This window comes from Ctenopharyngodon idella, chromosome 3 (genome assembly GCF_019924925.1).
Source record: "Ctenopharyngodon idella isolate HZGC_01 chromosome 3, HZGC01, whole genome shotgun sequence".
In the NCBI taxonomy this organism is placed as follows: Eukaryota; Metazoa; Chordata; class Actinopteri; order Cypriniformes; family Xenocyprididae; genus Ctenopharyngodon; species Ctenopharyngodon idella.
In genome coordinates, this window is record NC_067222.1 from 17,896,208 (window position 1) to 17,967,804 (window position 71,597).

A 71,597-nucleotide genomic window follows, 5' to 3' on the forward strand; every position below is an offset into this window, starting at 1 on the left:
GGTCTGAGGTCCTGAAGCTTTGAGTTCTGTCTATGTACAGTCGCAAAGCGCGAACTGGACAGAGCAAAGCCAGGGCTGGGTCTGCCTCCTCTGGGGGCAGCGCTTGCAGGCACACTACCTGGTCCCTGAAGGGAGTGGTAGGAACCTTGGGCACATAGCCAGGTCTCAGTACCACGTGGCCATCACCCGGCCCGAACTCTAGGCACGATTCGTCGACCGAAAAAGACTGCAGGTCCCCTACCCTCTTGATGGAGGCCAATGCAACCAGCAGCAAAGTCTTCATAGACAGAATCTTTAAGTCTGCTGATTGCAAGGGCTCAAAGGGAGCAATCTGAAGTGCTCTCAGCACCAGAGCAAGGTCCCAAGAGGGTATGGAGGGAGGACGAGGAGGATTCAACCGCCTCGCCCCCCTAAGGAACCTGACGACCAGGTCGTGCTGACCAACAGACTTGCCATCTATGTGGTCATGATATGCGGAGATAGCAGCAGTATGGACTTTGAGGGTGGAGGGGGACAGCCTACGCTCCAACCCCTGCTGCAAGAAGGAAAGCACGACACCGATCGAGCATCTTCGGGGGTCCTCTCGACGAGAAGAACACCACTCGACGAACAGGTTCCACTTCAAGGCGTAAGCCCGTCTCGTAGACGGTGCATGTGCCGAAGTGATGGTGTTAAGTACCTCGGGGAGTAAGTCACCTAAGTCTCCTAGAACCTCCTTCCAGGGACCAGACATGGAGTTTCCAGAGGTCTGGACGCGGGTGCCAGAGAGTGCCCCCTCTCTGAGAAAGAAGGTCCTTCCTCAGAGGAATGGGCCAGGGAGGGGCTATCGCGAGGAGTGAGAGTTCTGGGAACCAGGTCCGGTTGGGCCAATAGGGCGCAACTAGCAGGACCTGCTCCTCGTCCTCCCTGACTTTGCACAGGGTCTGTGCAAGTAGGCTCACTGGGGGAAACGCATATTTGCGAAGGCCCCGGGGCCAGCTGTGCGCCAGTGCGTCTGTTCCGAGTGTTCCCCCGGACAGGGAGTAAAACAACCGGCAATGGGAGGTTTCTGGTGAGGCAAACAGGTCTACCTGAGCCTCTCTGAACTCTCTCCAAATCAGCTGGACCACCTAGGGGTGGAGTCGCCACTCTCCTGGCCGCGCAGCTCGTGATAGCTCGTCGGCCACACGGTTGAGCACACCGGGAATATGAATGGCACGAAGCGACCTCAGATGCTTCTGACTCCAGAGGAGGAGATGGCGGGCGAGTTGCGACATGCGACGGGAGCGTAGACCACCTTGGCGGTTGATGTACGCAACGGTCGCAGTGTTGTCTGTACAAACCAGTACATGCTTGCCCCGTAGCGGCCCTTTGAGGCGGCTCAGGGCAAGGCGTACCGCTAGCAACTCGAGGCAGTTGATGTGCCAATGCAGATGGGGGCCCGTCCAACCCCTGACACTGCATGCCCGTTGTACGTGGCACCCCAGCCTGTGGCAGAGGCATCTGTGAATACCACAGCATGCCGGGACACCTGCTCTAGGGGTACTCCAGCCCGAAGAAACAAGGGGTCCGACCACGGGCTGAAGGTTTGGCGGCACTCCTGAGTGATTGCCACCCGGAACGTGCCGCGTTGCCACGCCCATCTCGGGACCCGGCCGTGGAGCCAGTGTTGAAGCGGTCTCATATGAAGCAGACCGAGCAGGGTTACTGCCACTGCGGCTGCCATATGCCCCAGGAGCCTCTGAAAAAATTTCAGTGGAACCGCTGTCCTGCCGTTGAACGTATTCAGGCAGTTCAACACTGACTGAGCACGTTCCTCTGTGAGGCGTGCTATCTGTTCGACCGAATCCAACTCCATACCGAGAAAAGAAATCCTCTGCACCGGGGCGAGTTTGCTCTTTTCCCAATTGACCTGAAGACCCAACTGGCTGAGGTGTCTGAGCACCAAATCCCTGTGTTCGCACAACTGATCCCAGGACTGTGCCAGAATGAGCCAGTCGTCGAGATAGTTGAGGATGCGAACACCCTGTTCTCTCATGGGAACAAGGGCTCCCTCCACGACCTTCGTGAAGACGCGGGGAGACAGGCCAGCCCGAAGGGTAAGACTCTGTACTGATATGCTCGACCTTCGAACGCAAAAATGCAGGAATGGCCTGTGTCGCGGAAGAATCGAACATGAAAGTACGCGTCCTTCAGGTTGATCGCTGCAAACCAATCCTGGGGACGGATGCACTCGAAAATGCATTTCTGCATGAGCATTTTGAACGGTAGCTTGTGAAGGCTCTGATTCAAAACTCGCAGATCCAGGATCGGTCGTAACCCACCGCTTTTCTTGGGTACAATGAAGTAGGGACTGTAGAACCCTGACCTCATATCGGCTGGAGGGACCGGCTCTATCGCGTCCTTCGCCAGTAGGACCGCGATCTCCGCACGCAAGACACGGGCATCGACAGCCTTCACTGCAGTGAGGTGGACACCCCTGAACTTGGGGGGGACGCCGGGCGAACTGAATCGCATAGCCGAGCCCGATGGTCCGAATGAGCCAGCGAGACGGACTTGGGAGCGCTAACCAGGCTCACAGAAACCGTACAAGCGGGATCAAAGGGACCGCAGGCGTACCCGCAGTGAGGCAGCGAGGTGGAACACAGGGACGCAGCTCGGGAGGCTCTCTCTGCGAGGCGGCCCGAAGCGGGGTCAGAGTGTGCTGTGCAACACCTACCTGGTTCCACGGTTGGGCAGGGGGCGCAGGAGGGGCTTTGCTGCCTTCTCGACTGCACGCTGCTGCCCTCTGGCGAAGGAAGAGGGGGATGAGAGTGGTGAGGCTTTTCTCCTCCCACTGCTCTCCGAGCCCTCTTCAGACCCAGAGATGGAGGAACTGCTCTCTTTTTGAAAATGTGGGTACCGCTGGCTGTTGGACCAGCGGGAGAACAGAAACAAACCCAACCAACAGGATTTACCACCCGGCCCTCCTCCGGGGGGGGAGAGCAGCCCCACCCATCTCTGGGTCACCCGTCTCAGGGGTGATTTTTCACTAATCACTTAAACAGTAGCAGAGACGGGAGGTGTCATCTTTCTGCAGCGGACACAGTAGAGCGGACTGGGCCGGACTTTTTTTTTTTCTGCAGGGGACGACACCCTTGGCGACGAGCAGACTGAGGGCCCACGAGGAACTCAATGGTTTGTTGGGGGAGGCTCCCGGTCTGCCACTAACTGAGGAGAACTGCTGGGCTCAGTCCCCGACAGTGTCACCGAAAAGGCCACCTTGTGAGATGGGAGTGTTGAGAAAGCGTTTAGCTTGACGACCTCTTGCACCTCAGCAAGGTAAGCCGGGGGGCGCTTCTGGACCACTGAGGTGGACATCGTCTGGCCGAAGGCCTGCGCCGTGACTTTGATCACGGTTAGTCAACAAGCGCAGCTCAACCCCGGCTCAGAACTACCCTCATGCATAAAGAGTGCCTTGGCCTCACATGCAGGGTGGGTGTGGTCTGTGAACAGCCACCCCACCCATAAGGGTAGTGAGAGAGTAAAAACTTATGCAGATTTTGGCACTTTTGGCATTCCATGTTTACGGCACCAATATAGCTCCATACTGCCAAGTTTTTCATGCACATCCGGAACACCCGGGAAAGCATGGCTGTAAACTCTGAATCTGAGTCAGCATAAGCACACACCATTACAGTGGGCAGCATCACCCTCATTTCCAGAGCATAACAGCCCTCTCTCCGATGCTGCAATCGAGGACAGGAAACGACCGCATCCAGAAACACACAAATAGAATGTCATCTTTAAAAAGACGCAAGCTCTATTTGTGTAAGCTCTTTTAGGGACTTTACTCTTTTAGAGTGCTGAAGCACGCAGGGGAACGGCCGCCGCAACACAGACAGGGATTGTGTGCAGCCTGTCGTGTGCTCTCTCTCTCTTTGAAGGCGCTCACTCTTACCAGCCGTAAAAACGGCTTTCAGCGCTCGAAGCGCACCGTACCGGCCGTGAGAACAGCCTTCTGACGCTGTCAAAACAGCTATTTGCTCTATAATGGCAAACGAAACAAAAAACAGAAAATAAAGAGAGGACTTCGACCCCGCTGTTGTGCTGTTCGCCCGCACTCGAAAAAAAAAGAGAAGTTCAACCAAAAAGCTTGACTCGTCTTCTAGCAGACACTTGCTTGCAGAGAACAGGAACAAACACTGTTCGGCTCCGAAGCGAAAAGCTGAAGATGCAACGCACCTGCTGCTCGTTATATACCCGCGCTGCGAGGCGAGCAGCTGATGCATATGATTGCATGCCAATGTGCATTGGCTCGTTGTAGTTACACTCGAAGTAGATTGGCCTCTCTAGCGAAATGTTAAAAAGTCAAGAGTCAAACTGCCTAACTAAAGCAAACACTTGATCACAATAATGGTTCAAATATAACTATTATTTTTAATAAAACATCTAAACCTTGGTTAATTCTCAATAAGAACTTCTGCAGACATGTGACAGAAATAAAGCCGAACTGTTTTGAAACTGGTAATTCTGTTTGTGTTGTTTATTCCTCCTCTGCTGAGATCTTTAGATATTTAATGCTGTACAGTCTGATATTAATGACAACTGAGATCCCACAGTGTGACATGGCTTACAGCGGGGATTATGTTCATATGATCTGACAAGCAACAATCATAAAAGACTATAAATCATACAGTGTGAATATGGCTTAAGACTGAGGCTGGAAGTCACTTGTAGTTCTTGTGTTTCTGCTCGTCTCTTTTCTTTATTTCTCTTTCCTTCAGTGATTCTGCTTGTTAACAGCAGGTGTTTATCACTAATGCTCAGTCATCATTTGATTAATCACTTATCATTAATTCAACACTGCTTCAGGGGCCGTTTACACGATGCCATTTTCCAGTAAAAAGTGTTCATTTAACACTGGGGATGTTGCTGTGAAGAGCAATACATAAAACACAAAAAGAAAGGGCCTTGAGTGTTTTTATGATCAATATTTGTGTTTTCATATTCTTTTTGATCAAATGTTTTCAGTTTTCTGCTATTTAATTTTGAATGCATTTTGTTAATATTTAACCTGAAGAAATCCTGATAGAGTCATCTGTTTGAAAACACCCATGTGATCATAAACTCCACCCTCTTACAACACTTACCAAGAAGAGACTGACTCATTTCCACATTTCTGTCAATCTGACTCTAATGTTTCGACAAAATCAATAAAGAATCAGCAATCAGTGGAGAATGAAGAAAAATGCTTCAAAGCAGGATTTTTGAGACATTTGTTTCTAAAAAGACAGCAGATCTTTGTGATTCTTGTGGTTATTTTTTAAACCGTCGTTCAGGAAGTGAAAGTAAAGTTTAGATTGCTGGAGCTCAAGCAGTGAAAATGGCTTCACTATCTGTAGAAGAACTTTCTTGTCCCGTGTGCTATGAAATCTTCAAGACTCCTGTTTTTCTATCATGTAGTCACAGTGTCTGTAAAGAGTGTCTTCAACAGTTCTGGAGAACCAAGAAAACTCAGGAGTGTCCTGTCTGCAGGAGAAGATCCTCAAAAGATAACCTCCTCCTAATCTTGCATTAAAAAACTTGTGTGAGTCGTTCCTGAAGGAGAGAAATGAGAGACGTTCATCGGGATCTGAGGAGATCTGCAGTTTACACAGTGAGAAACTCAAACTCTTCTGTCTGGAGGACAAACAGCCTGTGTGTGTAGTGTGTATGAATTCACAAAAACATGTCAATCACACAGTCAGACCCATCAGTGAAGTCGTTTCATCATATAAGGTAAGACAAATGAGTCTTGTTTCACGTGTAAAGGGATAATTAGTCAACCTTCTGCCCCTCCAGTGATGTCCCTGCTCCCTAAAAAAGTAACTAATTGTGTTACTTAGTTTCTTGTTATGGAAAGTAATATGTTACATTACGCAAATACATTTTCACACAGATCCAGTTGGTATTGGATAACTCTTTTGCTTCAATAAATAACATTGTAATTTACGATCTGTACTTTGTGTTCACTCAAGCTGCCTTTGTTTTATAGTAGGTTTTAATTTCTGAATCAGTTTAGTTTGAGATGTTCACAAAAACAGAAGAAATCAGGATGGGCCAAATACTTTTCCACAGCATTATCTGATCATATCACTGTCTTCTCTTCACTGAAATCTGGTGTTTTATGTATTTTTGTTCAATTCTAGGAGGAGCTCAATACAACACTGAAGTCCTTACAAGAGAAACTTCAACACAATGAAGAAATGAAAGGAGAGTTTGAGAAAACAGTTCAACACATCAAGGTGAGGAAACAGAATCAGAGTCATTTTCATCACAGCTGTAGGATCACTATATACACTTATGATCTGATATATTTAATATAATGGATTCCAGTTATTATTTCTGTAAATGTCGAGCATCAATCTGCTTCTGGATCCGTTATATGTCAGTATCTGAGTTTATCTCTGGTATTAATGATGTGAAGTGTTGATGTGTGTCGATTGAGATGATTGAAGTGAATGTGATCTGATTTCAGTCTCAAGCTGAGCACACAGAGCGTCAGATTAAACAGCAGTTTGAGAAGCTTCATCAGTTTCTCAGAGATGAAGAAGAAGCTACAATCACTGCACTGAGGGAGGAAGAGGAGCAGAAGGAGCAGATGATGAAGGAGAAGCTGGAGGAGATGAACAGACACATCTCAGCTCTTTCACACACAATCAAAGACACGGAGGAGATGATGAAAGCCAATGACGTCTGCTTTCTGAAGGTCTGATTTCAGATCATTGGTTGATCATTGGTTCATTGATTGAGTTCTTGATGATAAATGGTGTGTTTGTTCTGCAGGAGTTTCCAGTCTCAAAGGAAAGGTGAGTGATCTGCTCCTGTCTCTGGTCTCTCTGGTTCTGATCCAAAGCCACTGCAGTTCTGACTCCTGAATGTTCTTTCAGAGTCCAGAGCTCACAGCCGGATCCACAGATGGCTTCTGGAGCTTTGATTCATGTGCCACATTACTTGGGCAACCTGCCGTTCAGAGTCTGGAAGAAGATGCAGGACATCGTCCAAAACAGTGAGTCTGACTGCAGAAGATCTGAGCTGGAAATGATGGATGGGTGGAGAGTTAAAGGTGCTTCATGATAGATAGATAGATAGATAGATAGATAGATAGATAGATAGATTAGTTTAATTGAGTCTAATGGGATTCTGTCTGTTTAGATTTTAATTTTTGTCACTTGGAGATTGATGGAATGTTCAAATGAGACAAAACTGTTCAATGACAGTCTGTTGGATTTTTCTGTCTGTTTGATCATCATTTTTAGGAAAACCTAGTTATAAATCTCATCAGCTCTCATTGATTTATTGTTATTTTAACTTTCCTAAAGTATCAGTTTCTCTTGATGGACACAAATGTCTGAATCACACATTTAATGTTTGTAGTTGATGATAAAATGAGTGTGAAACTAATAACAGCACTGACAGTGATCAGAGGAACATGTCTGATGTGTTTGATCAACAGGACGAGTGTCATAATTCATAATAATCTGTGTTGAATCACTCTTGATCATTATATGAAAATCAGAATAAAAGCATCTGTTGATTGTGTCTCATCAGCTCCTGTCATTCTGGATCCAAACACTGCGAATCCACGTCTCGTCCTGTCTGATGATCTGACCAGTGTGAGATTCAACGGGAACAAACGACCTCTTCCTGATAATCCAGAGAGATTTGACCATTATGAGTGTGTTCTGGGTTCAGAGGGGTTTAACTCAGGAACACACTGCTGGGATGTGGAGGTTAAAGAGAGTAAATACTGGATTATTGGAGTAACTACAGCATCAAACCAGAGGAAGGGACAGGATTTATTTGACACTGATGTTTGGTGTGTGACATATGGATGGACTGTAGGTTCCGGTTTTCTTGTTAAACGTAAACTTGATCGTGTGAGAGTGAATCTGGATTATGACAGAGGAACGGTGTCATTCTGTGATCCTGTAACTAACACACATCTACACACATTCACAACCACCTTCACTCACACACTCTTTCCATTCTTCAGCTGTTATGATGGATCTCTGAGGATCTTAGCGGTCAATAGTCAGTAATCGTTACTCCTGTAGGTCTGGATCTTCCTGCTTTCATCATGTTTAATCCAGATCACACGAGTAAGAGTGCTGCCGGTCTGAATATCAGATCAGAATACAAGTACATTTATTCATCTTTTTAAAATGATGTGTCATGAATCTCCACCCATAACAGTATAGTAACTGCCTAGCAACCACCCAGAACACCCTAGCAACCATGTAGCAACACCCTGGAAAGCACACAAGAACACCCTATCAACTGTATAGTGATGTGTGTGTTTGTGTGTCTGAGAGACAGCATGGACTCAAAACCTTCATGCTAAAATCGTTCAGACTTTAAAACCACTTCAAACTGCTTTCAGACTGTCAGGCTAGACTTTCTCAAGCCAACATGAAAGTCTACTTACATTATAATATCATATTTTTCTAGTGTACCACTGAAAGAGTTCATTCAGCACTTTTTTTAGTTTTTGTTCTTGATGAATAATTGTTTATTTCTGTTCTAAGGTTGAAATGATCATTTGTTGATTGAAGTAAATGGATGTAAAAGGTTCTTGCTGATCCACAATAATGTTCAATGAAATATAAACACTTAATCTGATCATTTGTTCTGAGGCATACCTTTTTTGCCGGCATGGGCTGAAGATTATACGATTCGAAATTGGACAAACCTTCTAGAAGTAGTTCAAAGAAATGTGATTTTAAAGAATATCATAATGGCAGACAGGAAGTTTGGCTGACTATGGCAAAATTGGCATCGATGTTCTCAACATGACCCACAGAATCAATTAAGATCAGTCTCATTACAATAGGCCACAAATTTTATAAAACTATTAGCATTTTTAAAAATACCATTATGACATGGTACCTTCAGAGCATCTGCCGATGGCACATACTGAGTTTTGTAATGGTACACCAATGCATTCATAAAATATAGAATTTTATATCATAATACTGTATTGTAGTTAATGGCAATTTCATGTTTTATTCATGTTCAATTATAGCGCCACAAAGAGGCACAATCCCACAACTTTTTTTTATGTGTCCTCAGAGTGAGTCCATACATGTGTGTGTCGAATTTGGTGAAAATATCTCATTTCATTTTGGAGTTATAGACATTTATATGTATGAGAACATAAAAAAATGACCCATGTGTCATTTTGATTTGATTTTTTTTACCACTTCCTATCAAAATTTTGACATTTGTGCCAGAATATTTAGTTAACCATCTTAGGTTCCGTGTTTCTTACGCTGGTTTGGTCTTGATCGGACTAACGGTTTTAAAGATATTTGCAATCGTTTTTTAAGCCCTAAATCACCACACTGCACAAACCATTAGGCGAGTGTAAAACCTCCACACGGGGGCGCGCGTGCGCGCGCTTTGTTCGTGTTCGTCAACAAAGTCAGTTTCAGTTTCGAAACCTTCAAGGCGTTGGTGAGACACGGAGAACAGATCAGGTGAGAGTTCAGTTTAACCAACCTTTAAATACCCATCATAATCTAACCTTTTGTCTCTCTTATTATGTGTCAGCAGTTGTTTGAAATTAGAATATTGAAAAGATAATAATAGCTTACGTAAATTACATATTTAATAAAATTTAATAAAAAATAAAACGTATAGTAGCCTATTTAGAAATTACTGTTTCGTAATTCATTAAATAAATGTCTGGCCTGTTTCTGTTTCGCTCTTTAAATTGGCTCTCAATGGCACAAGAATATATCATCTGAAAGTAGATGCTGTATAACCCATTATGGATGAGGATTATCATGACATTGTGAAAGGTTAGCTACTGAACTGATGGAAACCCTTCATCATGAGCTGTTTGTCATCATCTCACACTGTTTCCCGAGGTTTATGACACATGGTGATGTAATGATGTGTTATTTCTGCTCGTGTTCTCCTGCTGCAGCCCCGCCCTCACTGAAAGCTCTGCGATCATTGATCATCTACAGCAACACAATCACACATGACATCTTACCAACACTCACAATAATAATAAAAACAAAGTGCTTCTGTAGAATGATTCGACAATTAAACATGGATCTTTAATTTCTTTAATAATCGATAAGGGCAGTAGCTGTAGGATCACACATACAAACATAATTATTCTGGTGATATTGTCTGAGAAACAGTGATGTGGCTGAATGTAGAGTGAAATTCTATTTATTCAGAAATGTCTTTAATGAAGTGAGTATATTTTTCACACTTAACCAGAAATACTACATAAAGAGAGACCACAAACTTTTATCACATCTGCGTTTCTCCTGTTTATTGAGGACTTTAATCTGTTAATCTGTTTGGTTCCTGCTGGCGTCTCAAACACTGACAATCAGCTCGATAAACAGACGAGTGTTTATTACTGAGCTGCAGCATGAGAAGAAATCATTCTGACAAAGATTTGATCATGACAGACCCTGAGAAACTCTGAGACAAATAAAGAGCAATAAATAAAACACACATGAGGGTTTTGAGGTCTTGTATTATTAATATTTGTGTATTTTCATTGTTCTTTTGTGTTTTATCTAAGGGTTTATAGTGTAATATTTGAACGTTTCAATGTAAGTTCGTTTTGAATACACTTTCTTAAAATTTTAAGAAAAGTCAGGAAGAGACTGACTCATTATTTCTCTTTTCTGTCTTACTGACTTTCTCGACAAAATCAGCTAATCAGCGATCAGTGGAGGACAAAGAGAAAACTTTACAGAAGGATTTTTGAGACATTTCTTTCTAAACGGACAGCAGATCTTTGTGATTCTCATGGATATTCATTTTTGAAAGCATCATTCAGAAAGTGAAAGTAAAGTTTAGATTGCTGGAGCTCAAACAGTGAAAATGGCTTCAGCAGCTGAAGATGATTATACTTGTCCTGTATGTCATGAAATCTTCAAGGCTCCTGTTCTTCTGTCATGTAGTCACAGTATCTGCAAAGAGTGTCTTCAACAGTTCTGGAGAACCAAGAAAACTCAGAAGTGTCCTGTCTGCAGGAGAAGATCCTCAAGAGATGAACCTCCAGTTAATCTGGCATTAAAGAACTTGTGTGAGTCATTCCTGAAGGAGAGAAATGAGAGGAGTTCATCAGGATCTGAGGAGATCTGCAGTTTACACAGTGAGAAACTCAAACTCTTCTGTCTGGAGGACAAACAGCCTGTGTGTTTAGTGTGCTTTACTTCACAAAAACACGACAATCATAAATTCAGACCCATCAGTGAAGTTGTTGAATCATATAAGGTAAGACAAATTACTCTTATTTCATATGTAAAGGGATAATTAGTCATAAACACAGATATCATATTAGGGGCTTTCACACCGGAGGAATGGTTCCTGTAGCTATTGGTGGAAGTACCTGCTTTTTGGACGTGTCCACACCGCAGGAACTGGGAATGATTTTAGATCTAGGAATGCCTTTTGGGGGACTAAATTGGCTCCTACTTCAGAGTAGTGTCTAACCCAGCTCAATATGAACTACCAGTGATGTAAGTGTTGATTGACCGATTGCATGCCATATGAAACACTTGCACCCAAAGTGGTATTCTATAACTTTACATCAATAAATAACATTGTCATTTACAATTTGTACTTTGTGTTCACTCAGACTGCCTTTGTTTTATGGTAGATTTTAATTTCTGAATCAGTTTAGTATGAGATGTTCACAAAAATAGAAGAAATCAGGATGGGGCAAATACTTTTCCACAGCATTATATGATCATATCACTGTCTTCTCTTCTTCTCTTCACTGTAATCTGGTGTTTTATGTATTTTTGTTCAATTCTAGGAGGAGCTCAATACAGCACTGAAGTCCTTACAGGAGAAACTTCAACACAATGAAGAAATGAAAGGGGAGTTTGAGAAAACAGTTCAACACATCAAGGTGAGGAAACAGAATCAGTAGTATTCTGTAGTAGTGATCTGCATCTGGATCCATTATACAGGTGCATCTCAATAAATTAGAATATCATGAAAAAGTTATTTTTTACATAAAGTAAAATATTTCCAGACTTTGTTTGTTTTCATTTTGATAGTTACAGCTTGCTGCTCATCAAAATCAAAAAATCAGTATCTCAAATTATTAGAATATTTAATTTCAAGTTCTATTAAATTACCATTCTCAGGTTATAAATACTGGGTTTAGGTCAGTAATCCCAATAGTAGTCATAGGGAAGTCTGCTGACTTGACAGTTGTCCAGAAGATGATCATCAAGACCCTCTACAATGAGGGTAAGCCACAGAGGGTCACTGCTGAAAGAGCTGGCTGTTCGCAGAGTGCTGTGCCAAAGCATATTCATGGAAAGTTGACTGGAAGGAAAAAGTGTGGTAGGAGAAGGTGTACAAGTGAAAGGAATGACCAGAGGCTTGAGAAGAAGCCGATTTAAGAAGTTAGGAGAGTTTCAAAAGGAGTGGACTGAAGCTGGAGTCAGTGCATCAAGAGCCACCACACACAGACGTCTTCAGGAAATGGGCTACAACTGTCACATTCCACGTACCAAGCCACTTCTGAACCAAAGACAACATCAGAAGCGTCTTACCTGGGCTAAGGAGAAGAAGAACTGGACTGTTGCTCAGTGGTCCAAAGTCCTCTTTTCAGATGAAAGTAAATTTTGCATTTCATTTGGAAATCAAGGTCCCAGAGTCTGGAGGAAGAGTGGAGAGGCACAGAAACCATGTTGCTTGAAGTCTAGTGTGAAGTTTCCACAGTCAGTGATGATTTGGGCTGCCATGTCATCTGCTGGTGTTGGTCCGCTGTGTTTTCTGAAGTCCACATTCAACGCAGCCATCTACCAGGAAATTTTAGAGCACTTCATGCTTCCTTCTGCTGACAAGCTTTATGGAGATGCTGATTTCATTTTCCAGCAGGACATGGCACCTGCCCACACTGCCAAAGGTACCAAAAGCTGGTTCAATGACCATGGTGTTACTTTGCTTGATTGGCCAGCAAACTCGCCTGACCTGAACCCCATACAAAATCTATGGGGTATTGTCAAGAGGAAGATGAGAGACACCAGACCCAACTATGCAGATGATCTGAAGGCCGCTATCAAAGCAACCTGGGCTTCATTACACCTGAGCAGTGCCACAGGCTGATTGCCTTCATGCCACGCTGCATTGATGCAGTAATTCATGCAAAAGGAGGCCCAACCAAGTATTGAGTACATATACAGTAAATGAATATACTTTCCAGAAGGCCAAGAATTCACTAAAAATGTTTTTTTTTTTTTTTTTTTTTTTTTTTTTTTATTGGTCTGAAGTATTCTAATTTATTGAGATAGTGAATTGGTGGGTTTTTGTTAAATGTGAGCCAAAATCATCACAATTAAAAGAATCAAAGACTTAAAGTACTTCAGTCTGTGTGCATTGAATTTATTTAATACATAAGTTCCACAATTTGAGTTGAAATACTTAAATAAATGAACTTTTCCACGACATTCTAATTTATTGAGATGCACCTGTATGTCGGTATCTGAGTTTATCTCTGATATTAATGATGTGAAGTGTTGATGTGTGTTGATTGAGATGATTGAAGTGAATGTGATCTGATTTCAGTCTCAAGCTGAGCACACAGAGCGTCAGATTAAACAGCAGTTTGAGAAGCTTCATCAGTTTCTCAGAGATGAAGAAGAAGCTACAATCACTGCACTGAGGGAGGAAGAGGAGCAGAAGGAGCAGATGATGAAGGAGAAGCTGGAGGAGATGAACAGACACATCTCAGCTCTTTCACACACAATCAAAGACATGGAGGAGATGATGAAAGCCAATGACGTCTGCTTTCTGAAGGTCTGATTTCAGATCATTGGTTGATCATTGGTTCATTGATTGAGTTCTTGATGATAAATGGTGTGTTTGTTCTGCAGGAGTTTCCGGTCTCAATGGAAAGGTGAGTGATCTGCTCCTGTCTCTGGTCTCTCTGGTTCTGATCCAAAGCCACTGCAGTTCTGACTCCTGAATGTTCTTTCAGAGTCCAGAGCTCACAGCCGGATCCACAGATGACTTCTGGAGCTTTGATTCATGTGCCACATTACTTGTGCAACCTGCCGTTCAGAGCCTGGAAGAAGATGCAGGACATCGTCCAAAACAGTGAGTCTGACTGCAGAAGATCTGAGCTGGAAATGATGGATGGGTGGAGAGTTAAAGGTGCTTCATGATAGATAGATAGATAGATAGATATTTGTCAGTTGGAGTTTGAACAGTTTTGTCTCATTTGAACATTCCATCAATGACAGTCTGTGGGATTTTTCAGAGTTCATTTTTAGGAAAACCGTGAGTCTGATCAGTTATAAAAGATAAAGTAACCCGAGTCAGAACAGACTGAAGGCCTGAGCCAAGTTTGGTGGTTATGATTAGAAAATTGTTCAGAACAGACCATCAGACTGTTCTGACTCGGGTTACTTTATCTTTTATTACTGATCAGAACTCAATCAAACAATCAGAACTCTGAAAAATCCCACAGACTGTCATTGATGAAATGCTCAAAAGAGCCAAAACTGTTCAAACTCCAACTGACAAATATCTAAAACTTCATTTAATTAATCAAACAACCATTGCTTTGTATGCATAAAGAATGTATTAATTCAAAGGAAATGACGGCGTCAGTGAAACAGGGTATTATCTCCCTTGTTCCCAAACCGGACAAGGACACTCTTTTAACAGATAATTGGTGTCCAATTATGCTCCTAACCATCGATTATAAAATTTTAGCCTTAATATTAGATAGATTAAAGGTCAAACTTAATCAGTTGGTTGGTGAGACACAATCAGGTTTTATAAAAGATGGGGACATCAGTAACAATACAAGACTTATTTTAGATCTTTTAGACTATGCACATTCTAAAGCTATGATTCTTTTCCTAGACTTTTTTAAAGCTTTTGACACCCTTGAGCATGGATTTCTTTTGCAGACTCTCAGATTATTTGGTTTTGGTGACTATTTTGTCAATGTTATTGAAATGTTTTATAGAGATATTAGCAGCTCTGTCTTAATTAGTTTCAATACTTCTAAGAGGTTTTTTATCACCTGTGGTGTCAGACAGGGCTGTCCAATTTCACCCTTTTTATTTATTTTACAAACCCGATTCCAAAAAAGTTGGGACACTGTACAAATTGTGAATAAAAAAGGAATGCAATAATTTACAAATCTCATAAACTTATATTTTATTCACAATAGAATATAGATAACATATCAAATGTTGAAAGTGAGACATTTTGAAATATCATGCCAAATATTGGCTCATTTTGGATTTCATGAGAGCTACACATTCCAAAAAAGTTGGGACAGGTAGCAAATAAGAGACTGGAAAAGTTAAATGTACATATAAGGAACAGCTGGAGGACCAATTTGCAACTTATTAGGTCAATTGGCAACATGATTGGGTATAAAAAGAGCCTCTCAGAGTGGCAGTGTCTCTCAGAAGTCAAGATGGGCAGAGGATCACCAATTCCCCCAATGCTGCAGCGAAAAATAGTGGAGCAATATCAGAAAGGAGTTTCTCAGAGAAAAATTGCAAAGAGTTTGAAGTTATCATCATCTACAGTCCGTAATATCATCCAAAGATTCAGAGAATCTGGAACAGCGGCACTGCACTGCATCACATACAGGAATGCTACTGTAATGGAAATCACAACATGGGCTCAGGAATACTTCCAGAAAACATTGTCGGTGAACACAATCCACCGTGCCATTCGCCGTTGCCGGCTAAAACTCTATAGGTCAAAAAAGAAGCCATATCTAAACATGATCCAGAAGCGCAGGCGTTTTCTCTGGGCCAAGGCTCATTTAAAATGGACTGTGGCAAAGTGGAAAACTGTTCTGTGGTCAGACAAATCAAAATTTGAAGTTCTTTTTGGAAAACTGGGATGCCATGTCATCCGGACTAAAGAGGACAAGGACAACCCAAGATGTTATCAGCGCTCAGTTCAGAAGCCTGCATCTCTGATGGTATGGGGTTGCATGAGTGCGTGTGGCATGGGCAGCTTACACATCTGGAAAGGCACCATCAATGCTGAAAGGTATATCCAAGTTCTAGAACAACATATGCTCCCATCCAGACGTCGTCTCTTTCAGGGAAGACCTTGCATTTTCCAACATGACAATGCCAGACCACATACTGCATCAATTACAACATCATGGCTACGTAGAAGAAAGATCCGTGTACTGAAATGGCCAGCCTGCAGTCCAGATCTTTCACCCATAGAAAACATTTGGCGCATCATAAAGAGGAAGATGCGACAAAGAAGACCTAAGACAGTTGAGCAACTAGAAGCCTGTATTAGACAAGAATGGGACAACATTCCCATTCCTAAACTTGAGCAACTTGTCTCCTCAGTCCCTAGACGTTTGCAGACAGTTATAAAAAGAAGAGGGGATGCCACACAGTGGTAAACATGGTCTTGTCCCAACTTTTTTGAGATGTGTTGATGCCATGAAATTTAAAATCAACTTATTTTTCCCTTAAAATGATACATTTTCTCAGTTTAAACATTTTATATGTCATCTATGTTGTATTCTGAATAAAATATTGAAATTTGAAACTTCCACATCATTGCATTCCTTTTTTATTCACAATTTGTACAGTGTCCCAACTTTTTTGGAATCAGGTTTGTAGTTACAGAACTATTATCTTTAAGTATTATCCATGAACAAAGATTAGAAGGTATATCCATCTTTGATAGAGAAATTAAAATCTCCCAGTTGGCTGATGACACGACTCTCTTTTTAAAAGATAAGAGTCAATTAACGAAGGCTATAAATGTAATTGAACAGTTTTCATGTGCTTCTGGATTGAAACTGAATATGTCCAAGTGTGAGATAATGACGCTCTACAAAAGTGATGATTCTTTAATTGATGGTATCTCAGTAAAAAAGACTGTAAAGTGTCTGGGTATTTATTTATCAAAACATTTTGCAACCAGACAACAGCTTAATTTTTCTGGCAGGGTCAAAAATACTAAAAACATCTTTAATCTTTGGCTCCAAAGAGACCTTTCCCTTTATGGGAGGGTTTTTTTGTCCAAAGCAGGATTATCTCATTTTGTATATCCTTCTCTTTCTCTTTTTGTTAATGACTACTGCTAAAGGAATTCACATTTCACTTCATATGGAAAAACAAACCTCATAAGCTTAAAAAACAGTCCTTTTAAATAGTTGGAAAAAAGGTGGACTTGAAGTGTTAGACTTTAGTGATACAGTGAACACCTTTAGGATAACTTGGATTAAAAGATGTTTAACAGATCCCAATTCTATATGGTTTTTTATCCCGAATCTTATCTTTACAAAAATTAGTGGCCTTCCCTTTTTATTAAAATGTAACTATTTACCTAATAAATTGTCCAAATTTCATCAGGAGGCTCTTCTTGCTTGGAAGTTATGCTACACAATTTTTCACCACATAAAACCTTTCTATGGAACAACTCCGATATAGTGATTAGGAATAAATCTGTTTTTCTCTCTACGTGGTTTAACAGGAATATAATTTGAATTCTTTAAATTTTTTATAAATCTGGTCATAATTTCCCTTTACCATTTAAAGAATATAATGCAGTGCTTAAAGCGGTTCTTTCCAGTCTAACTCAACTTGTTAAATGTCATCTAACTTTTAGTAAGAGTGACACCAAAGAACCTGAAAAAAAAAGTTATGAAAAAAAATGAAAGGAAAAAAAAAAAATAAAAATGTTATGACCATATATGTCCCATGGCCCATGGACATCCATTAATTTTTCTGCCTAACTTTTGTGGTGTTTTTGAGAATATATATATATTAAAACATTATAAAAATACATTAAAAATGAGTGTTTTGACAAAGTTTGTATTTTATTTAAAGTCTTTTGAACTGTCTTTTTTGCAGTAATGTTGCAAAAATGCCACAAATTGCCTCTAAAAGACAAGACTTAGTCTGATTGTGCGTGTGTGCATGTGTGTCAGTGCTGCGTCTCACCCCTTCATATCTGTATTCTGCATTTATGGTTTATTTTATTCACCAAATTTGATATAAATGCTTTCTGCTGCATTCACACCTGTGTGTGAGTGTGAGTGTGCATGTGTGTTAGGTCTCACCCCTTCATATGAGTGTTCTCAATTTGAACCTTGTTTCATTTGCGAACACTGTTTACTTTAAATGCCTATAAAGAGGAGTAATATTTCTTACATTTTAACCCAAAATGAGGTGATGTGAGTATTACAGAGCTCGAAACACTGGCATGTGATGTCTGTTTTATTTATATACTGTTCATATACACTTCATATACTGTGTTCTTCAAGCCATCTTCTTGGGTATTTACATAAGAATAATGTGTATTCATAATGCAAAGCTAATTGACATAGCCTTTATCACAATATACTATAAAAGTAAATTATTTCTTCCTCATTCTGTTATATGAAGCTACATCCGATCACAGACGGTTATTTCCAACTAGGGGTGTGCAGCCGAGCCAGTATCTGTATCTGTATTTGCATCTGTAACAATCTTAAAATTATTAGTATCTGTATTCGGATGAAACCGGAAGTGGGCGGGGAACCTGAAGTTCATGAAAAGTCTGTTTTAAATGCATTTCTGTTGTCATTTAACAAATATGCCTTGAATCACTAAAGAAATTATTCTTTTTTATTATAATTATAAAATTAATTTCTTTAAATATCTTCCAATTTAAACAATAATACAAAATGTTAATGAAAAGGGGGGAAAAAAAAAAAAAAATTTTTATTTTTATTATTTTCCAGAGGACCTTTGTGTACAAAATTGTCAGAGAATACATCCACAACCTTAAATAAAAAAAATAACTGATAGAAAAAAAAACTAAAAAAAAAAAAAAAACAGAAAAAGTATTCAGTAGTTGAAAACGTCTCGGTTATGTATATAACCTTAGTTCCCTGAATAGGGAACGAGACGCTGCGTAGTCGCTATGGGAACGCCTCTGCGTGATGTCGTCATGAAGCACGTATGAAATCTGTCCAATCAGGAGACGGAACGTCATAGGCGGGTGACGTCACTGACCAGGAACTATAAAGCCAGCCCGAAAACACTCTCATTCAGCTTCTGAAATACTGAAGCAAGTCGCTTACGGGCATGACGGGAGTATGGCAGGGCAACGCAGCGTCTCGTTCCCTATTCAGGGAACTAAGGTTATATACATAACCGAGACGTTCCCTTTCAAGGGAACTCGCGCTGCGTAGTCGCTATGGGAACGAAATCCCAACGTCGCCATACGAGCAAGTGATCGTTCGTGTAAGGCCTCAGCGCTCAACTCACAGTAACACCTGCGCCCCCGGAGTGGAGCCGAGGTCTAATTCATAAAACCTCACAAAAGTATGTGGTGAGGACCAGCCTGCCGCATCACACACATCATTTAGGGAAACCCCTGAGATTAAAGCCTTAGAGGCAGCCATACTCCTGTTTGAATGAGCCCGGACGGCCAAGGGTGAAGGCTGTCCAACTGACTTATAAGCAAGTGAGATGGCCTCGACCACCCACTTGCTCATTCTCTGCCTGGATGCAGGGAGACCCTTCCTAGGTGCTCCGAAACATACAAATAGCTGATCAGCTTTTCTCCACATGGCAGCTCTGTGGACATAAGCATCCAGTGCCCTCACCGGGCACAGCAGATTTAGCTTTTCCTGGTCCGAGGACGTAAAAGGAGGAGGACAGAAGGCCTGCAGCACAATAGGTCTCACAGGGTTAGTGAGAACCTTAGGTATGTATCCCGGTCTGGGATGAAGGAAAGCCTTAACATTACCAGGCGCAAATTCAAGGCACGATGGAGACACCGACAGGGCCTGAATGTCTCCAATTCTCTTGAGAGACGTAATAGAAAGCAGAAACACAGTTTTGAGCGTAAGGAATTTTTCTGGCACCTCATCAATGGGTTCGAAGGGGGCCATAGAAAGGCCTTGCAACACAATGGCCAAATCCCAAGCCGGTACTCTCGTGCGAGCTGCGGGTCTCAACCTCAAAGTGCCACGGAGGAAACGAGTGATAAGTGGGTGTCTCCCCAAAGATACCCCACTCAAAGGAGCATGGTAAGCAGCTAAGGCCGCCACGTACACCTTCAGTGTGGAGGGGGATAACCCTAAAGAAAATCTATCCTGTAGGAAATCCAGTACTGCGCTAACCGGGCAGCTAACAGGATCCCACTGGTGATTTTCACACCAAGAAGTGAATAATCTCCACTTCAAAGAGTAGAGTTTCCTCGTGGAGGGAGCTCTGGATTGGAGAATGGTCTCTACAACCTCGGTTGAGAGACCGAAACCTCTGAGCTGTGCCCCCTCAGAGGCCATGCCCACAGCTTCCATAGCTCCGGACGGGGGTGCAAAATCAGACCGCCCGCCTGAGAGAGAAGGTCCCTCCTGATCGGAATCTCCATCGGAGACCCATCGAGAAGGGATACCAGGTCCGAGAACCATACTCGAGCCGGCCAAAACGGGGCTACTAACAATAGACGGGCCCCGTCCCGGCGCACTCTCTCCAGAACTCCCGGGAGCAGCGCAATCAGGGGAAAGGCGTATAGTGGCAGCCTCGGCCACGGCTGTACCAAAGCATCCAGCCCAAGAGGTGCTGGGTTTGACATTGAGAACCACAGTGGACAGTGAGTCGTCTCTCGAGACGCAAACAGATCCACTTGGGCTTCGCCGTAGTTCTCCCATAAAAGCTTCACTATCTCTGGGTGAAGTCTCCATTCCCCAGGCCTCGGCCCCTGCCTCGACAGGATGTCTGCTCCCACATTCAGGTACCCCGAAATATATACTGCTCTGAGGGAGAGCAGTTTCCCTTGGGACCACAGGAGGATCTGATTCGCCAGCTTGTACAATGGGCGTGATCTCAGACCCCCCTGATGATTCAAGTAAGAGACCACCGAAGTGTTGTCTGATCGTACTAACACATGATGGTCCCTGAGGTCTGGAAGGAAATATTTCAGTGCTAGAAATACCGCCAGCATCTCCAGGCAATTTATGTGTCCTGCCAAAGACCTTGAGTCGAGCGACCACTCATGATCGCTCCCCAGCCCATGAGGGACGCATCTGTCGTTAGCGTGACACGACGACTGAGAGCCCCCAGCACAGGTCCCTGGGACAGAAACCAAGGTTGCTTCCATATGACTAGAGCACGTAAGCATCGCCGCGTGACGCTGATCATATGAAAAAGATTCCCCCTCGGTGAGAACCCCTTGATTTTGAGCCACCACTGCAATGGTTCATGTTCAGCAGGCCAAAAGGTATCACGTTGGACGCCGCTGCCATAAGACCTAACAATCTATGGAACTGTTTGACAGTGAGTGACTGGCCTAGCTTTATGTCTGAGACAGTCGAGAGAATCGATGTTATGCGAGCCGGAGATAGACGGGCGCGCATAATCACCGAATCCCACACCACGCCTAGATAAGTGGTCCTCTGCGCAGGAGAAAGCACACTTTTCTTTGCATTTAATCTCAACCCCAACCTTCTCATGTGAGCGAGAACAACATCTCGATGTTGGACCGCCATCTGCTCTGATTGAGCCAGAATCAACCAATCGTCTATGTAGTTTAAGATGCGGATGCCCTGCATACGCAAGGGCGTCAGAGCCACGTCTACACACTTGGTGAAGGTGCGAGGTGACAATGCTAGGCCGAAGGGAAGAACCCGATATTGGTATGCTTCACCCCCGAAAGCAAACCTTAGGAACTTCCTGTGTTGCGGGAGGATTGACACATGAAAGTATGCGTCTTTTAGATCTATCGTGACAAACCAGTCCTCGGACCTGATTTGTGACACGATGTGTTTGACTGTCAGCATTTTGAACTTGAGCTTTGCTACTGTTCGATTCAACTGCCGTAGATCTAAAATTGGACGCAATCCCCCGTCTTTCTTTGGCACAATGAAATAGCGTCTGTAAAACCCTGACTCCCTGCTGGGAGGAGGAACCCTTTCTATAGCCTCCTTTTGCAAGAGAGTCTGTACTTCTTGTGCCATTACCAGAGCCTGCTCGGGGCCCACCATAGTGGGCAGGACCCCGTTGAATCGGGGTGGGCGTGTTCTAAACTGAATCGCATACCCCCTCTCTATCATGTGCAGGACCCACTGAGATACTTTTGACAGATTTTCCCACTCTGACAAAAAATCTACTAAGGGAACCAGCCTCTCGAGGCTGGCCTCTGGTTGAATATGGGCAGCCAGCACAGTGCCCTGAAGCGGAACCCCGGCAGGGAACAACTGAACTGACTGGAGAGAAAGCGCGCCACCCTCGGGTGACCCGCGAGGAGCTACTGCGCCCCGGTATGATAGCGGGGTTGGCAGAGCTCCCCCCTGAGGGCACCGAAGACAAACAGGCACCGTTGAGAGAGGTGAACACTGTTTGACTCTGGAGGGGACCACCCTCAGGATCCTGACGCTTCTGGCGTCAGGATTTCTTTGCCGAAGCCCTCTTAGCAGCAATGACAGCCCTCAGATCTGTCTTGCCCTTGTAGGACTTCGGCTGCGAGCGTTGCCCCGACTCCCAGCTCCTCGGAGGGGGAGTACGGGTAGCAACGCTCTGCTTCTGGTGTTGTCTGTATTGCTGCGAGGAGCTCGTACTCGGCTTCGGCTGCTCCCGCCCAGCAGCCGAAGGGACTTGGGCACGACGAGGAAGAAACTGCTGCATCGCAGCAGCCTGCTTCCTCGTCTCCTGAAACCTCTCGGTGACAGACGTTATAGCGTCACCGAAGAGGCCAGACGGATTCAGTGGGGCATCCAAGAGAAACGTCTTGTTAATATCAGACAGATTTAGCCATAGATGGCGCTCCGTGGCCACCAGAGCTGCCATAGAGCGGCCGATTGACTTGGCCGTCTCCTTGGTGGCACGGAGCGCTAAATCTGCTGACTGAAGCAACTCATGGATGAAATCAGCCCCCACTTCCTCACTATCGCCCAAGTCTTTCAGCAGGTCAGCTTGGTATGCTTGAATGATGGCCATAGTGTGCAAGCATGCCGCAGCCTGACCTGCTGCAGAGTACGCTTTGCCCACTAATACTGATGTAGTTTTTAGCGGTTTAGTGGGCAACGTCGGGGCTTTGAGGGACGATGCCGCCTGTGGAGAGAGATGGCTCGCGAGCGTCTCTTCCGCTCTCGGCATCGCCCCATACCCGTGTTTCCTCATACCCACCACGTTACTGTATGTGGAGGTTTGAGGAGAGTAAACACGGGATGACACCGGTCTCTTCCACGATCTCGACACCTCAGTGTCGCACATTGTTTTTTTGTTTTTTTTATTATTATTAAAAGGAATTAAATAATTAAAAGGGATTTAAGGGAATAACAAAAAAGAAATAAGATTGGTAAAAGTTCCAGGTCTATTGTAGTTAACTTAGTAGTATGTATGCAAATAATATTTTTTTTTTTTTTTTTAAATATTAACTCCTATTTGTATGTCTAATGTCAAAAACACAAAACTTTTCTTGTCTCATCACATTCCGTTATGAATTAGGCTACATTATTCATATATTAATTAAATAATCGCATGTTTTCAATTCAAAATGGCAAAATTTCATAAAAATTTCGAGTAGTTTGCAACACTGGATATTACTGTCAGAACATTTCAGTCATAAAATATATGCAGTGGGTACGGAAAGTATTCAGACCCCCTTAAATTTTTCACTCTTTGTTATATTGCAGCCATTTGCTAAAATCATTTAAGTTCATTTTTTTTCCTCATTAATGTACACACAGCACCCCATATTGACAGAAAAACACAGAATTGTTGACATTTTTGCAGATTTGTTAAAAAAGAAAAACTGAAATATCACATGGTCCTAAGTATTCAGACCCTTTGCTGTGAAACTTTGCTGTGCACTTAAGGTTCCTAAGAGCACAGTGGCCTCCATAATCCTTAAATGGAAGACGTTTGGGACGACCAGAACCCTTCCTAGAGCTGGCCGTCCGGCCAAACTGAGCTATCGGGGGAGAAGAGCCTTGGTGAGAGAGGTAAAGAAGAGCCCAAAGATCACTGTGGCTGAGCTCCAGAGATACAGTCGGGAGATGGGAGAAAGTTGTAGAAAGTCAACCATCACTGCAGCGCTCCACCAGTCGGGGCTTTATGGCAGAGTGGCCCGACGGAAGCCTCTCCTCAGTGCAAGACACATGAAAGCCCACATTGAGGACTCCAAGATGGTGAGAAATAAGATTCTCTGGTCTGATGAGACCAAGATAGAACTTTTTGGCCTTAATTCTAAGCGGTATGTGTGGAGAAAACCAGGCACTGCTCATCACCTGTCCAATACAGTCCCAACAGTGAAGCATGGTGGTGGCAGCATCATGCTGTGGGGGTGTTTTTCAGCTGCAGGGACAGGACGACTGGTTGCAATCGAGGGAAAGATGAATGCGGCCAAGTACAGGGATATCCTGGACGAAAACCTTCTCCAGAGTGCTTAGGACCTCAGACTGGGCCGAAGGTTTACCTTCCAACAAGACAATGACCCTAAGCACACAGCTAAAATAACGAAGGAGTGGCTTCACAACAACTCCGTGACTGTTCTTGAATGGCCCAGCCAGAGCCCTGACTTAAACCCAATTGAGCATCTCTGGAGAGACCTAAAAATGGCTGTCCACCAACGTTTACCATCCAACCTGACAGAACTGGAGAGGATCTGCAAGGAGGAATGGCAGAGGATCCCCAAATCCAGGTGTGAAAAACTTGTTGCATCTTTCCCAAAAAGACTCATGGCTGTATTAGATCCAAAGGGTGCTTCTACTAAATACTGAGCAAAGGGTCTGAATACTTAGGACCATGTGATATTTCAGTTTTTCTTTTTTAATAAATCTGCAAAAATGTCAACAATTCTGTGTTTTTCTGTCAATATGGGGTGCTGTGTGTACATTAATGAGGAAAAAAAATGAACTTAAATGATTTTAGCAAATGGCTGCAATATAACAAAGAGTGAAAAATTTAAGGGGGTCTGAATACTTTCCGTACCCACTGTAATGTTTAGCTATTCACAGGGTTTTTTCTGGCTCAAAAGAGGCAGAGGTGGTAAAATCCGTGGTCCCTGTAGGAGGGTTATGGCCTTGTGTCAAAAGCATCAAATATTGGCAATATTAAGAGGAATAAACAGCAGATGCAGCAGATAATTATAATTAATTATATCTTTATTTCTGCACTACTTATTTTCCTTTTTCAATTCTATATTTTGTTTGCAAAACAACTTTTTTTTTTTTTTTTTTTCTGAATACTTTATTTTCCTCTGCAATACTTTGTTCTTTTGCAAAGATATGTGGCATTATATTGATACCATATAATAAAATCATCTGTTGATTGTGTCTCATCAGCTCCTGTGATTCTGGATCCAAACACGGCTCATCCATGTCTTGTTCTCTCTGATGATCTGACCAGTGTGAGAGACAGCGGGATCGATCAACCTCTTCCTGATAATCCAGAGAGATTTGACTATTATTATTGTGTTCTGGGTTCAGAGGGGTTTAACTCAGGAACACACTGCTGGGATGTGGAGGTTAAAGAGAGTTCATGGTGGACTCTTGGAGTAACTACAGCATCAAACCAGAGGAAGGGGTGGGATTTCTTCAACACTGATGTCTGGAGTGTGGAGTATGATGTGGAAGAATGTTATTTTGTCTCTAGTTTTCCTGTTAAACAGAAGCTTGATAATGTGAGAGTGTATCTGGACTATGATGGAGGAACGGTATCATTCTCTGATCCTGTAACTAACACACATGTACACACATTCACAACCACCTTCACTCACACACTCTTTCCATTCTTCAGTTGTTTTGATGGGTCTCTGAGGATCTTAGCGGTCAATAGTCAGTAATCGTTACTCCTGTAGGAAAGAGTTAATTTGATTTGATGCAAATTCATATGCACACTACCAGTAAACTACACAAAAAATCACAATCTCAAGCGGTTGAGGAGAAGATCATTTTTGAACAGCTGAAATTCTGTATTAACCCTCAAATCGTCTTCAGGGTCTTTTTGACCCAAATCAATGACCAACATAATATCTGTACAGCCATTATAATTAAAGAACACAAACTGAACAAGGGCTTTTTTACAGTCGGTTTTTAAATGAGTTGGAAATGAACAGCATCCCTTAGACCCACAGTTTTGATTTCACACATAGCATGTCCTTCTACTTAAGAAAGAAAATACAGAAACAAATAAATTAACAGTCACAAACCAAAATTCTGAATAATCTATGGAGTGTCAAGAAATTTCAGTGGCACAATAAGAACATAACATATCATGGTATGGCAAAAATTTGACCCCCAACAATTAAAAAATTATAATATATATATATACATATATATACAGTGGGTACGGAAAGTATTCAGACCCCCTTAAATTTTTCACTCTTTGTTATATTGCAGCCACTTGCTAAAATCATTTATAGAAGGTTTTCGTCCAGGATATCCCTGTACTTGGCCGCATTCATCTTTCCCTCGATTGCAACCAGTCGTCCTGTCCCTGCAGCTGAAAAACACCCCCACAGCATGATGCTGCCACCACCATGCTTCACTGTTGGGACTGTATTGGACAGGTGATGAGCAGTGCCTGGTTTTCTCCACACATACCGCTTAGAATTAAGGCCAAAAAGTTCTATCTTGGTCTCATCAGACCAGAGAATCTTATTTCTCACCATCTTAGCAAACTCCATGCGGGCTTTCATGTGTCTTGCACTGAGGAGAGGCTTCCGTCGGGCCACTCTGCCATAAAGCCCCGACTGGTGGAGGGCTGCAGTGATGGTTGACTTTCTACAACTTTCTGCCATCTCCCGACTGCATCTCTGGAGCTCAGCCACAGTGATCTTTGGGTTCTTCTTTACCTCTCTCACCAAGGCTCTTCTCCACCGATAGCTCAGTTGGGCCGGACGGCCAGCTCTAGGAAGGGTTCTGGTCGTCCCAAACGTCTTCCATTTAAGGATTATGGAGGCCACTGTGCTCTTAGGAACCTTAAGTGCAGCAGAAATGTTTTTGTAACCTTGGCCAGATCTGTGCCTTGCCACAATTCTGTCTCTGAGCTCTTCAGGCATTTCCTTTGACCTCATGATTCTCATTTGCTCTGACATGCACTGTGAGCTGTAAGGTCTTATATAGACAGGTGTGTGGCTTTCCTAATCAAGTCCAATCAGTATAATCAAACACAGCTGGACTCAAATGAAGGTGTAGAACCATCTCAAGGATGATCAGAAGAAATGGACAGCACCTGAGTTAAATATATGAGTGTCACAGCAAAGGGTCTGAATACTTAGGACCATGTGATATTTCAGTTTTTCTTTTTTAATAAATCTGCAAAAATGTCAACAATTCTGTGTTTTTCTGTCAATATGGGGTGCTGTGTGTACATTAATGAGGAAAAAAAAATGAACTTAAATGATTTTAGCAAATGGCTGCAATATAACAAAGAGTGAAAAATTTAAGAGGGTCTGAATACTTTCCGTACCCACTGTATATTCTGGAACCTATGAACAATAAATTTGAAAATGGCATTGCTGTATAAGCACCTACATGATGAAAAAAGAATACATACAGTAATGGAGATTTTAATTATTTTATCAAAAAAAAAAAAAAAAAACAGCGTCAGATTAGTTTGACCCCTTTAGACATCTGAGGCTTTGGTAAAAAGTTTATTATACATGGAAATTTTTTATAGCAGAAGAAATCAATGTATAGTTGAACAACCCCAATGAGTTCTTAAGTTAAGATTAAGTTTATGTTGTTCCAAACCTGTGTGAGTTTCTTTCTTCCGAACACAAAAAAAGGATCTTTTGAAGAATGCTGGTAACCAGACAGTGAGAGCAGACATTGGGTCTCATTCACATGTACGTACAAATGTGTGCGTGAAATGTGCGTACGAACGATTTTAACAACTGAAACCACACATACACAAAAAACACTTTCTCTGTACGGCCTTATAATCGTGTTAAGACGTTATATTTCATCCTAACATGACTATAATTATATTGAAGTGTGTTGCATTAATTGTATTATACAATCTATATATAAAATAATATAATAAAATTATTAAATAATACAATTTCATTCAATCTGAAATACATTATATACAGTTAAAGAGTAAGAAAAGCTTCGTTATATCTTATTCTCTGAATAACACAGATAATGTCTAATGACAGCTCTGTAATCTGGGTCGGTATGAAAGCGGTTTATTGTGAGAACTGATCACTCATTGCTCGAGGATCAGGAGAGAGTGTGTCGCAAACAGTGGCAAGTTTGACACGGGTGACGAAAGGCTGTGCGCGGAAAGCCCTTACATGGACGTGTTTTATGCAAATGACTAACCTCGTGCACGCGACCGCTCATTTAGAACTCTCCAAATTCACTAAAATAAGAACGAGGTTCAGAACAGATTCATGTGCGTACACACGTGTGGTGAACTAGGCTGAGATTTTTCATGAGAAGTTCAGATATGAAATAAACTACGCAATTATATTAGTAAATGAGACCCATTGGCTTTCAGTGTAGGAAAAAAATTATACTATGGAAGTGAATGGCACCCAAAAATAAATTTAAGCCTCATTTTTTTTTTTTTTTTCCCTGTTCTATTGCTACTTGTTTTTACTTGACCAGAAAAAACACCTCCTTGCACTAGTGTTAATGATGTAAAACAGCACATAGAGAGATACTGCTGCGGTAAAACACTTCTTTAAAAATAAGTAATATTTCTGACAATCAAAATCAAAGCTGTGAGAGTCAAATTAGTATTATGTTAAGAGTAACACTTTAAAGGTGAGGTATGTAGTGAAACATTAATAAAATTATACATGCAGTGTTTCCATCAACACATTTCCCTGTTCATCTGAACCCAAAGAAGCTTTTCACACAAGACTTTAAGAGCTCAAACACACTGATTCATTTCTCACTTTCACTGGATGATTTCTAGAAGCTTCTAAAAGACTGAGCTGAAATGCTGATGATGTCACAGTGATTGACACTGGTGGGCGTGTCTTATCTCTTCTTCTACTGTTCATTCTCTCCATCCTTGTCTATTTGGCTGATAGAAGATGTTTCTTTTCCTGATGATTCTGGAAGGAAACAGAGAAAATCAAAATTAATAAGAGAGAAATCAAAATGAATGTCAATAATTTTCTCACAAATGAACATGACATTTATTATATTTCTGTACTCAGGGGTCGTTTACACGACATCATTTTCAACGGAAAACTTTGACCTAGAACATGCAAACTCATATGTAAAGTTTGCACTGATTTTTTGACACCATTTCTTTCAGTACAATCATTTTTTATTCAGTTATGTTCATCGACTATCTAGCAGCTTGTGTTCAGAGCATTTTTTGAATATAAGAGTGTAAAATGGTGTTTGACATCTGAATGAAGCTACATCACACACATCAGATCAGGATCTTGTTTTAAACAGAATCTCACCTTCTTTCAGCCCTTTCAGATCATTTTGAGGATCTGATCCTGTTTTAACAACAATCACAGAAGAATTAGACAATGAAATTTATTAGAAACGATGGTCACATGAAAACTACAAAGAAAAAAATAGAGGTCTAAAACAATAGTTCTTCTGCAAACTTTCCAGTGGTTTAGTGTTCGTACAAATGATCATTCTGTTTTATTTACGGGTCTGTCAGAAGACAGTCAGGTCCAGTCGGCAGGAGTCTCGGTCTTTAGTAAAAAGCCTTTGTCAAAAAACAAGTAGTGGACTGTAGGCAAACAGGATAGTAGGATTTAAAACCCACTTTCCACTCAACAGCACAGAAAGTTTGATTTCAGTGTGATCAGGTTAATGTGGACAAACAGGCTGTTTTCACCTAACAATTGTAACTATATTTTGTCACATTTCATCACTTTCTCAGTAGCACTAAGTGCTAAGCTTGAATATTATTGAATGAACAAACCCTTCTTACACTAAAAAAATTAAAAGACACCTACTCACCATGTGTGTGACCTCCAGCACGTTTAGTACTGGGGTTACGGATCACAAGGCTCCTCCTGCCCTGTCTGTCTATGACAGCCCGATCAGCACCGATCACTCGACTTATGGCAGTCTCTGCAACATAAATGCACCGTTCCCCTTCACCCTTCTCCATCTTTGTGACATCAGCACCTAGAAATGGAGAAATACAAAGAAAAAGACATTAGATCAAGTGTGTGTTTGCATGCGAATGTCAGGGATTGAAATGACCAGGAGATTCAGAGAGATTTACAGGAATATCCTGTCACGTGAGGATCTTGTTCTTCCTCCATGTTCTGTGTGAAGACAGAGACTTCATATGTGAACGTCTGTGCTGCCGCTTCGCACCTGGACTGTGATTATTTTTATCGAAATTGTTTGGATTACTCCATTCCTCACTGCTGATCTCTGAACTGGACTGTTGTCTCTAGCAATCTTTGCTGTCTGTGAGTTTGCCGTCGGGCTGCTGCGAGCTCTCTACACTGTTACGTCTCCACCGCGTTCGGCTCTTCAGATGGGTGAGTTACCGCTCTCTCAGTTGGTTGTGCTGTTCGTTTACTGCTTCTAATTTCTATTGTTTGTCATCATTGTCTACCCTATTAGTGTTATCCTTTTCTTGTTGCACATTGTAAAGCGTCCTTGAGCATTGGAAAGGCGCTATATAAAATGTATTATTATAAATTATCATGCAATATTTATTTTGTTTGACACATGTGTAACCTGGGTGTGCTCTTTGATACCAATCTTTCATTTGAAAGTCACGTTTCTAGCTTCTGTAAAACCGCATTCTTCCATCTTAAAAATATATCTAAACTACGACATATGCTCTCAATGAAAAATGCAGAACAGTTAGTTCATGCGTTCATGACCTCAAGGCTAGATTACTGTAACGCTCTACTGGGTGGTTGCCCTGCTCGCTTAATAAACAAACTCCAGCTGGTCCAAAACGCAGCAGCTAGAGTTCTTACTAGAACTTTCCTGTACGACCATATTAGCCCAGTTCTGTCAACACTGCATTGGCTCCCTATTAAACATCATATAGATTTTAAAATCTTGCTGCTTACTTACAAAGCACTAAATGGTTTAGCTCCCCAGTACCTGAGCGAGCTCCTAATGCATTATAGTCCGTTAACAAACCACTTTTTCATTCAACATTAATTGTCGCACAACAAAACACATTTTACACTTGTTGTTTCAGTTGTAATACTCACATATTTCTTGTTCAGAGATCTCCATTTCATCTGTCAAGACTGCACAGAGAAACAGAGAAATTAGATTATAGTGAATTAATAGATGATGTACAAACGACAGTGATATATACAGTGCTATGTAATGATATTAAAAAAAATGATTATAGGCCAATACTTAAGACTGCTCTTTCAACCCTAAAAAATGTAGCTTTTAATTTCTTAAACAACCATGTAGGAATACGTATCATGACCATATTCCAGGATGTCAAAAGAAGATACTGACCAAAAACGGCACCTCTTGATGGAAATAACATCACAACATTTATTTCCAACAAGAGGTGCATCAATGTTTGTTCAAGATCTTGTATTGACAATGCAAGAGGTGAGCACTCTGTAAAGTCTCCTCCAGCACATCCCGAAGACTGTCTCTGTCAGAGATTGAAACCACCACACAAAGATCACTGAAGTGATATTTATCAGTTTAAAATGTACATGAGTTTTGGTCTTCTAACACAGAAACTTCATATTATTGTCTCCATTTTGGTTTGCGGCATTAAAAAAAATGTTTATCTATAAAAAAGCTCAGGAAAACAGTCACAAATGCAGGTCAGCAACAGAACAGTGTAAAAGTTTTAGCTGGGTGATTATCACAAAACCATTAAAACACCACAGCGGTCAAGATTTTAAATATAAATATGTAATTTACTAATATAAACAAATATTATAATGACGACAACACTGTTCTCTACCCTGCACAAATTTAGCAATTTTACCATAGGAATGAATAATTTTAGTATTTTATTGCATTTTCTGTTGAAATTCTCATTTCTGCATCTTATGTATCATTACCGCAATTCATTTTATGTTAATTTATTAAATGTAAAAATAGTAGTTTGATTTTAAATTCACAAAAAGAATATACATTATGTTCTTTCAGGTTTGCCACATCATTTTGAAAAATATGTCAGGTTTCAATAAAATATATTAAAAAAAAAATAAGTTGTACTTTGCAATAGCCATTACGGTAATGAGAGAAATCAGTCAAAATCAAATAAAAATGTTTATTTTAAAATATGGATTTTCATACTTTCAAGTAACTTCACATGACTATTAATAATAATTTTTTTAAACCATGAAGATTGTGTGAAATGTTTTAGCTTTCTAAATGGTGCTGATTTTTTTCAGGCTGTTACGGTAATGAGAACAGCAAAAACATGTTTAATTCCAGTTATCTTTAATAAAAGTATTAAAAGTGAATTAAACGTTTGTCTATGTGATACGACACTAGCAATGACCCACACAGCTTTTCTTGCAGTGTTTTTTGTTGTTGTTTGCAGTCGCACATGTAATTAAAGGGTCTGGAGAGTAAAAGTTTCAGTTTTCTCTTTAACATTTTAAGTCAACAAAATATTTATAATATAAATTTACAAAAACATTTGTACTATATTTCTGCAAACTTATGGGTTTTAACCAAGCAACAAACCTCTTTTTCATTGAACATGTATTATTCTACAACTAGGGTTGAAACATCACTCAACTTCCATTGGAAGGAATTAAAATTGCTCGCTCTGCTCAGTTCCAGTGAACACACACCGTTAAAGGGATAGTTCACCCAAAAATGAAAATTCTGTCATCGTTTACTCACCCTCAGGTTGCTCCAAACCTGTATGAATTTCTTTGTTCTGTTGAACCAAAAGGAAGATATTTTGAATAAAGTTTGTAAATCGGACGTTTTGGGTCACCATTCACTTCTATAGTTTTTTTTTTTTTCCTATGGAAGTCAATGGTGGCCCAAAGTGGCTTTCTTCAAAATATCTTCCTTTGTTTTCAACAGAACAAAGAAATTCATACAGGTTTGTAATAACCTGAGGGTGAGTAAATGATGACAGAATTTTCATTTTTGGGTGAATTTATTGTGGCGCTGCTCAAACAGTAAAATGGTGCTGTCATCCTGTCTTGCGGTCTGGAGGGAAACATCCCAGGGTCTGGATGCAAACTGTGGTCCGTCATTTGAATATCAGTGGTTTAGTTTGTATGCATTGCACTTGCTGTTTCAGCTGTAATACTTACGTGTTTCTTGTTCAGAGGTTTCTGCTTCACCCATCAAAGCTGCTCATAAAAACAGACAAATTTGATTAAACACTGAGACGATACAGTGTGATTCTTCCTGTGCTTCTAATAAACACTTCATCATCTGCATCATCTTTTATATGTCATGTGTAAAATCTATCATTAATGTGAATTAACAATAAACAGTATCAGCGGCTGTTTGACCCAACCTGTTTTATTTAGCTCAACTATTGTTTAAAATTTACTATATTGCTTGCTTAAAATGAAATTAACATTTATTATTAATGTTTAAAAAAATGAACATTTATCAATAAGATTAATAAATAAAAGTTAAATAATACACATTTCTTAAATTGCTTATTAATAAATGTTAACCTTTTGATTATTATCGTTGCCTCTAGCAATTATGTGTCTGATGTTTAATTTCCAACCTATTTTGGGTTCATTTTAAGTCAGCCATATAGCAAACAATAGTTGAGTTAAATAAAACTGAACAGCATTTAAAACATTTAACCCAACCGCTGAGTCCAAACAGCCCAGTCACTGGGTTTGTCCATATTTGACCCAACGTTTTTAACCCAGCATTTTTCAGAGAGTAGTAAAAAGTGGAGAGACGTGCTTCAAACAGACGTGTACTTTATTGTCTGAAGGATGCGTGCAGCAAACCATCTCCTGAATGACATGTAATGCAGGCGTTCATCGATAGGGAACTCGTTTTACTCTTGCTGTCAGTTGTAATACTTACACAGCTGCTCTGGTTGTTCAGGTTTCTTGTCTTCACCTGTCACAGCAGCACATAGAAACAGAGAAACGAGGAGATTATGAGTGAATGAACAGATGAAGAATCTGAGAAGATACTGTGTGATTCTTCATGAGCTTCTAATAAACACTTCATCATTTGCATGAGTTTATATTAATGATCAGTAACGATTACAGTATGTGTGAACATTAGTTAAATCCATCACTAGCACGAATTATTAAATAACAATACTTTTCACAGCAATTCATTTAAATATTTTTCACATTAGTTCAGGAAAGTTTCACACCTGTGGCGTCTTAATGTTAAACTCTACTTTGATACTTACACATTTTCTTTACTTTTTCAGCGATCTCGGCTTCATGACGCAGCAGAACGTAGAAACAGAAATGAGAAGATTATTAGTGAATGAACAGTTGAACATGTCAGTAACACTGAGTGATTCATCATGAGCTTCTAACAATCACATCATGACTTTATATTAATGATCTGTAACAATTACAGTAACGTTGCATGTGATTTAGTCATGAGTATTTAATTAATGTCATGCAGCTCAATACTGGACAATCATACACATCTCTCACAAGCAGAACATGGGGTGAAAAATTATAAATATTGACTATGAAAAATCATTCGACATTTGAACTATTCTGCTGTAGCGCAATCAAGCTTATTTTTCTTTCACTGCATCAGTTTTAATACTTACACAGTCGTTCTGAGATCTTCTCTTCATCTGTCCCAGCAGCACACAGACAGAGAAATGAGAAGATTATAGTGAGTGATCAGATGAACATGACAGAAACACTGACACACAGTGCAGATAACACTCAAAATAAGTCAAGACTATGATTTTAGGCCAACCGACACTACATTTCTGCAGTTCTGTGAGCTTCAATAGCACAAACACAGATCTTAATTATTTATTTTAAATCAGCATTTTAGCAACCAGTGACAATTACTGTAATGTTGTATATGATGTAGTCGTCAGTATATTAAAATCATGCAGCTCAATACTGGATAATCACAGAACTTGTGGTAAAAATTATAAATATTGACTCTATTTTATAAAATCTACTGTAGCACAATACAGCTCTGTTTCAGCTGGAATACTTACGCAGTTGCTCTAGTTGTTTAGAGATCTCCGCTTCATGTCAGCAGCACATCGAAACAAAAATGAATGAACATGTCAGAAACACTGAGAAGATACTGTGTGATTCTTCATGAGCTTCTAATAATCACTTCATCATCTACATGAGTTTATATTAATGATCAGTAACGATTACAGAAATGTTGTGTGTGTGAACCTTAAAGCATAATGTGAACTAATAATCAATACTTTCCACAGCATTTTGTTTTGAAATTAGTTCAGAGATGATGTGTCACAGGAATTATTGACTATGAAAAATTATTATTCATTTAAACTGTCACATCTGCCTCTATAATCCATCTCATCCTGGACTGCATTTCCCATAACCCATTGCCCAGACTCATTGTGCCTGATTCCCTTCAGGTGTTTCTCTGCCTATACAAGTCCTGTCCTGTCTTGTTTGTGTTCACACTGCATTTCTGAGCTCTCGCTATGATTCCCTGCATAATGTTTTTGATCTTCTGCCTGGTTTCCTAGATTTCAATGTTTGCCTGTGTTTTGGGCTCTTGCTTCCATTATTTGCCCTGTGGTTTTGACCACATTTGGAATACGATTGTGGATTACCCTTAGCTGCATTTCCTCAGCACTCGTCTCAGAGCAGTTTGTAAAATAAACTGTTGTATCAGCTGTGAAACTTACACATTTCTTTTTTACAGTCCCCGGCTTCATGTCACAGCAGCACATAGAAACAGAAATAAGGAGATTATTAGTGAGCGATCAGATGATTCTTCATGAGCTTCTAATAATCACTTCATAATCTGCATGACTTTTTATTAATGATCAGTAACAATTACAGTAATGTTGTGTGTGTCAACAATAGTTAATTCCATAATTAATGTGTAATTAATGTAAACACTACAAATGACTAATGCTCGACCCCTAATAACACAAACAGACATAAACTCTTAATGATCTTAATGAAGCTGTTGTAACAATAACAACAGTAACAATTACTGTAATGTTGTATATATTTTATGTGATTCAGTTATCAGTATATTAATATCATGCAGCTCAATACTAGACAATCACACACTTCATTAATTACTGTACAGGCAGAAAATATGGTTTAAAAATAAGAAATATTGCCTATGAAAACTATCTTGTACATTTAAACTGTACTGTAGCACAATAAAGCTCACTTTTATCAGCTGTAATACTTACACATTTTCTTTAGTTTTTCAGAGATCTTTGCTTCATGTCGCAGCAGCACAAAGAAATAGAAATGAGATTATAAGTGAATGAACAGATGAATATATTATATATACAGAATTAACAGCTTATATATTTAAAATCTAACATAGCACAATAAAGCTCATACAATACTTACTTTTTTCTTTTTCACAGCCCTCCGCTTCATGTCACAGCAGCACATAGAAACAGAAATGAGGAGATTGAGTGAACGAACAGATGAAGAAACACTAAGAAGATACTGTATGATAATCTGCATGACTTTATCTTAATGGTCTGTAACACTTACAGTCATGTTGTGTGTGTTAAAGTCACCATGAAATCAAAACTGACCATTTTTAAGCAATATTGCAGTGTATATTTTATATCTGCAGTCAAATGCTCCGTACAAACATAATCCTCTTACGTGATCATTATATGAATTATTCACTTGTTCCTTTTTTTATATTTTTTAATTTTGTTTTATATATTCCAAACTACTGTTCAAAATGTGTAATGCACTAGACACACAGACATGCAAAAAAAAAAAAAAAAATGGTTTTCATAGTACATTTATGAACTATTGTTTCACAATAAAACTCTTTTGCTGCACCAGTTTTAACACTTACCCAGTTCTTTTTCATTGATCTCGGCTTCATGTTAGAGCAGCACATAGAAACAGAAATGAGGAGATTATGAATGAACAGATGAAAAACTGAGAAGATACTGTGTGATTCTTCATGAGCTTCTAACAATCGCTTCATCATCTGAATGACTTTATATTAATGATCAGTGAAAATTAGGCTACACTAATTTTGTATGCGTGACCATCAGTTAAGTCCATCAACGTGATTTAACAAAATTTAAAGCCAAGTCAGAGCCAGCAGGAATGTCCACAAAGTCACAAAGTGGAACCAGGGAGGCTCAGGCAGGTCTGGAGTCCTGGCAGAAAACCAGGGCGGGACTGGAGGGACAAACCAGGGGGGCTCCGGCCAGTGTGGAGTCCTAGCTGAGGGCCAGGGCGGTGCCGGAGGGAAAAACCAGGCAGGCTCCAGCAGGTCTAGAGTCCTGGCTGAGGGTCAGGGCGGTGCTGGGTGTTTGGGCGGAGCTGGCAGGGCAAGCAGCAAGGACAGTACCGGCTTAGCAGGCAGCATGGGCAGAGCCGGCAGGGCAGACATCAAGGGTGGAGCCTGCTCGACAGGCATCAAGGGCAGAGCCTGCTTGACAGGCCTCAAGGGCGGCGCTGGCAGAGCAAGGAGCTTGGGCGGTGCCAGGGCTTTGCAGCAACGGGCTCTGGGATGGCCTCCGGGCCTAAAGCGGCATGTGGGAAGGCCTCTGAGCCTACAGTGGGCTCTGGGACAGCCTCTGGGGCAGGCTCTGGGACGGCCTCCAGGCCATGAGGGATGGAGGAAGACTTCTTTCTCCTCTTCCTCCGTTTGTGAGGGCGAGGCGGTGGCATTGAGCTTACCTCCCCTAGATGCATCGCAGCGTCTTCGGCCGCCTCTGGGGGTGCTGCAACGTCTTCGGCCGTCTCAGCGAAGGCCTGAGTCTATTCACGTCATGCCTGCCATGCCAGAGTTTCTTCTATCAGGCCTGCAGAACCTTTTGACGTCAGACCTGCCAAGCCAGAGACTGTTCACATCATGCTTGCCAAGCCTGAGCTTCTTTACATGATGCTTACCAAGACTGAGCTTCTTCACATCATGGCCGCCACGTCAGAGCCCTCTGCCAAGATCCCTCTGTCCCTCCCCCAAGACTGCCTCCGCTCCACCACCCTCCTGAACTTTTGAGGTTGGGTTTTGGTTCGTTTGGGTTTATGTTTATGTTTGCTGTCACAGTCATGTTTCCCGTGTTGTCATGTGATCCCCTTGTCATCATGTGATCATTTATTGTGCTTCCCTTGTTTGTGTCATGGTGTGTTTGTGTTCACAGGTTTATCTTGTTGAGTCATTAGTCTTCTGTTCTTCAAGGTTGCCTCCAGTGGACTGTTGTTACAGTCATGTTTTTATATTAAACTTTACTTTTAAACAATAACAGTTTTCTCTTGCTGTATCAATTTTAATACTTACACAATTGTTTAGAGAGCTTCGCTTCATGTCACAGCAGCACATAGAAACAGAAAAGAGGAGATTAGAAATGAGTGATCAGGTGAACATGACAGAAATTGCAGGTTTATATCTTAGAATGTCAAAGATGAGATTTTAAACTTACAATTTTGAGAAAAAAAAAAAGTATTTTTTTCCTCAGAATTTGATTGGATTTATATCTCATAATTCTGAGAAGATATAAACTCACAATTGCAAGGAAAAAGTCAGATTTGTGAGTTTTTAATCGGGCAATTCTGACTTTATAATCATATTATGTTTTTAAACTATGCTGTAGCACAATTAAGCTAAATGTTCCTTCTGTTGTATCAGCTGTAATACTTACACAATTGCTCTAGTTGTTTGGAGATCTTCGCTTCATGTCACAGCAGCACATAAAAAACAGAAATGAGATTATATGTGAGTTTGTAGTAAATTCAGCATTTAAAACAAAGCAATTCAGTCGTGAGTAAATTAATGTCATGCAGTTCAGTACTGGATAATCACACACTTCATTACTGCACTAAATCAAACACAAGCAGAACTTGTGGAGAAAATGATAAATATTGACTATGACAAATCGTTTTATACATTTAAAATCCACTGTAGCACAATACAGCTCTGTATCAGCTGGAATACTTACGCAGTTGCTCTAGTTGTTTAGAGAACTTCGCTTCATGTCAGCAGCACATCGAAACAAAAATGAATGAACATGTCAGAAACACTGAGAAAATACTGTGCGATTCTTAGTGATTCTTCATCATCTGCATGACTTTTGTATGACTTACATATAAGTTTTTTGTCTTCAGAATCACTGGGTCGACAATAAATCCCAACACCAGCAGCTGCAGCGGCAGCCACCAGCAGCAGAACAACACATATCCCTGCTACAGCGCCTGGAGAAATACCTGGTACTGTAATGATACAGACAAACCTGAATTATCTAACTGATTATCTAAAGTATTAGTAGACGCTAGTGTTTTATTGTTGCACTGAAGGAATACATCAACTCACCAGAGACAGTAACAGTGAATCTTTTGAATAAAATCCTTCTGTCACTGATGATCTTTAGTCTAAATTCTCCAGCATGTTCAGTTTCAATGTCACTGATGGTCAGAGATCCAGTCCTGCTGTCCATCTTCAGTCTGTCTCTGAATCTCCCATCGTCACCATCATAGTATGAGGTCCGATTGTTATCTGTATCACCTTTAGCGATGAGATATCCTTCAGCTCCAAATCTCCAAAGTATCAGATCATGTTTCTGTAGGTCAGTATCAGTGTGTAGGGTCTCAGAGTTTCCCTTTGTGGCTAACAATGCCTTTATTTCATCTTTATTTTCAACAGACTTGAGTGGAGATTCTGCAAAAATAATATCTCAATCTCATAACCGTTGGTTATTTCAGCTTGCATATTCTCAGATTTAATTTACTCACCTTTCACAATAACTTTGAATGTCTTGGATTTGGTCCCTACACTGCTGATACTCTCTACTTTATATTCTCCAGAGTGTTTGATTCTGATATTCCAGATGGTGAGAAATCCAGTTTGATCCAGATTAATTCTGCCACTAAACATCATCATCAACTTCACATCACTATATTCAACTTTTCCAGTTGCTCTGTTGATTGTTGCTATGCTATTATCATTAACTTTCCACTCTGTTAGACCATCTTTCTGCGTTTCAATAAAATCAGTCTGTAGAGTAAGAGATTCTCCCTCGATCACCGTCTTCACTTCATCTGGATCAACATCAAACACACCTGCAGAACAAACGGAAACATGTAACATTTATTCATTCACCATATGCTTTACCTTTTACCAAAAATAAACAATTGCCAGAAAAAAAAATGTTAAAGGGATAGTTCACCCAAAAGTGAAAATTCTCTCATCATTTACTTAACTTTTATGTTGTTCCAAACCTGTATGAGCTTGTTCTGTTGATCACAGAAGAAGATATTTTGAAGAATACTGGTAACCAAACGTTGGCCACAGTCAATGGCCAACGTTTGGTTACCAGCATTCTTCAAATTATCTTCTTTTAATTCAACGGAATAAATTTTATAATTTTCTGTCTTGTTTTGAAAGGAATTTAATACTTGTATTCAGAAAGAATGTGTTAAATTCATAAAGTGATAGTAAAGACTTATATTGTCAGAAAATATTTTTATTTTGAATAGATTTTGTTCTTTTAAACTTTATTCATCTTTGAATCCTAAAAAAAAGTAACAGGTTCCAATAAAATATTAAGCAGCACAACTGTTTCTGAAATTGATAATAAATCATCATATTAGAATAATTTCTGAAGGATTATGTGAAACTGAAGACTGGAGTAATGATGCTAAAAATTCAGATTTTCACCACAGAAATAACTTATATTTTAAAATACATTAAAATAGAAAACAGTTATTTTAAGTTGTAATAATATTTCACAATATTACTTTTATCAAATAATGCAGGCTTGATGAGCATAAGAGACTTCTTTTAAAAATATTACAAACAGTAATGTGTCCAATAGCATATAAATGTAGAGTAATGTATAGCATGTGTCCACATGTCTCACTAACAAGAAACTTAGATCTAACCAGTACAACAGGTTGAGCGCTGCAATAGAAGTTTGATAATGTTCGTTTGAACTATGGTTTCGGGAAACACAGAATCGCTGAGCTATGTTTGAACTTTGGGAAACACATCCCTGTTTGTATAGTAGAGAGAGGAGCTCTGTTTGTTAACCAGGAAAACTTGCTTAATTCAGCTAATTTGGCAATCACTGATTCTAATTTCCCAGATCAATAACTCATGAGCTAAACGTTTAAAAATCAATCATAGCAGACAACGAGCTACAACCTAATTTTCCTGAAATGGGATCCATGATAGCACATAAATCTCTGAGATGTCTATTTGATGTGCGTGTTTACATCTGGAAGACAGAGTGTTTGCTCATCTGCAATACGTCTATAGGACGTTTCCTATCAGATGTTTGTAAACAGCAGATTCTTTCCAGATGAAGTGATTTTTAATAGACAGATATACAAGTGCAAAACCCGAAAAAAATAGTCAACTTTAATGTTACACACTGTAGTGTCACCAAATTCAGTTTACACATCAATGGTCTCCTATTGGTTTTTGCATATTTTTATTAGTTTTTATTATGAAAAATATTCAATATATTCACTGTTATGCAGTGTAATGCCATCAAATCCAGTCCACACAGCATCGCTGTCCAGCTGGTTATACTACAAAACTTAATTTGAAAAAAATAAAAGGTGTTTTTGCATTATTTTTATTTAGAATTTGTAATTTATTTAATTTTTAAATGCAATCAGTTACTTCACTGTAACACACTGTAAGTGTTGTACATCAGGATGTGTGGACTGAATTTGGTGAATGTGTTACAGTTATGTTATTAAATATTTTTCATAATAAAAACTAATACAAAATATGTTCAAACTAAATGATGTAGTATAATAAGTAGGAGACCTCATGTGTAAGCTGGATTTAGTGGCACTTGACTATTTTTTTAGTAACGTTTTTCGGGATTTGGACTTTGCAGACGGTTCCTCGGGACTTGTCTCTCAGTCGCTCGTGCATTGCAGAGGAAGGCTCGTTATGAAATTAGATTGCAGCTCATTGTCTGCGATTAAAAAGTGGTGTTATTTGTGTAGTAACAACGTTTAACTCACGCGTTATTGATCCGGGAAATTCGAATCTGTGAATCTGTTGCCAACTTTACTAAACTAGTTTCCTTTAAAGCAGAACATCGGAGGATAGTTCCTTTAAAATTCTCCTGTATGTTTTAAAGGAATGAGTCGAGCACATCATCGATCATGTAGGTAATGCGTACTTCAAATGCAAAGGCTTGTCATGTACCACTACTAAGTGCATTAGAAGACAGCACACCTGACAGGGACAAAGTGAAACCGAAAGCATTAAAATCAGAATTCAAACACTTACCCTCTATGACGAAGAAACACACAAACATAGAAAACGCGTTCTTCATGTTGTTGTGAAGCTGAGTTAAATAAGGACGATTGTGTCTGTGTTGAAGAAGCGTCTCGCTGTCTACTTGGACGTGTTTTGAGTCTTTGAGATTTCTGGACCGCGCCCATCGCCGAAATCCCGTATTGCGCCTGCGCAATCGTTCCGTTAACTGGGCCGCCTTAAATGTTAGTTTGGGGAAGAGCTGGGAATGTTCTGTATGCGCGAGTCCGATATTATTGATGCGGCACGGCAGAGTCGATCGCGGCCACTCCAGTCAACGCTTGTGTTTACACCAGCTGCAGCGCGGCACGTTTCAGAAGCGTCGCCGCGCGCTTCACTAAAGATAGGCGCCAAGACTGAGACTGAGTAAATACAAGCCTGATTTACTCTAATGTTTACAAATAAAAAATGTAAACATATGGCTTTAAAGTACATCTAAAATACTAGGAGTCAGAGTCTGGCAGAAACACTGATGTGTTTTATTGAAGTTGATCAGAAGCTGATTAGCATAAAAAGTAGTGTTACTTCATGAAATGTTAAACTATTTAGTTAATTTTTAAAGCTATGTTTAGAGAAAATGCACACCGTTTAGTTAAATGCGTTTTTTTCTACTCCAAAAACAGAAAGTCTCTTATCTTATTACGCTCAAAGACAAAAGGAAAATTGTGTTACATAGATTTGTATACAACTGTACATATTTGACCCAATTTGCCTATAACAGTTGACAGATTTTTCTGCATTTTCAGAATTAATATATAATGAAAATATTGAAATTTAAAGTGTGTTTCATGAAAATAAAAAAAGTTCAACAGATTCATTTAATTCCTACTTTTTGTATTCTTTCTCTATGTGAGATGTTCACACAATTCTGGAATGGGTCATATATTTGTTCTTTAAGTTGTGTTTGTTTTGTTTTGTACTTTCTTTCTGTATATTAGTGTGCTTGTTTCATTTGTCTGTATTACTTTTCTTGCTCAAATTTGTTCTTTAGTTTGTATTTGGTTTGTTTTGCTTGTGTGTTTTTTTTTTTTGTTTTTTTTTTCACGTTGCTTAACCTAGTTTCAGTTCATCTTTGGTTTATCTGTATTTCTTTTGCTTTGTTTAAATTTGCTGTTTAGTCTGCATTTCTTTTGCTTGTATTTGAAAGTGGTGTGAACATCCATCTCCATTTGATATTAGTTTTTGAACCTCATCGCAGATGTTTTGTTTTTTATTTTCTGGTTTAATACCAAACTATCTACATTTGGTCTGTTGTTGTTATTATTATTATCAGTACTATTTTTGTTTTGTTTATTTGGAGACTATCTCGTCTTTTGTTGCAGGAGCGAGGCTTCAGACAGGCCCTCGTGTGTGGTGATGGGACTCTGTCACATAGTGCAGTGTGTGTGTGTGTGTGTGTGTGTGTGTGTGTGTGTTGTGGTCAGATTGTGATATAGGAGCCTATAGCGCTCATTAAACTAGCTGACCTCCACTAGCAAGCCTCGTCTCCTCTTCATGTTTTCTAATGTCTTCCGTTTGTATATTCTAACTCAGTACAGTCTTTTAATGTTTTGAAGATTAATGCTTGATTGTCAAAATAATAAAGCTTTTGTACTTTTGGTATCTACGTCTCTGTCCTTCCTTTCGACACCACGCTCCTGTGTGCCCTTTGAATGTGGTTAATTCATAAGTATTAATATTTCCCTGGTTAACAGGGTGGCATAGTCAGCTATATTTAGTGTTCTCTTTACGATCATTTCCCCACTACATATAGTTAAGGTACTACATGTAACAAAATTTCTCTAGTAAATACTATATTGTTTTTGAACCATACTATGGTAAGGTTACCACAGTAACTTGAATGAATTTGTTGTGGTAATTTTATAGATGTTGTGGTAAATCTACTATAGTAATAGTAATAATATAATAATAATAATAATAATAATAGTAATAATATACTCCAATGTATTTTTTCATGTGTACACTCTTCAGTTGTTCTCATATCTTATATAGCATGTGTTTTGTCATTTCCTATTACAACTCTAAAAAGGGAAACGACACCAATAAAAGTCATGCTTTGAGGTTTCATGGGTTTAACTCGACACAAACAAAAGGCGGTGCGCTCATGGGAGTTTATTCTGACTTCATACAACTTTTGTTCTCATTTAATTACAAAAATTGTGGGATCTGAAGAGTTTTCAGGAGATTCATGACTGGAAACGTCAGCGAACTTTTGAGGAAAATGCTTCTCCTGTTTGCTTTGCTCTGTTGTTCGTGGAATCCCGTTGGTAAGCATCTATATTGTGGCTTCAGATTTTTTCAGATCTCCTCTAAGCAACATACTCTTTTATTAGCTAAAAACATATCAGTTATATAGATGCCTTTGTAAATGTCTTTTGTTGTCATTATTATCTAATTAAAAAAAAAAAAAATGTTGTGGCAGAGTCAGTATTTACACCTAACACCTGACCTAAACATGGTAATAGATATTGCAAGGAAAAATTGTGATTTGTATCCTTGTGGGAACACATTTGATTCTATATAGACAACTTTCATCTTTATTAAATCTACTTTTGTAGACATTTAATCCGTGTTTGTGTTTAATTTAAAGTTAGTAGTGGTTAGTGCTCTCTTTTCTCAGGTATTTTTCATTTGTCTATAAGTTTTTGTTTTGCAGGAGTGTTTGGTGATATAGACGCAGTGAAGTCAGTGTCAGTGATGGAGGGAGATTCAGTCCTTCTAAAGCCTGGTGTTGCTGAACTACCGAGAAATAAGATACTGTGGAGGTTTGGAGATCAACGTGCTCTCATAGCTCTCATAGATGCCGGTCAGATCTCATTATTTGATGGTCCTGATGGGATTTTCACAGACAGACTGAAGCTGGATCATCAGACTGGATCTCTGACCATCAACAACAGCAGAACCTCAGACTCTGGACCTTATGAAGTAAACGCCAAGGGAGGGGCAGGAGACCAAGTCAGGGAATTTAATCTTACCGTCTATTGTGAGTAACTGGTCAATTTCAAACTCTTTTACTGATACAAAATCACAATATTGAAATATTTGTTCATTTTTATAGCATTGGTCTCAGGATGTTCACCCACTGTACTTGTTAGTATATATAACAATTTCTAGAACTGAAACATCTGTCAGATGTTTCAGTTCAAGAAACTTAATTCTCCTCACGCTCATGCTGAGTCATATGCATACATGGGTTTTCAATTTTCGCCTGAATGGAATGAATTTCTGCCTTTTTAATTTTCTGAAAAATCTACTTTTTAAAACGTTTTAACTTTTTTAAACCTCTCCAGGAGTAATGCAGAGGACACTACTAACCACTGTTATCTGAGGAGTTAGAAAACCCCAGACAGCACCACCTGCTGGAAAAATATTTACGTTTGTCAGTTTTAACTTCTGAATAATTTTGGCCTTTTTTAGATTCTTTAGAACAGACAAGCTGTGTCCCAATTCAAAGGCTGCATCCTTCATAGGCCACAAACATTGAACCGAGCGATTAAATGGGACGGTCTAGCCTATGGAGGACTGTTCTTGTGGCCTAGCAAATGTGACAGCTGCCATTGATGAGCGGCAGTAACGTTTGTACTGGACTGTTTTAAAATTTATATTCAACTGCCTAAAATCAAAACAGGGTTCAAAGCCTCTCACCTTAGTCTATTTATGTAATGTACACAAATCATATCTTGGTAAAATACATTATTTGAGTAAGTAGAACCTAATATTTAAATGTAAAAGTCCCAGACAGCAACATAGTGTCAGCCTAGATCCAGCCCACATCCGGATTCCACATGTACTGGATGTGGGCTGGATCTGGGCCAACACTATTGAGTCAAATCAAGTCAATTCACCTTTATTTATATAGCGCTTTTTACAATGCAGATTGTGTCAAAGCAGCTTTACATTGATAACTGGTTTATAATTTTGGCTGCACAGCAGCTCTTAAAGAAAATGCTGTCAATGTAGGCTGATGCAAAGCACTGTTGAATATCAAATGTCAAATGTCCCCAACTAAGCAAGCCAAAGGCGACAGCAGCAAGGAACCCAAAATCCAACAGATGACATCAGGTGGCAAATAGGTGTTAAAATGGAGAAAAAAACCCTTGGGAGAAACCAGGCTTAGTCGGGGGGCTAGTTCTCCTCTGGCCAACAGTGCTTTGTTACGATTCAGGCAGCTAACATAAGCCTGATAGGATTGCAACATTCAAAGTATTTATTGTAGTTCAATCCAGTTCATTGACACCGACACACTGCTGTCTAGGGTGTAATCTGGAAATTTCTCTCAAAAAAAATCCTGTCTTCATTGGCGCGCAATGAATTCTGAGATAGGCCACTAAGGATCCATCTGTTGTATCCTTCATTACCAGTGAAATGCATTTGAAGGAGCCTTCAAACAGGAACAGACTTCATTGTGCCACAGTGACGCAATTGGCCTTCAAATGTGGCCTTTGAAGGACGCAGCCTCTGAATTGGGACGCAGCTAGAAGTGTCAAATGAAACCCAGTGGTTTGAGTCATTTTTTAAATTAGTGTTTAGCCTGTATTTTACAAATACATTGGTGTATTAGCCAAAATTGATTATGTCTGTTTATTCTCCAGCCCGTCTGCCTGTTCCTGCCATCACCAGAGACTCCTCACAGTGTTCATCATCATCATCATCATCATCAAACTGTTCCCTGGTGTGTTCAGCTGTGAATGTGAACCATGTGGCTCTCTCCTGGTACAAAGGAAACAGTTTATTGTCCAGCATCAGTGTGTCTGATCTCAGAAGCAGCATCTCTTTACATCTGGAGGTGGAAAATCAGGATAAAAACACCTACAGCTGTGTGCTGAACAATCCCATCAGCAACCAGACCAAACATCTGGACATCAATCAACTCTGTCAACCATGTCCAGGTATGTCAGTGTTGATATTAGTGTTACTACTATACTACTTTAGTATAAATTCCAGTATAAAAAAAATCTGAAGTCCTCATTTTTTCCTTTAGAAATCTACAGTTGTGGTTTTACTGAACCTGTGACCCGATTGGTCATCACTGCTCTGGTGGGTGTGGCTGCTGTTGCTTTTGTGGTTTATGACATCAGATCCAGAGATGCAAAGTAGCAGAGGAGAGAACAGACCTCGATGATAAATCATACTGTAAAATCTGAAGAATAACGTTTCTATTTCATTTCATACATATGCTTCATAATCAACATATTTTAGTCACATTATTCAAGCATTTAATAATTTAATAGCATTTTAGAAATGCTTCAGCTTCATTTAACAATTGCTTACGTTTTTATTAGAAAAACACATATTTAAAATACATATTAGAAAAGACCAAACATTTTAAGAGGCACATTTCTGGGTAAAGCACATGGGTCTGTGCCTCCATAGATCCCTTCCAATGCCTCGAGCCCCAGGATGGCCAAAGCGTTCCCTTCCTTGCAGTCAGAGGAGGAGCAGAACTGGTACCTCCAACAGTCTTATTTGCTTCTTTTTTTCATGCTGCAACCCTCCGCTTTGTGACACTTGCACAGCAAAATCCCCAGAGTTAAATCAACTCTGCTCAGAGAACATATGGTCCCTCTCTACACAGAGTTAAAATAACACTGAAGCAAAGTTAAAGTTAATGAGATAATATACTTTTTGTGGAGTTGTTTATTCAGATCTTGAGATATTTAACGTCTTTTATCTTCAGTTGATTACATTTAAGGCTGTGGCTGGAAGTCATTTGTAGTTATTGTGTTTCTCTTCAGTGATTCTGCTTGTTAACAGCAGGTGTTCATCACTAATGCTCAATCATAACTTAATTAATCACTTAAGTATCTCATTAGCTTTAACTCTGCTTCAGTGTTACTTTAACACTATATAGAGAGGGACCATATGTAATCTGAGCAGAGTTGATTTAACTCTGGGGATTTTGCTGTGTGCAATGTTCCCCCCACTTATTTCTGGTTTCATTGGACGATTTTAAAAGGATTTTAAAGGACTTGGAGACAGAAACATCGAGCTGAAGTTGTTTTGACTAGTTATGTATTGATATTCTTTTTCATTGAATATTTTATCGATTTAATTTGCTTGTGTGTGTGTGTATGTATGTATGTATGTATGGATGTTATCTGTTAGTTGTTAAACCCACATGAGCTGTGTTACTGTCAATCTTGGCCAGGACACTCTTGTAAAAGAGATTTTTTATCTCAATGTGCTTTTCCTGGTAAAATAAAGGTTATAATAATAGTGTTTGCGTGTTTCTCGACAATTACAAATAAGCCACAATAAGCTCACGGAGAGAACTTGTCAGTTATTTTGATGGATGACGCAGAGGAAACTCTAACCAATAAGAGGACATTTGTACATGAAAACACCCTCAGACTGCTGTGGTCTGAAAATATTGTCACATATAGACCCTCAATATATGGCCAGTGTAAGTATTCAGTATTCAAGGGCCCAGATGGGCCAAGCTCTCTTTATTTGGAGTCGAATACGGTGTTTGTGACTTATGTAGGGCATGACTCACGTAGGCCACCACAACATCTCTGCCATTGTTGTGGCTTTTCATGATGTCGTGATCCATGATGTTTTCATGATGTTTCATGATCCATATGGATAAAGGAAGTGAAAATTCTGGGAATCTCAAAACTGGTGCAGAAGACAGCTTGTCTTTGAGAAAATCCATGACTGCCTGCCATTCACTCGACCACAAGGGAACATCAGTCCTGGTAAATGTGTGGCTCAGCGTGGCAGTCTATAATAGCTGGTCAGTCCTGTCTGACTTTTTTGCATTACTTGGGGTTTTAAAATCACTCACTGCCGTCACTTTTTCCTAATTTGGCAGGATCCCAATTGGGGTTTGCTCCTGCAGAAGCTTAATAGAGAGCCTGCAGATTCCAGCCTGGTAACGTACATCCTTCAGGTCAGCACGGTGCTGTTTAAATGGCACACAACTTATAGATGAGTCCCACAAGGACTGTGTTATCAGCCTCTGGAATGAGGCAGGCACACGACATGATCCGCAAAAGGTAGAACCGGAAATTGAAATAACCCAGAGTGGGAAATGAAAGCAGTCTTAGCTTTCAACAATTGTGCTAATATTAATGCACAAGTAGTAGTTTTTTGAACTTTGTGTTTTCATTAAACTGGAATTGATGATACCTGCAGGTACCTTGAGTCAAACTAAGCAACTGACTCAAAACCTCAATGGCTTCATTACATCATGACAGTCGACAGTAATACACATGGCAGAGGCCACAGAGAGAACAGCATTGAGTCTTGAATTTCAAATGAGCTTATTTGGTTGCGACAAGTTCATACATGTAAAACTTAAGTAATCATGTTCAACTAATGTGGTTTCATTATGTTTACATGCAACCAAATAATTCATTAGTAATCGTTTTACGGCTCAATCAGACTGAAAAGCCTTTGTGTAAACACCTTAATCGATCTGACTGAGCTCGATCCCAGTGGAATTTCGATTGGATCAGAAGGAGTGGTTTATTCCTGTTCTAATCCAAATAATAAGACGTAAACACATGATCGGATTGAAAACCAGAAGTGGAAAGTACTGTGCATGGGCAATGACGCAGAAATGACGAATGACACGTGAAACGAGCTGTTGTAGATGTTGAATGAAGTGTCGTGAATGACTGTCGTGTCTTTCTGAAGTTCTTCTACCGCTCATCGTCCAAATCCGATTATTTGTGTATCCGATTGGAATCTGATCTAAAATTATTGACATCCACACTGTGTATCGCATCTGTTCAGATCTGATTTGTGTGTCCATGGTGCTTTTTCGCTTTCCGGAATATCTGCATTGGTTTCTATGGCAATGACGTTGCGTTGGTAGGTGTACGCCTAAAACAACAACAAGAACCGCAACATGGAGGGGTTTCCAATAGATATATTGACTTATTTACATCATGACAATGATGCGATTTGACTAGGATTCCAAACCACATATGAATGTAGTTCGAAATGGATTTCTAAAAATCGCATTTCATGTGATTTTTGTCCAAATCTGATCAGATTTCAATCAGATAAGCACAAAAATCGGATTTGGACTGACAGTCTGAACGAGGCTTAATACTTCTAAAATTCACTCTGGTGATGTCGAAATATCGCTCTTCTCTATTTTAGAAACATTTTAGACAGCTATACAGAGTGGGGTCATTCTTCTGGGTCACAGCAATGAATCACATAGGCCTATTTCTTTTTAAAATCTTTTTTCTTCTATGAAACAATTTCATTTTACAAAAATGTATTCAAAACTTCTCAACTGCTAATGTTTTTCAACATTGTACAAAAACTATCATGCCACAAAACTCCAGCTCCAGCACATCCTAAAGACGCTCTGGACTGAGATCTGGAGACTGTAGAGCTCATTTGAGTTTAGTGAACTCATTGTCACGTTCAAGAAACCAGTTTGAGATGATGGTACACTGTGGTCATAAAGGGATGGACATGGTCAGCAACAATACTCAGGTCGGCTGTGGTGTTTAAATGATGCTCAATTGACCGTATGCACGGTTACTTCCTGGTTTTCATTAAGCCAGTTTGGGTATTTCCGGTGAACTGTTAGCTGTCATTCTGTATTCGCTGTACATCGACACAAAACCTTTTTTAATGTTGTATTCATATTTTAATGTAGTTATTACATTTACCAAATTTGCCAATAAACCTGTTTTATTGATTTCAATAAAGATGAAGCTAATGGAAACGTTGGTATAATAAACATGGTGTCTGTAATTAGACACGCAAATTTTTTCAGCACTTCAAATGATATTTTTAATGTGATGACCAAAAATATTTGTTCATCCTTCTGAGACTGTCCCCATTTTTAAAACTGGACATTTCAAGACGTAGGAAATCCAACATTTGATAGAAAACACTCTCATTTAAAAATAAAGAGCACATTAATCACCACTTTAACCAGTAGATGGCATCAGAGGAGCATTTATTGGCTCATATTAAACATCTCCTGTAATATTTTTTTCCACACGTTTCACTTTTGAATAAATATTAAACATTATAAAATCAATAGGTTTAAAAATAAATGTTGTCAAGGTGAAGTATGAAGTACTCACAAAACCTCATAAAACTTTTCTTGTGCATGAATTACACAGAAAGGCAGCGCTGTATGGAGTTAATATTGTGTCATAATTAAACAAACAAATCCAGCATTTTGCAAACAAACACGATCTGCTTTGCGAAGGAAAACTCGACTCGCAAACAAACAGAAAGTGATGAGCAAATACAAAGGTCAGTTTGAGCGAAAACGCAGATGAGTAACAAATATATGTATTGTGTTTTACAAATATAAATAAATGAGCCTACATCATATTTCACAAATAAATACAAACCATCCTACAAATGGTATGTAACCTTTGAACAAACACCATACAAAAACACACCTGTCTGTTATGATTGTAAGACACTTACCTTTTTATGAGATCTCTCGGCTTGATTTTCTCACAAATGCAGTTGAGCAACTTCCTCTTCCAAAACAGCAGATGGCGCTCTGCTATGGGTCAATTTACGCTAGTATCCCGAGAGAAGCCCAGAAACATGTTCACCTCTCATTTTCATGAACTGTAAACTCCTTATAAACTTATTTTCCATATGTGATTATTTTGTTTTATATATAACTATATATGTCTTGAAATGTGTTTTGATGCATGTTTCTATCCTTTATTTCCCTTATTCTGTAGTATTTTATTTGTATGTTCTTGTAAAGCACTTTGAGATGCAACTTTTAAAGGCGCTATAAAATAAAGTTTTTTATTATTATTATTATTATTATAAACGCATGTTTCGGGGCTTTTCTCAGGAGACTAGCGTATATTGACCCATAGCAAAGCGCCATCTGCTGTTTTGGAAGAGGAAGTTGCTCAACTGCATTTGTGAGAAAATCAAGCCGAGAGGAGAAAAGAATGAGTTGTGAAGAATGTGGACGAAAAAACTTTCTAAAGATTCGCGTCTTTGTTCTCTTCATTTTAGCCCTGATGACTTTGAGGCTTTTAGTAGACCACAGCTGAAAGAGCTTACAGTTGCTGATGGATATAAGTGTATGCTTTAACCAAACGCCGCACCTGTTGTGGAGCCTGTCATGGGCAGCCTACACATCTGGATTGAGACAGACGGCCTCAGAGCTCACTTGTGTGCTGTGATGCACGAGATATCTGTGATCGCATAAAACAGCAGCATCTTCTCAGCATGTTTAACTGTGTGTAATGCATTCAGGTGATCAGACGATTTTTACACACCATACAACAGTAGTTCGAATAGCCACAGAGACATTGCACGTCTTCGATGTTTTCATCCTCACTAATTTTGCGCTCTGGCTGAATTGAAAAGGCTGATCGGGTATTAAGACCTGTATGCGTTCTAGATTACCATTGCACCAAAACATACAGATGAAAAATAATCAAAGGCATCAGGGCTAAAGTGGAGAGAACGTTACACCTGGTCACTTCATGCGTTTTCTCTGATCGGATAGCTATCTGATTTATAAAAACGATTGCATTTACACTTGGCCACATTAATGTGTCTCCGCAAAATATAGCCTATCCGATCTTCGATTCCCGCGTTATATGCAGATTTAATGGAGTTCACGTCACCGAAAGCAGCAAATATGAACGGCATTTTATTGATCATAAGCTAATTTCAAAATCAAGACCGCAATCGGAGACAACACTGGTAAGATCATTTAGTCTCATTACTTTTAATGAAGATGATTGTGTTTTGAGCGTCTGCGACTTACTTTCAGTTTGACTTGCGGCAATTTACGCGTTGTGTTGCTGAATAGAAAATCAGCTGCTCATCTGCGGTGATGCATGTTGCAGTAGCACTGTCATATCTGGCTATTACATTATTTAACCTTTAACACGCTCTCACACGTTTAGTTTTTATTTTTTTGTATTTTTGGGAGGAGTTAATTTTACACACTTGGTTTCAACAACCAGATGCTTTTAGACTTGTTCAGTTTTGACTGGAATGTGTCCCAGACCATCTCCTGAAGTGGTTTGAGTGATCGGATTTATATCCGTCTCGAATGCGTTTCGGGGGGCATTTAGGCCTGGTGTTTTCACGATCGGATAGCTATCCAATCAGAGAAAACTCATGAAGTGACCAAGTGTAAACAGGCCCAAAGACGCGGATCTTTAGGAAGTTCGAAATTCGTCCACATTTTGCACAACTTCCCATTCTTTTCTTCTCTTCTTATCGCTAGTAAAGCAGTAAACACTTACATCGCTTCTCTTGTGGCTCCCTTTAAAAATGGTCAGACTAGGGGCCATTCGGATCTCCACTGGCAAGTCATTCCAGAGGCGAGGACCAATTACCGAGAAGGCACGGTCACCTCTACGCTTAAGTCTGGAATGTGGGATTAAAAGAAGGTTCTGGTCACCAGATCTTAGGCTTCTCAAGGGTATGTACTGATGCAGCAATTCAGATAGATAGCCGGGTGCTCGATTGTGTAAAGATTTAAAAACAAATAAAAAGACTTTAAAATATGAATATGATTTGAAATATGATTTAAAATATTGAACAGGCAACCAATGAAGGGCCTTTAAAAGCAGAGTGGCGTGATCCCTTTTTTTCTTTTTTAAAAGAAATCTAGAGGTATCATTTTGGACCAGTTGAAGACGGGCAAGTTAGGCTTTAGAAATGCCACAGTATAATGAGTTACAGTAATCGAGACGTGACATAATAAAAGCGTGCACTGCCATCTCCAGAGTCTTATCAGTGAGGAAATGTTTAATTTTTGCAAGTATACAGAGCTGATGAAAACTGGACCCAATCACAGTGGGAATTTGTTTATCGCATTTTAATGAGTCATCTAAAATAACACCCAGATTCTGTACCTGTGTAGACCTAAAAGCCGATAGGGATCCCAGGTCAAAATTAAATGCTTTCATATTTTCTGAAGGGCCAAAAACAATTACTTCAGTTTTCTCCTCATTTAAGGATAAAAAATTTTGAGATAACCAGGATTTAACCTCCTCTAGACAGAATAAAAGAGCAGTCATGGCCAGTGGATCATTTTTCCTAAAAGGTAAATAGATTTGAGTATCATCGGCATAAAAGTGAAATGACACTCCATGTTTTCTAAAAATAGATCCCAGAGGTAAAATATATAATGAAAAATAGGGAGGGGGCCAAAATAGGGCCTTGCGGAAGGCCACAGGGGAGAGAAGCAGTGGAAGATAAAAATTCTCCTAGCCTAACCACATACTTTAGAACTGTACCAGAGAGACCCACCCAAGATTTCAGTCTATTGATTAATACAGAATGGTTAATAGTGTTGAAAGCAGCTGATAAATCTAAGAGAACGAGGACCACAGAGTCACCCATATCAGTGGCTAAAAAGATGTCGTTGGAAATCAATGGTAAAACAGAGATAGGGCGATAATTTTTTAACACTGACAGATCGAGTGAAGGCTTCTTGAGGAGAGGTGTGACAGTAGCCACTTTCAGATGAGCAGGAACCACCCCAGTTGAAAGACATTCATTTATAAAGGACACTAGACCTGGTCCAACCGAATCAACATTTTGCTTTAAAAACTTAGGGTGGATAACATCATATGAAGAAAAGGATGGTTTCAACTTGGCAATAGTGTCTGTGAGTGACTGAAGTGAGACGAGTTCAAAGACGTCCCAAGATACAGACAACTGCGGGGGGAGAGGCAGCTCAAAAGGGGGAATATGAGTTACCAGTCCTAGTTTAACTACTTTTTCCTTAAAAAACCTCGAGAAGAGCAACAGAGGCAACAGACATAGTATTGGCCGGGGGATTAACAACAGAATTGATAACCGAAAACAAGACTTTAGGTCTTGACTGATTATGCAGTATTAAATGTGAAAAATAGGTTGCCTTAGCAGCTTTGGCGGCTCTCTGATAAGCTCTTTAAACAACTGTAGTGAAATGTGTAGATTGTCCTTTTTCCACTTACGCTTGGCCTTTCTACAATCTTGCCTTAGCAGCCGAGTCTCAGCAGTATGCCATAATTCAGATTTAGGTTTGTGCTTAAGAGGCTTTAAAGGAACAGTCTCATTCAATACATCGAGCCAGGTGCTATTTATCAGACTCAGATGTTCGTCCGCATCCAGGTCCGCTAACGGGGAGTCCAGAAATAGATGAGAGCAGGACTTAGTAAAGCACTGACTAAAATTTTCACTGAACTGAGGAGAATAAACCCGGGTCATAGATGACGCTTTAGTAGAGACATGAAGAAGACTGGGAAGAGACATGGAAAATAAAATGGGCCTGTGGTCAGAGAGCATATAATCAGAAACTGTAATATCAGAAATATCGACCCTGTATGAAAGAACAAGGTCCAAAGTATGACCTTGGATATGAGTGGGATCTTTAACCCACTGTATCAGGTTAAAAGTGAATTGCTGTAGAAAGTCCTTAACTGAATGTGGAGGACAGTAGATCACCCCTAAGCAGACAGGACCGTTCCAGTCAAGATGGAGAAGTTGGGCTTCGAAGCCGGTGTAAATATTCACAGGGACGGCGCGACATTGCGCACGATGAGAGTTTTTCATCACAGTCACTAACCCACCCCCTCGTCCATTTTGGCGAGGGGAGTTAAAAAATGTACAGTTAACCGGGACCAGTTCAGAAAAAGGGGTAAGATCGCCATCCTTAATCCATGATTCAGTGATGAACATAAAATCCAAATTGTGCGAAGAGAAAAAGTCATTCAGCAGAAAAGTCTCGTTCACCGCTGAACAAGCATTGATTAAAACCATACTGGGTGGACAACTCCGGAGGAGAGTGACACTCTGCGCAGTGGCCGCAGCATACTAGGAGCCGCTCCAGCTCTTCGGAGAAGACGGCTGGTCCGAGGAAGGCCAGCCCAAGGGACGGAGGGCGGGAACAGGGGAAAAACAGGTCGAAGCCAACGGTGAGCCTGATCCAGGAGACGCCAGACCACGGAGTCGCCATAGAGCGGCTCGCGAAAGGGGCTTGGGATACAGCCCACATGCAGACGGGCTTTCAACTTGATCGTACGACCTCCCCGAGACCCGCGTTTCCTCCTGCGCTTCCTCCATGGGTTGCTTAGAATACACTCCGGAATGTCCGTTGTAACACGCCCATACGGTTTGTTAAAGACACACTCCACATCTGACTTGTAAAAGTTAAAAAATGTTGATCTTATATCTAAGAGAGACTGGCGATCATAAACCACAAGGGCACCACAGTTTGAGAAGCAAACTAACAGCCAAACTAGCAGACAGAGGAGCAACCGACGGCATGCCGACACAGGCGCCATCTTGGTCAAATAGTATTCACCCTCATGTCGTTCCACACCTGTAAGACCTAAAGTTAAAGGTGCTTCATGACACAAACTGATAGATAGATAGATGAAAATGAGTGTGAAACTAATAACAGCACTGACAGTGATCAGAGGAAAATGTCTGATGTGTTTGATCAACAGGACGAGTGTCATAATTCATAATAATCTGTGTTGGTTCACTCTTGATCATTATATGAACATCAGAATAAAAGCATCTGTTGATTGTGTCTCATCAGCTCCTGTCATTCTGGATCCAAACATTGCGAATCCACGTCTCGTCCTGTCTGATGATCTGACCAGTGTGAGATTCAACGGGAACAAACGACCTCTTCCTGATAATCCAGAGAGATTTGACCATTATGAGTGTGTTCTGGGTTCAGAGGGGTTTAACTCAGGAACACACTGCTGGGATGTGGAGGTTAAAGAGAGTAAATACTGGATTCTTGGAGTAACTACAGCATCAAACCAGAGGAAGGGACAGGATTTCTTCAACACTGATGTCTGGAGTGTGGAGTATGATGTAGAAGGACTAGATGAACCATGTGGTTTTCATGTTAAACGTAAGCTTGATCGTGTGAGAGTGTGTCTGAACTATGACAGAGGAATGGTGTCATTCTATGATCCTGTAGCTAAAACACATCTACAGACATTCACAACCACCTTCACTCACACACTCTTTCCATTCTTCAGTTGTTATGATGGATCTCTGAGGATCTTAGCGGTCAATAGTCAGTAAACGTTACTCCTGTAGATCTGGATCTTCCTGCTTTCATCATGTTTAATCCAGATCACACGAGTAAGAGTGCTGTTGATCTGAATATCAGATCAGAAAACAAGTACATTTATTCATCTTTAAAAATTAAGACACATGGTGAAGGGTTAAAATAAATCATGTTAATCAGATCTAACCAATGAGAAACAATGATGTGTAATGAATCCCCACCCATAACACCCTAGTAACTGCCTAGCAACCACACAGAACACCCTAGCAACCGTGTAGCAACGCCCTTGAAAACACCCTATCAACTATATAGCGATGTGTGTGTTTGTGTGTCTGAGAGACAGCATGGACTCAAAACCTTCACACTTAAGTCGTTCAGACTTTAAAACCACTTCAAACTACTTTCAGACTAGACTTTCTCAAGCCAACATGAAATTTCCTCTACAAGCTTTTTCATCGACTTACATTATATCATATTTTTCTACAAACCCGATTCCAAAAAAAGTTGGGACACTGTACAAATTGTGAATAAAAAAGGAATGCAATGATGTGGAAGTTTCAAATTTCAATATTTTATTCAGAATACAACATAGATGACATATCAAATGTTTAAACTGAGAAAATGTATCATTTTAAGGGAAAAATAAGTTGATTTTAAATTTCATGGCATCAACACATCTCAAAAAAGTTGGGACAAGGCCATGTTTACCACTGTGTGGCATCCCCTCTTCTTTTTATAACAGTCTGCAAACGTCTGGGGACTGAGGAGACAAGTTGCTCAAGTTTAGGAATAGGAATGTTGTCCCATTCTTGTCTAATACAGGCTTCTAGTTGCTCAACTGTCTTAGGTCTTCTTTGTCGCATCTTCCTCTTTATGATGCGCCAAATGTTTTCTATGGGTGAAAGATCTGGACTGCAGGCTGGCCATTTCAGTACCCGGATCCTTCTTCTACGCAGCCATGATGTTGTAATTGATGCAGTATGTGGTCTGGCATTGTCATGTTGGAAAATGCAAGGTCTTCCCTGAAAGAGACGACGTCTGGATGGGAGCATATGTTGCTCTAGAACTTGGATATACCTTTCAGCATTGATGGTGCCTTTCCAGATGTGTAAGCTGCCCATGCCACACGCACTCATGCAACCCCATACCATCAGAGATGCAGGCTTCTGAACTGAGCGCTGATAACAATTTGGGTTGTCCTTGTCCTCTTTAGTCCGGATGAGCATTCCTGTATGTGATGCAGTGCCGTCTAAGGGCCCGAAGATCACGGGCATCCAGTATGGTTTTCCGGCCTTGACCCTTACGCACAGAGATTTTTCCAGATTCTCTGAATCTTTGGATGATATTATGCACTGTAGATGATGATAACTTCAAACTCTTTGCAATTTCTCTCTGAGAAACTCCTTTCTGATATTGCTCCACTATTTTTCGCCGCAGCATTGGGGGAATTGGTGATCCTCTGCCCATCTTGACTTCTGAGAGACACTGCCACTCTGAGAGGCTCTTTTTATACCCAATCATGTTGCCAATTGACCTAATAAGTTGCAAATTGGTCCTCCAGCTGTTCCTTATATGTACATTTAACTTTTCCGGCCTCTTATTGCTATCTGTCCCATCTTTATTGGAATGTGTAGCTCTCATGAAATCCAAAATGAGCCAATATTTGGCATGACATTTCAAAATGTCTCACTTTCAACATTTGATATGTTAAATATATTCTATTGTGAATAAAATATAAGTTTATGAGATTTGTAAATTATTGCATTCCTTTTTTATTCACAATTTGTACAGTGTCCCAACTTTTTTGGAATCGGGTTTGTAGTATTGCACACTGAAAGAGTTCATTCAACACATTTTCAGTGTTTGCTGTTGATGAATAATTGTTTATTTCAGTTCTAGAGGTGAAATGATCGTTTGTTGATTGAAGTAAATGGATGTAAAAGGTTCTTGCTGATCCACAACAATGTTGAATGAAATATAAACACTTAATCTGATCATGTATTAAATCATTAAATCAAGTATTTCTAGTTTTCAATAATATATCCCCACATTTTGGCCTATGAATATGAATATTAAATATGTATGAATATTAAAATTGTGGCATTAATGTTTTGATTCTATTGTATTCAATTGTCATATCAATACATCTTTTCATTTGCATTAATTAAATGCAGTTTACTATCTATCTACTTAATATGAAAAAAAAACACTTCGCTCTGTTCGTGACTTCTGCTGCAAACTCGTTTCTTCGGATTACATCATGTTAAACAAGACTACACTTTAAAACCTTAACATGAATAAATTAAAAATTGCTCTGTGCATAATGAGCTGGTGGGTTTATGGTGTGTTGTGGACCGGCTGTGGTGGGCCGCTCTGTGCCAGAAAGTCCAGGACAAACTTTTTAGCCCCAGTCCAGCCCTGCCCTCAGTTACTGGAGTAGTTTTTGTGGTTTAATGTATCATTCTGTGTCAACTCAACCAGGAGCCCCAGGTAAAAACAGTAATAAATAATAATAAATTAAAAACTGGAGCAATGTTGTCCAGAACGATGTGAGAGACTGATAAAGTCATACAGAAATGATTACTTCAAGTTATTGCTGCAACTGAATCATATATTTATCATCCATGGCTTTTCCATTTTAGCTTTATTTTTGCTAAATAAATAATGTCATATGTCATGTGTTGTTGTTCATCTGAGGTTTTATTTTCCCAATTGTAAGACCTGCCTAGGACCAGATGATTTTTTATTTTGTCCTGACAAAGAAAACCATGGATTCCAAAGATCCTGAATCTGGCCATACAGCTGTAGCAGTAGTCATTCCACTGGTGGATATTAAAATAGGTAAAAGAACATCTCGGTATTGGCCGACGCTGATCACGTGATCAGCACGACGCATGCGTGTGATGCTGACGCAGGAGCTGGCCAATAATGAGTCGCCGTTCTGATGTAGAACCTGGAAGAGCTGGACGTAAACAACGTATGAGAATGACACAGAAGAGAAGAGATTGTTGAATAAAGTCGTTATTTTTGTTTTGTTTTTGCGCACAAAAAGTATTCTCGTCTCTTCATAACATTAAGGTTGAACCACTGCAGTCACATGACTGTTTTAACGATGTCTTTAGTACCTTTCTGGACCTTGAAAGTGTTGATTATATTGCTGTCTATGGACGAGTCATAAACCTCTCGGATTTCATCAAAAATATCTTAATTTGTGTTCTAAAGATGAACGAAGGTCTTACAGGTGTGGAACGACATGAGAGTGAGGAATTAATGACAGAAATTACATTTTTGGGTGAACTAACCCTAGATTTGAATTCCTATGTATACTACCAGTGAATACACAAAAACACACATACTCAGAATTAGGAACATATCTGTTTTCTTTATAAATCAATATTTTCAAACAATGTAAGTTTATAATACTTATTTACATAATACTATAGTATGTAAAGCAATGTGGAAAAAGTCACTGTCAATCCTAACAGTTATATGTACTAAATAAAAATGAGTTCATTGCACCCAAATAGTATTAAAAGTTATGTGAACTCAATAACTGAAACAGAACTCAAACTGAATGAGTTATAGCAGATTTCTAGTTCTCAGCATTAGTGGATAATAATTGATAATATTTGTGCCTCCAGGAGCTGTACTCTTCCAGAGTGAGGTAAAATCATCGGACTCCTCTCACCCCAGCCACAACCTGGTCTTTCCTTTTAGAAACCATATCAAATTCACCTGGATCTGCTGCTGGAGACTCTCCTGACACTACAACTGAAGCATCAAATCACACCAATGTGCTGTTTAAATATCAATATCCTCAATAAACTTTAAGATCAGAGTTACATTTATGTTTACTGCACTTGTAGAAGCTTTTAGTTAATCTGGAGATGAAATATATGTGCCTACACTTAATGAATAACATATTATGGAATTAATTTACAACAGCAACTTACAATTACAACTGACATCAGGAGTGTCCTTGCTTTAAAGAATACAATGAATATATTTGTCAGGTCATTGTGAAGTTTGTCTGGATGGATCGGAGTCGATTATAATGACATTTAGAGGAACAAATGACTCATGAAGAACATTATCTTACACTGAACTACAAGTTAAATGAATTAACACTAATCCACAAAAGTGTCCTTCTGTTCTTTTGCATTAACAGTGTGAACAGAGTTTCTTACCAGGAAGTGTTTCAGGCCCCGTCGCCATTTTCACTGTATCTGAATACAGACTGCAACAAACCCATGAAACTCCCTCCAAAACAGCAAATACCAATGAACATTTCAAAACTGTCTCAATATATATGTGTGTAATGATTTATAATATCTATAAATCAACACATCTAAATTAAAACAAGTTGTTGCCAAAAATAAAGACTCACTAGGAGTTGAGCTGCTCTTCAGAGTTTGCTCGGATTTTCTTCCACTTTTGGTTCTGCATTCTCCTTCTTGTTATAATATCTTCACATCACCTGCAGAAGAGGAACCAAATACCCTTGTCTGTTCTTTTTCCTACATGAACTGGAGCTGAACACACTAAACATACACATGAGAAACACTCGTACTGCACACAAACACCAGACAGAAACAGACACACCTCATAAGAGAGTTTGTTCAACAAACTTTATTCATTTCACGAGTCCACGCTTACAAATGATTAGATAGAATAAAAAGTGTGCGTATTTGATGTGCTGTCCGGGGAATGTCGTCCGAACCCAGTGTACTCCTCCGTATCTTTGGTTAAGATAGTAACCAGGCAAGTGTGAGGAGGCGGGGTGGTGGAGGGATGCAGAAAAAACTGTCGAGAAACATAGGTGAGTCGGCTACGTATTTATAGGCCTTCTCTTATGCTGATTGGGTAGATCATTTGAATATGCTCCTCCTGAACTTTGTTAAGAAGAGAAACTGGACATGACTGAAGTCAAGGGGATTAAACTATGAACAGTTATTGACGAAGCATTTACAGACTGACTGATAGTTTAATGGTGTAAAGCTGTCAGTAGAAATGAACGTGTCGTACCTCTGAATAATGATCCAGCAGTCACACTGACTTCAGTTTCTGATGCTGTGTCAGCTGGATCTGTGGATCACGTCTGTTAGTTCACTTCAACACATCATGACACTTAGAAACATCATCATCATCATCATCATCACAGAAATGATGAATATGTGCTGGACCCTGTGTGAACTTCCACTTCCACTACCACCCACTGCAACGGTGTCCGAAGATAAGAGGTCAGTGCGGACCCTCGCCCCGGAAGAGGAGCCCCCAGTGAGTCTGACCAGGGGTGTGAGCCCACGACATCAGTGGCCAAGGGTATACTAGTGGAAATTGAGACAGAGGACTGGCTGATGGACTTCAGCACGGAGGTATCATCTCCCACCCTATCCCACCCCATTTCATGTTCTTCATTGCTGTTCCTAGACCGCACCATGGACTGTTTGGACAATGAATGATCAGTTTCCTCTGAACTTTCACTGTTGTGTCTAGACAGCACTATGGACTACGCATTACCTTTATTCTCCTCGGATCACCATCTGCCTCCGTCACCACCCTGCTCAGCCAGTCCTCCAGCCCTGCCTCTGCTGGAAGTTTGCAGCCCTTCACCATCTTCTGGGATGCCTAGCTGTGTCACTGAGCCTCAGGTTGAGCTAATTCCATCAGCGCCTGAACGAGTTGATCCTGTGGCTCTACCTCCGACCTCTGATCACCTCGCTCCGTCTCAGCCCGTCGACCTGTTGGCTCCACCAGAAACCCTCATCCCACCGGCTCCACCTTGGTCAGTCGTCACTCCACCTTCGCCACGGACTTGCAATTCTTCCGCTACGCTCCGTTCCTCCACCCCTTTCTGCTGCAGCAGACTCCTCTTTCCCTTCAGGTTTGCCTCGGTCCTCCATCACACTGGCATCACCTCAGTCCTCGGGCACTCTGGCTTCTCCTCAGATGCTCATCGCCGCAGCATCGCCCAAGCCTCCTGTGCCAGCGATGTCGCTCTTCTCTATCAGCCCTGGGATCCATTGGCTCCGCCTCCATTGGTCATCCAGTTGACATCAGCCTCCACACCACCTTATCTCCTCCCTCCCTTTGTCTCCACCATTGACTGTCATCACTGTGCTCTTGGTCTGTGCCATCGGACATCTACCACCATCACCGCCGGGGTCTCATCGTCGTCCATCTGTCACCATTCTTCTGCCATCACTATCCCTTCGCCATCTCCATGTCTGTTTCACAAGTCTGTCATCTGTTATCATTTTATTTCAGTCTCAAGGTGTTGATAGCTGCCATCCACAAAAAATAAATCTATTTGATGCTTTATTCATTCATAGATATTCATGTTAATGAGGTTCAGCACACTTGCATTTCTAAGTTTGCATAAACATTGAAATGTGGAATATCTGTGTATTGACGACATCTAAAACATACAATGATTCATGAACGAAAACATTCAAAAGCACAAATATTGATAAATCCTTTGAGGTTTCAACACTGAATTGATGAATTATCAGGATCAAACCAGTGAAGTGAGAGACTGATGATGTGTGACAGTGATCATGTGATCATGAACCTTGTGTAGGAGCTGCTGCTGTAGTTTGGCTTGATTTCTTCTCAGAGTTTGAGCTGCTGACTGGAATCAGTGTTGTTGAATCAGAAGATGAATGTTCATATGTTCATCTGTAGGACATTAACATCATATTTTACAGTAGTAATAGTTGTTTCTCACCTGAATACTTGACAGTGTATCTGACTGAGGTCTGGAGTTGATTTCTGAGAGTAAGCTGACATCTCCACTCTCTGTTGTCATCTTCATTCAGGAGTGTTGTAGTCAGAGTGATGATACAGTGATCTGATGAGAATAATATCTGATTCCATGATTCCAAGCATACACCTGTATCCATTTAATAGGCTTATTACTGTAATCATTATAGAAGACAGGACCTCCAATATTCACACCACAAAGGTAAATAGATATACCCATAATTATACAACACTTAAAAAAAAAAAAAAAACTTAGCTCAAAGAAATACATATTACTTTTCATATTATCGAAATATCATCAATATACATTGTAATACTATCATATGAACATCACAATTGGAATACATAATCATGAAAAACGTACAAATAGAGAAATATACACCCACATGATTAATTACTGAAATACATAATTACAAACATGATTTTGAAGCAAAAGATCCAGTGTGTGTAAATTTACCAAAACAATGAAAATTTACAAAAAACAATTGAGAATCAGTTCTTCGTTCATACCTAAAGGATGTAAACACTTTAGATCAAAAATCCATTTGCACTCTCTCTGTAAAAGTTTCCGCTCTATATTACCACCTCTACGCGACGATGTAATGTGCTCAATTACCACAAAATCTAGATCCGAAACTTAATGCAACATATCATTAAAATGACGGGCAACTGGAGATTTCTGGTCACTTCTTCTGATCGCACTCATATGTTCAATGATACGTGTCCTAACTTTTCTGTTCGTCTTGCCTATATATTGTTTCTCGCATGGACTAGTCAACAGATATATTACATTAGTAGAAGCACATGTCACAAATTGTTTAATCTTATACGTATGATTCGTTACACTACTCCGAAAAGAAAAACATCATCTACGAATGTTCCTACATGCCGCACACCTAAGGCAAGGAAAAAACCCAATGTCCTTATCTATACGTATCTGAGAATTAGCCTTAATGAAAGTATCAGATTTGACCAAAAAATCTCTAATATTTCTGGCTCTATAATGTGAAAAAAGTGGCGGATCCGCAAAAAGACATTCCCCCACTGGATCGCTCGTAAGTATGTACCAATGTATAGAATATTCTTAATCGCTTCACTATGCGCAGAAAAAGTGGTAGTACAGACTACGGAATGAGGCTTCTTTTGTTTAATCGATGTGTTAGACTCTTCTCGTACTCTCTTCAAAGCAACATCTAACCATATTTCCGGGTAACCTCTAAGGATAAAACGCTTGTACATTATCACCACTTGTTGTTCAAAATCTGATTCAACATTACAGATACGTTTTAATCGAAGAAATTGAGTATAAGGAAGTCCTTTTTTTAAAAAAGGTGGATGAGCACTCGCAGCATGAAGAATACTATTTTTATCCGTTGGTTTAGAATATAGAGAAGTAAATAAAGTCCCTGATTTCAATTGGATCCTGGTATCAAGAAAAATGGTATTCAGTAAAACGAAATGCCGGACTGAATCCACGGGGAACCGTTCCTACTGAGCACTGGACCTCCAGAGTCTCCCTGTATTGACAAACATTCAGCATTTATATCTTACAGACATAATGGTAAAAATATGCTGGCCATGCATTTTTTCCTTAACATTAATGGAAATAACAGTAGAAAACCATCAACTGAAGTAACATGTTTAGACAGAAAAAAAGAGAAGATATGAGCAGAAACACAATAACTACAACTGACTTCCAGCCACAGCCTTAGATTAAATCTAAGGAAATGCAAAATAGCAGGAGCCGAATGACCCTGTAGGCCAAGACTGAAGTTAAGCAGGGTTGAGTCTGGTCAGGACTGGATAGGAGACTCCTGGAAGACTAGGCTGCTGCTGGAAGAGGTGTTAGTGAGGCCAGCAGGGGGCGCTGCTCATCCTGTGCTCTGAGTGAATAGATCCTGAAAGATCAAGTAGATCAAAACTTTATTTGTGCACAATGTGTATATAAGCTACTTTTATGCTGGATTTTGCGGGCAGGAGGGGATAAAACATGAATGTCGATCACTTGATTAATCACATAATTATGTAATTAACTTCAACACTGCTTCGGTGGCCATTTACACGACACCATTTTCCAGTAAAAAGTGTTAATTTAACACTGTTGCTGTGAAGTGCAATAAATAAAACACAAAAAGAAAGGACCTTGAGTGTTTTTATGATCAATATTTGTGTTCTTGTGTTCTTTTTGATCAAATGTTTTCTAGCATTATACTTGAGAGTGTCAATGCTATTTAATTTTGAATGCATTTTGTTAATATTAACCCTGAAGACATCCTGATAGTGACCTGTTTGAACACACCCATGTGATCATAAACTTCACCCTCTTACAACACTTACCAGGAAGAGACTGACTCATTTCCCCTTCCTGTCGAACTCGAGTCTCAACAAAAGCACGTAGATATTCATTTTTGAAATCGTCGTTCAGAAAGTGAAAGTAAAGTTTAGATTGTTGGAGCTCAAACAGTGAAAATGGCTTCAGCAGCTGAAGATGATTATATTTGTCCTGTATGTCGTGAAATCTTCAAGGATCCTGTTATTTTATCATGTAGTCACAGTTTCTGTAAAGAGTGTCTTCAACAGTTCTGGAGAATCAAGAAAACTCAGGAGTGTGCTGTCTGCAGGAAAAGATCCTTAAGAGAGGAACCTCCAGTTAATCTTGCATTAAAAAACTTGTGTGAGTCGTTCCTGAAGGAGAGAAATAAGAGGAGTTCATCAGGATCTGAGGAGATCTGCAGTTTACACAGTGAGAAACTCAAACTCTTCTGTCTGGAGGACAAACAGCCTGTGTGTTTAGTGTGCAGAGATTCAAAACAACACGACAATCATAAATTCAGACCCATCAGTGAAGTGGTTTCATCATATAAGGTAAGACAAATGACTCGTTTCACATGTAAAGGATATCACATTAGGGGCTTTCCCACCAGAGGAAAGACCGTTTTCATAGTTCCTGTAACTATTGGTGGAAGTACCTGCTTTTTGGCGTGTTTGCTCCACACCCAGATAGCAAAATTGCTGTGGCCCAGATCTGGCGCACACATTAGACACTTTCATCTGGCCCAATTTTGGCATGGAATGATGGCACTTCAGCGGCCCGCTCCTGTTTGCCCAATTTGGGCCACAAGCAAGCCATAGCAATGCCACATGTCAGCCATAAACAAAACTAATAAAGCATGTGGACCATATTTGGTTTACACCCAGATTAGTCATTGTTGATTGTGCCACATTTTTTCCAAAGATGGCCCACATTTGGTTTGTGATATTTGGACCATTTTTATTATTTATCATATGAGCCACTTTAGGCTCACATTCAGATTACACATTGCCGTAAGTGCCAAATAAAAAGGCCCACATGTGATTTAAAATATTTGGGCCATATTTGCCATGTTACATGAGGGCCACTTAAGGCTCACATACATTTTGTCCGGGCCATAAGAAGGCCTGCAGTGACACATTATTGCCTGAAGTGGCCCACATCCGTTTGCTATCTGGGCAGGAACTGGGAATGATTTCAGTTCTAGGAACACCTTTTGAGGGACTAAATTAGCTCCTACTTCAGAGTAGTGTCTAACCCAGCTCAATATGAACTACCAGTGTCGTAAGTGTATGCTGATCGGCCGAACGCATGCCATACGAAACACTGACACCCAATGTTTTTAAAAGCCATGTAAACACACAGTTTACATATACTTACACAAACTCCAGGAACATGGAAAACAGCGATAGGTAGTATTTACTGGTCATCACCGGTTCCCCTTCGGTTGAAATCACATTCCGTCACCACCTTCTGCCCCTCAAGCGATGTTCCTGCTTCCTAAAAAAGTAACTAATTGTGTTACTTGTTATGGAATGTAATGTGTTACATAATCACAACTTCAGAAGCGGGGATTTATAGCACGTGAAGGCAGCATTACTCCTGATTTCTCTCAACATGGGGGCAGGAGAGCTGTCAGTCAATACCTAGGAAACAAAGTAACTTGTGTTATTTATTTGAAAAAGTAACTTTAAAAAAAAAATAAAAAAAAATTAAAAAGTAACATTTTTGTTGCAAATGTAAAAGTAATGCATTACTTTACTAGTTACATGAGTTACAGAAGATTACATAAGTCACGTTATTTGTAATGCGTTACCCCCAACACTGCACATGACCTACACTGCTGTGAAAAAGTATTTCCTTATTTCTTTTGTTTGTGTGTCTCATATTAAATAGTTTTAGATGTTCATATAAAATGATTCAACACCTATCACCCATGCAATCACCAATGCAATAACTGCAATAACTGCAGCTGAACACTTGTGATAACTGGAGATCAGTCTTTCACAGCGCTGTGGTGGATTTTAACCCACTTCTCTTTGCAGAACTGCTTTAGTTCAGCCATATTGGAGGGTTTTAAAGCATTAACTGCCTGTTTAAGGTCCTGCCACATCATCTCAATTGGGTTCAAGTCAGGACTTTGAGGAGGACACTCCAAAACTTTAACTGTGCTTTTTTGAGCCTTTCAGAGGTGGATTTACTCCTGTGCTTTGAATCATTGTCTTGATGTTTGAGTTTCAACTTACAGACTGAAGATCGGAGATCCTCCTTTTTTACGATTTTCTGAAAAGCAGGAAGTAGAAAAATGCAGTTCCTTCAATGTTGTTCTTGGCTCTTCTGTGACTTCTTGGATGAGTCTCTTCTGGCAAGGTTTGATACTGTGCTGAGTGTTTTCCATTTGGAGATAATGGCTCTCACTGCAGTTCTTTGAGTCCAAGAGCCTTTGAAATGTCTGTGAAGATTGATGTATTTCAATCACCTTCATTATTTCTGGTGTTACTTTCCCCTTTATCATAGTGTGTTACTGTTTAAAACCTTTTAACCAACTTTGTTGAAAAAGTCCTATTTAACTGTTGATTTGATTGAACAGGGCTGCAGTGATCAGGACTGGTTGTTTAGTTCAACTGAACCACATTATAAACACAGTTCCATAGATTTTTGTTACTATATGGGGACAACTTTACTTCAATAAATAACATTGTCATTTACAAACTGTATTTTGTGTTCACTCAGGCTGCCTTTGTTTTATAGTAGATTTTAATTTCTGAATTAATTTAGTATGAAATGTTCACAAAAACATCAGGATAGGGCAATTACTTTTCTACAGCATTATATGATATATCATATCACTGTATTGTCTTCTCTTCTTCTCTTCACTGTAATCTGGTGTTTTATGTATTTTTGTTCAATTCTAGGAGGAGCTCAATACAGCACTGAAGTCCTTACAGAAGAAACTTCAACACAATGAAGAAAAGAAAGAAGAGTTTGAGGAAACAGTTCAAGACATCATGGTGAGGAAACAGAATCAGAGTCATTTTCATTACAGCTGTAGGATCACTATATATAGTTATGATCTGATATATTTAATATAATGGATTCCTGTTTATTATTTCTGTAAATGATGAGCATGATCCATGTAAATGATCCATGTGCTTCTGGATCCATTATATGTCAGTATCTGAGTTTATCTCTGGTATTAATGATGTGAAGTGTTGATGTGTGTCGATTGAGATGATTGAAGTGAATGTGTTCTGATTTCAGTCTCAAGCTGAGCACACAGAGCGTCAGATTAAAAGAGAATTTAAGAAGCTTCGTCAGTTTCTCAGAGATGAAGAAGCAGCTACAATCACTGCACTGAGGGAGGAAGAGGAGCAGAAGAAGCAGATGATGAAGGAGAAGCTGGAGGAGATGAACAGACACATCTCAGCTCTTTCACACACAATCAAAGACATGGAGGAGATGATGAAAGCCAATGACATCTGCTTTCTGAAGGTCTGATTTCAGATCATTGGTTGATCATTGGTTCATTGATTGAGTTCTTGATGATAAATGGTGTGTTTGTTCTGCAGGAGTTTCCAGTCTCAATGGAAAGGTGAGTGATCTGCTCCTGTCTCTGGTCTCTCTGGTTCTGATCCAAAGCCACTGCAGTTCTGACTCCTGAATGTTCTTCCAGAGTCCAGAGCTCACAGCCGGATCCACAGATGGCTTCTGGAGCTTTGATTCATGTGCCACGTTACTTGGGCAACCTGCCGTTCAGAGTCTGGAAGAAGATGCAGGACATCGTCCAAAACAGTGAGTCTGACTGCAGAAGATCTGAGCTGGAAATGATGGATAGATGCTTCACGACACAAACTGAAGCTTGTTTGGAGGAGTTACAATTAGAAAACTTAGTCTCAGATTATTATTATTAATAAATTAATAACTCAAAACAACAGACGGTCAGAATAAACTATTTTACACCAACACACAGACTATAAAAGGCAATAAAATGAAGATGTTCAGATGCTGCTGAAGATCAGACACACACTTACAGTTTTTCATCTACAGCATAAATCATTGATTTATTGTTATTTTAACTTTTCCAAAGTATCAGTTTCTCTTGATGGACACAAATGTCTGAATCAAAAATGTAATGTTTGTAGTTGATGATAAAATGAGTGTGAAACTAATAACAGCACTGACAGTGATCAGAGGAACATGTCTGATGTGTTTGATCAACAGGACGAGTGTCATAATTCATAATAATCTGTGTTGGTTCACTCTTGATCATTATATGAACATCAGAATAAAAGCATCTGTTGATTGTGTCTCATCAGCTCCTGTCATTCTGGATCCAAACACGGCTCATCCATGGCTCATCCTGTCTGATGATCTGACCAGTGTGACAAACACCGGGATCGATCAACCTGTTCCTGATAATCCAGAGAGAATTGACCATTATCCCTGTGTTCTGGGTTCAGAGGGGTTTAACTCAGGAACACACTGCTGGGATGTGGAGGTTAAAGAGAATCCATGGTGGTGTCTTGGAGTAACTGCAGCATCAAACCAGAGGAAGGGATTGGCTTTCTATGACACTGATTATATCTGGAGTGTGCAGCATGATGATGATCCATGGTCTTCAAGACCTGTTGATCAGGATATTGATTGCGTGAGAGTGTGTCTGGACTATGATGGAGGAACGGTATCATTCTCTGATCCTGTAACTAACACACATCTAGACACATTCACAACCACCTTCACTGACACACTCTTTCCATTCTTTAGTTGTTGTGAATCTCTGAGGATCTTAGCGGTCAATAGTCAGTAAATGTTACTCCTGTAGGTCTGGATCTTCCTGCTTTCATCATGTTTAATCCAGACCACACGAGTAAGAGTGCTGTTGATCTGAATATCAGTACGGTGGCTGTGATTGGGCCGTGATGATCACATGACTGATATCCAGCACTACAGCAACACCCACACTCTCATATTGCTTTAATACAACAGATCAATAAACAAGAAGTTTTCATTTATATTCCACTTCACACAATTAGATCAAATGGAGACACATGGCAGAGGCCACAGAGAGAACAGCATTGAGTCTTGTATTTCAAATGAGCTTATGTTGCGACAAGTTCATACGTGTAAATCTTAAGTAATCAGGTTCAACTAATGTGGTTTCATTATGTTTACATGCAACCAAATAATTCATTAGTAATCGTTTTAAGGCTCAATCACACTGAAAAGCC

At 39.9% G+C, this 71,597-nt stretch overlaps 4 protein-coding genes and 1 pseudogene across 6 annotated transcripts in view; 4 read left to right on the forward strand and 1 right to left on the reverse strand.

The window, feature by feature from the left end:
- The first annotated feature begins 5,119 nt into the window (after window positions 1-5,119).
- Window positions 5,120-8,622, forward strand: LOC127508154 (E3 ubiquitin-protein ligase TRIM39-like; annotated as a pseudogene).
- Window positions 8,623-8,667: 45 nt separating this feature from the next.
- LOC127508139 (nuclear factor 7, brain-like) lies at window positions 8,668-26,299 on the forward strand. Of its 2 annotated transcripts, XM_051885817.1 has the most exons (8): window positions 8,668-9,479; window positions 10,550-10,580; window positions 10,686-11,250; window positions 11,795-11,890; window positions 13,561-13,791; window positions 13,869-13,891; window positions 13,973-14,091; window positions 25,280-26,299. In XM_051885817.1, the coding sequence occupies exons 3-8, from the start codon at window positions 10,855-10,857 to the stop codon at window positions 25,777-25,779; spliced, it is 1,365 nt and encodes a 454-aa protein (XP_051741777.1). In that variant the 5' UTR covers window positions 8,668-9,479; window positions 10,550-10,580; window positions 10,686-10,854; the 3' UTR covers window positions 25,780-26,299. The 2 variants fall into 2 exon arrangements, with proteins under 2 accessions (XP_051741777.1, XP_051741776.1); XM_051885816.1 differs by lacking the exon at window positions 10,550-10,580 and having other exon boundaries at window positions 13,973-14,148.
- Window positions 26,300-26,336: 37 nt separating this feature from the next.
- On the reverse strand, window positions 26,337-42,647 carry LOC127508134 (uncharacterized). Its single transcript, XM_051885810.1, has 20 exons — window positions 42,269-42,647; window positions 39,751-40,077; window positions 39,332-39,676; window positions 39,106-39,231; window positions 38,961-38,990; window positions 38,664-38,693; window positions 38,303-38,323; window positions 36,863-36,886; window positions 36,394-36,417; window positions 36,228-36,257; window positions 35,706-35,729; window positions 35,034-35,063; window positions 34,626-34,652; window positions 34,248-34,277; window positions 33,908-33,943; window positions 33,163-33,201; window positions 31,114-31,152; window positions 29,885-30,055; window positions 29,368-29,406; window positions 26,337-29,007 (listed from the first exon to the last, which is right to left on the reverse strand). Exons 1-20 carry the CDS (start codon window positions 42,312-42,314, stop codon window positions 28,943-28,945), a joined length of 1,503 nt encoding a protein of 500 aa, XP_051741770.1. The 5' UTR covers window positions 42,315-42,647; the 3' UTR covers window positions 26,337-28,942.
- Window positions 42,648-44,367: 1,720 nt separating this feature from the next.
- LOC127508191 (SLAM family member 5-like) lies at window positions 44,368-48,514 on the forward strand. 2 transcript variants are annotated; one of them, XM_051885934.1, is made up of 4 exons: window positions 44,368-44,562; window positions 44,938-45,278; window positions 46,888-47,184; window positions 47,277-48,514. In XM_051885934.1, the coding sequence occupies exons 2-4, from the start codon at window positions 44,993-44,995 to the stop codon at window positions 47,390-47,392; spliced, it is 699 nt and encodes a 232-aa protein (XP_051741894.1). In that variant the 5' UTR covers window positions 44,368-44,562; window positions 44,938-44,992; the 3' UTR covers window positions 47,393-48,514. The 2 variants fall into 2 exon arrangements, with proteins under 2 accessions (XP_051741894.1, XP_051741892.1); XM_051885932.1 differs by having other exon boundaries at window positions 44,952-45,278.
- Window positions 48,515-66,413: 17,899 nt separating this feature from the next.
- The window catches only part of LOC127508151 (E3 ubiquitin-protein ligase TRIM35-like), a 6,028-nt gene continuing 844 nt past the window's right edge, over window positions 66,414-71,597 (forward strand). The window contains exons 1-6 of the mRNA XM_051885841.1: window positions 66,414-66,923; window positions 69,285-69,380; window positions 69,631-69,861; window positions 69,939-69,961; window positions 70,043-70,161; window positions 70,686-71,597. The exon at window positions 70,686-71,597 is cut by the window's right edge and continues 844 nt beyond it. Of these exons, the coding sequence (XP_051741801.1) occupies window positions 66,528-66,923; window positions 69,285-69,380; window positions 69,631-69,861; window positions 69,939-69,961; window positions 70,043-70,161; window positions 70,686-71,176 (1,356 nt within the window). The 5' untranslated portion in view covers window positions 66,414-66,527 and the 3' untranslated portion in view covers window positions 71,177-71,597. The remainder of the gene's footprint in view (window positions 66,924-69,284; window positions 69,381-69,630; window positions 69,862-69,938; window positions 69,962-70,042; window positions 70,162-70,685) is intronic.

What these genes read in the sequence shown, in the direction of transcription:
- LOC127508191 (XM_051885932.1), top strand. Translation starts at nt 44,484, where the DNA reads ATGACTGGAAACGTCAGCGAACTTTTGAGGAAAATGCTTCTCCTGTTT. An exon ending in TTGTTCGTGGAATCCCGTTG is followed by an intron (nt 44,563 to 44,951) that starts GTAAGCATCTAT and finishes TTTGTTTTGCAG; the next exon opens with GAGTGTTTGGTGATATAGAC. An exon ending in ACTCTGTCAACCATGTCCAG is followed by an intron (nt 47,185 to 47,276) that starts GTATGTCAGTGT and finishes TTTTTCCTTTAG; the next exon opens with AAATCTACAGTTGTGGTTTT.
- LOC127508134 (XM_051885810.1), bottom strand. Translation starts at nt 42,314, where the DNA reads ATGAAGAACGCGTTTTCTATGTTTGTGTGTTTCTTCGTCATAGAGG. An exon ending in TAAACAACTAGAGCAACTGC is followed by an intron (nt 34,653 to 35,033) that starts GTAAGTATTCCA and finishes CTGCTGGGACAG; the next exon opens with ATGAAGAGAAGATCTCAGAA. An exon ending in AACCTCTGAACAAGAAACAC is followed by an intron (nt 31,153 to 33,162) that starts GTAAGTATTACA and finishes TTCTCTGTGCAG; the next exon opens with TCTTGACAGATGAAATGGAG.
- LOC127508139 (XM_051885816.1), top strand. Translation starts at nt 10,855, where the DNA reads ATGGCTTCAGCAGCTGAAGATGATTATACTTGTCCTGTATGTCATGAA. An exon ending in AAGTTGTTGAATCATATAAG is followed by an intron (nt 11,251 to 11,794) that starts GTAAGACAAATT and finishes GTTCAATTCTAG; the next exon opens with GAGGAGCTCAATACAGCACT. An exon ending in ATGACGTCTGCTTTCTGAAG is followed by an intron (nt 13,792 to 13,868) that starts GTCTGATTTCAG and finishes TTTGTTCTGCAG; the next exon opens with GAGTTTCCGGTCTCAATGGA.